The sequence below is a fragment of the Myxine glutinosa genome, chromosome 12, assembly GCF_964187855.1.
Source record: "Myxine glutinosa chromosome 12, kmMyxGlut1.1, whole genome shotgun sequence".
In the NCBI taxonomy this organism is placed as follows: domain Eukaryota; kingdom Metazoa; phylum Chordata; class Myxini; order Myxiniformes; family Myxinidae; genus Myxine; species Myxine glutinosa.
Genome location: NC_136272.1, coordinates 21,647,728 through 21,708,675, shown reverse-complemented (window position 1 = coordinate 21,708,675; position 60,948 = coordinate 21,647,728). Strand labels below are relative to the sequence as shown.

Sequence of the window (60,948 nt, the reverse complement as noted above, 5' to 3'; positions counted from 1 at the left end):
GCTCTCTGTGCTCTGTCCCCCAAATATTCCTACAGGTTGCACAAGATCTGCCAGCAACCCTCTGATGGTTAAACTGCTGAAATCTCGGCTCTCTGCTCACCTTCACTCTTTCAATCCTCTTTTCTCCCGCCTCTGGAACAAACCCCCACACTCCCTTCAATCCCACTCCTCCCTCCAGGTCTTTAAAACAGCTGTTCACCACCATCTCTTATATTCCCCCATCCAAACCTTGATCTTTTCTACCCCCGCTAATTCACCCCAGATCCACCTTGTTTGAAATTCCAACTTCTTTCCTGGAAGTCCTGGCAGTGTCCATATGTTTTATACCTCTCCCACTCCCCCCCCCCCCCCCCCTTCCCATGCCTTCCCCCCAAAGCCCTCTCCCTCCCACAGATCTCTCCATGTCTCCATGTCTCTCGGTCCCTGCTCTCAAATGTTGCGTTTGTGTCCTTGCCCCTCTCTCCCCATCTTGTCTACCGCTCCCGATGTTATATGTTTTATGTGTCGGTTTGTCTTTCTGTGTGATTAATGTTCGCTCTTTCACGAGCCTCGATCTTGTATACAAAAAAAACAAAAAACAAACAAACAAACAAAAAATTGATATCAGAAAATTTTAAATAATATTTCTGCATTAATATCTGCTAAACTATCCGCACCAAGTGACAAGCCCATCTCAGCCAACGTTTCACCAATCTCCCCGTCAAGCTCATCTGTACACCAATCTTCTCCCTCAGTTCATCCATTCTCCCTCTAGTTCTATCCACCCTCTTCACTCCTGCAATCCTTCTGACCCAGTTGTTCTCGCAAACCTGCAGCCAATTTCCTCCATCAGAACCTTTCCTTTCAATCTCCTTGAAATCTTGCTGTCTGCCATTACTTCCTCCACCTTACTCCATGCATTCACACCCACCTGGATATTCCTCCTCACGGTCACCTCTGACTTACCATCCCTGGTCACTGTTTCCCCCCACATACTCAAACAGTCAAACCTTTCCTTGTCTGATCTCCTTCCCCTCTAACCTGATATTCATTACTTTTCTCTGCTGTCCAACCCACGTCAACTCCACCTTCTCCATGCCATGCATATTATGTTAATACGAGCGACACGCTAAAAGCTTACAAAACAAAAGCGGAAATCCAAAGCGAAGATTGATTTGCGATGAGTAAATGATTATATGAAGGTATTAACAGTGTGTGACGTGATGTCGGCCACACGTGGTGATGTTTAAGCTACGTGACGTTATGCTTTGAGGCTGGCGAGAGGCGAGGTGACGTTTCAAAACGGGCGCGGTCACGTCATATGGCAGGCGTGGTGACGTCATACGTATTACGGCTGCGTTTTTGATTGCTGAAGGGTGTTTATTTTATTTTTTATTTCCCGGCCTGTGACAGCCAAACCTGAGACAGAGTCAAAAGACCCGTTAGTTCCACGGAATCGTCGTTCTTCTCCAACACACCCGACCATGGACAACAGCGGGAAGGAGAAAGAGGCCATGCAGTTGGTGGCGGACGCCGAGAAGAGGCTTTCTTCATCCAAATCCTTCATGGGCGCTCTATTCGGGTGGGGAAAAATCGTACACGTCTCGTTTTGTAGAATTATTATTGATTCGGCCTGTACCACTACCACGGTACCAGCTGCATATTGTTTGGCTCATTCACTGTCTGTACTGTTCTGTCCCTGTCGTCTCATTGGCGTCGTGTGAATCGGGAACCGAGCGACACTTTTGACGATGATTAATCCATCCAATCGCCATTAACATTATGATTGTATTATTGGTTTTATTTAATCACTCCTCACCCCTCACCCACCTCCCTCCCCCCCCCCCCCCACATTCACCTCACTCCTCACTCCTCTCTCCTCACATCCACCTCACGCCTCTCCCCCTCATCTCCTCTCCCCCTCATCTCCTCTACCCTCATCTCCTCTCCCCCTCATCTCCTCTCCCCCTCATCTCCTCTCCCCCTCATCTCCTCTCCCCCTCATCTCCTCTCCCCTCATCTCCTCTCCCCTCATCTCCTCTCCCCTCATCGCCTCTCCCCCTCATCGCCTCTCCCCCTCATCGCCTCTCCCCCTCATCTCCTCTCCCCCTCATCTCCTCTCCCCCTCATCTCCTCTCCGCCTCATCTCATCTCCTCTCCGCCTCATCTCCTCTCCTCATCTCCTCTCCTCATCTCCTCTCCCCCTCATCTCCTCTCCCCCTCATCTCCTCTCCCCCTCATCTCCTCTCCCCCTCATCTCCTCTCCCCCTCATCTCCTCTCCCCCTCATCTCCTCTCCTCCTCATCTCATCTCCTCTCCTCCTCATCTCTCCCCCTCATGGTCTCTCCCCCTCATCGCCTCTCCCCCTCATCTCCTCTCCCCCTCATCTCCTCTCCTCCTCATCTCCTCTCCCCTCATCTCCTCTTCCCTCCTCACATCCTCTTCCTCCTCACATCCTCTTCCTCCTCACACCCTCTTCCTCCTCACATCCTCTTCCTCCTCATCTCCTCTTCCTCTTCATCTCCTCTTCCTCTTCATCTCCTCTTCCTCTTCATCTCCTCTTCCTCTTCATCTCCTCTTCCTCCTCATCTCCTCTTCCTCATCTCCTCTTCCTCCTCATCTCCTCTTCCCCCTCATCTCATCTTCCCCCTCATCTCCTCTTCCTCCTCTTTTTCTCTTCCCCTCATCTCCTTTCCCCCTCATATCCTTTCCTCCTCTCCTCATCCCCTCGCCTCCTCCTCCCATCTCTACCCTCCTCTCATCTCTACCCCCTCATCTCTACCCATCGCTACCCCCTCATCTCTACCCCCTCATCTTTACCTCATCTCTACCCCCTCATCTCTACCTCCTCATCTCGACCCCCTCATCTGGACGCCCTCATCTGGACCCTCTCATCTGGACCCTCTCATCTGGACCCTCTCATCTGGACCCTCTCATCTGGACCCTCTCATCTGGACCCTCTCATCTGGACCCTCTCATCTGGACCCTCTCATCTGGACCCCCTCATCTGGACCCCCTCATCTGGACCCCCTCATCTGGACCTCCTCATCTCGACCCCCTCATCTCGCCCTCCTCATCTCGACCCACCTCATCTCGACTCCCCTAATCTCGACTCCCCTAATCCTACACTCATCTCTACACTCATCGCTACCACCCCTCATCTCTACCATCCTCATCTCTACCATCCTCATCTCTACCCTCCTCATCTCTACCCTCCTCATCTCTACCCTCCTCATCTCTACCCCTCCTCATCTCTACCCCTCCTCATCTCTACCCCGCCTCATCTCTACCCGCCTCATCTCTACCCCGCCTCATCTCTACCCCGCCTCATCGCTACCCCTCCTCATCTCTACCCCGCCTCATCGCTACCCCTCCTCATCTCTACCCCTCCTCATATCTACCCCTCCTCATCCCTACCCCTCCTCATCTCTACCCCTCCTCATCTCTACCCCTCCTAATCTCTACCCCTTCTAATCTCTACCCCTCCTCATCTCTACCCCGCCTCATCTCTACCCCTCCTCATCTCTACCCCGCCTCATCTCTACCCCGCCTCATCTCTACCCCGCCTCATCTCTACCCCGCCTCATCGCTACCCCTCCTCATCTCTACCCCGCCTCATCTCTACCCCTCCTCATCTCTACCCCTCATCTCTACCCCTCATCTCTACCCCTCATCTCTACCCCTCATCTCTACCCCTCATCTCTACCCTTCATCTCTACCCTTCATCTCTACCCCTCATCTCTACCCCTCATCTCTACCCCTCATCTCTACCCCTCATCTCTACCCCTCATCTCTACCCCTCATCTCTACCCCTCATCTCTACCCCTCCTCATCTCTACTCCTCCTCATCTCATACCCCTCCTCACCTCCTCACCTCCTCATCTCCACTCCTCTCATCCTCCACTCACCTCCTCCCCTCACCGCCTCGCCTCACCTCACCCCTCCCCTGACCTCGCTTCTCCCCTCACCGCCTCTCTCCTCCCCTCCTCGCCCCTCCCCTCCTCGCTTCTCTTCTCACCCCCTCCCCCCCTCCTCCTCATCTCCCCTCACCTCCTCACCTCCTCCTCACTCCCTCACCTCCTCCTCCTCACTTCCTCCTCCTCACCCCCTCCTCATCACCCCTCCTCCTCACTCCCTCACCTCCTCCCCTCACTCCCTCACCTCCTCCGCCTCACTCCCTCACCTCCTCCCTCCTCACTCCCTCACCTCCTCCCTCCTCACTCCCTCACCGCCTCCCTCCTCACTCCCTCACCTCCTCCCTCCTCACTCCCTCACCTCCTCCCTCCTCACTCCCTCACCACCTCCTCTCCTCACTCCCTCCCTCACTTCCTCCTCTCCTCACCTACGCTACTCCCCCCACACCTCCCCCACCTCATATTGTAATACGTCCGATAGAGGAACTTGTACATGTAGCAAATGGAGGACAAAGACGTTGGTAGACATCTGTGTGCTTTCACACGAGTTACAAGGACATCAGTAGACCATGGACAAACACACAGGTTATAATCCAGGAAGTTGGTTTCTCTCTAGCATCATATGATTAGGGGGTTCTCAGATGGGAATACCAACAGGTGGATCCCAAATTAACGTCTTCTTCAATTATGTGTTAATGGCATCGTACTGCTCTCCCATTATAATTGCAAGTTTTTACTGTATGCCTGTTACTGTATATTGTATGCACATTGTTATAGACTTTGTAATACAGTGCATTTGTCTGCACTGTACAGGCAGTATACTGTACACGAGGTTTCGCAACAGTGTACTGATCAAGGATGTACAATATCGTCACTTGTATATTTTGAAATAGTGTATTTTTATTTGAAATACAGTGCATTTTTATTTGCACTGTAAAATCCACATACTGTACAGTACCGTCCCATATATATTTTCGAATACAGTGCATTTCTATTTGCATTGTACAAGCAGCATACTGCACACATAGTTTTGCCACACTGTACCGATCAAGGATGTACAGTCACGTGTTTGACTTGTGGCTGATATCACGTGCTTTACTCATCAACATGTTTTCTTTGGTCGTTTCAAGTGGTGGATCATCCAAGGTGGAAGATGCATGTGACATGTTCTCCAGGGCTGCGAATATGTTCAAAATGGCAAAGAATTGGACCGGTACGTGATTCTTCATTGTTGTTTAATTATTTTTTTGGTGACATGAACGAAAATGGCGCATGTATTATATGAATGAAATTGTCTGACGAGGATGGTGTGGAGCTGGTGAGCACACATGCTTTTGACTTGTCTAGTCTGTGTTCGATTCCCGACCCGTTCACATTTTGCATCACAAAGTGCGCCGTCCCCTTGCATGGACGTAAAGCCGGGTGTCCTGTGTGCTAGCATTAGGTGGTGGATGTTGGCGTTGTTTTTTTTTGTTTGTTTTTTTGAAGAGTAGGTGAGATGTCACTAGCACCCTGAACAATTTACGAATGACTGTCCAAATCGCTTCCAGTCGGACGACGTGGGCCAAAAACGTTCCCTGGCCCATCCCACGTGGAGGTGCCAATAATTGAGGTTGTGGTGGTGGTAGTCGTGGTGTGCACCTTCTCATTTGGAAGGGAAATGGGAGTACTGCTACTGTATCGGATTGGCTGATAAATTAACACGAATGAATGTGCAAACTGTTGTTCCACATTGGCCTGCTGCTTTCACTGTTTATTTACTTTGCTGTATTAAATACGCTGTGCACCGTGACGTCGATCAGGTAAGCTTGTTGGCAGTTCCGTGATCGTTATTCTTTTCCTGTCCGTTAGCGGCAGGAAATGCTTTCTGCCAAGCAGCGAAGTTGCATCTGCAGCTCCAGAATAAACACGATGCAGCCACCAGCTACGTGGACGCTGGCAATGCTTTCAAAAAGGCGGATCCACAAGGTAATCGACGTGAAGTAACGCTTGTCGATGTAACCACGTGAACCCTTCATTTATGTGATTGTACTCTTTGTCTCCCCAGAGGCAATCAACTGCATCAACAAATCTATCGAAATATACACCGACATGGTATGTTAACCAGCATGGTGTTGTTGCCCCGCGCACGCGAAGCGAAAAGCAAAGTCGACCAATTGCTTCGCTTTGTCTGTCTGTCTACATTTATGATCGAGGAAAAACGTAATTTCAATTGCATGTTATATTTTGAACACGAGTCGGTACATGAATCGGAAAACAAACCTAAATTTGGTAAATTGTAGTGAATCCCGTCTCGATCTCGATCGCGCATGCGCACAGAGGAAGATACTTTTTATCCACATGCTTTTTTTCAAACAACGAGGGGGATATTGGAATCCGCTGTCTGTCTGTCTCCGTCACGCTATCTACTATCGAGAAATTCACCGGTTGGGCAGAAATGTGCCAAACTTGGTAGTTGTATGGTAATTATAGGTGTATAAAATATGGCCTTGGTAGTTGTATATATAATTTATGGCCATAATGTCATTTTGCAAGATGCAACTGGCATTTTTTTGGCCCTCCAGCTGGGGCGGGGGTCAAAAACCCCAAAATTCAATCCGGGTACATTTTAAAACATTTTTCAATGAAACTTTGTGTATACAATCGACACTCAGGGAGGCATGGAATATGTAACGATTTTTGCGGTTTTACCTCCTCGTTCATTCCCCGAGGTAGGGCTTAAGATCACAGGGGTCAAAATGGGGAAACGTTTTCTTAACTCACAATTTGATATTTGGTCGATATTTGATATTTTTCCTCGACCTTTAAAATCATTTTTTTTTTTTCCCCTTTTTTTTTGTATACAGGATCGAGGCTCGTGAAAGAACTAACATTTATCGCACAAAAAAAATCAAACAGACACATGAAACATATAATAAGGGTGGCGGTAGACAAGATCCGGAGAGAAGGGGAAGCACACAGTCACAGCATTTGAGAGCAGGGACATCAGGAGATCTGTGGGAAGGGGAGGGCTTGGGGGGAGGAGGCGTGGGAAGGGAGGGGCAGGGAATGGGAGAAGTATTAAACATATGAACACTACAACGACTTCCAGGAAAGAAGTCGGTATTTCAAAAAAGTAGATCTGGGGTGAATTAACGGGGGTAGAAAAAATCAAGGTTTTGGATGGGGGAATATGAGAGATGGTGGTGAACAGCTGTTTCAAAGACCTGGAGGGAGGATTGGGATTGAAGAGAGTGATGGAGTTTGTTCCAGAGGCGGGAGAAAAGAGGGATTTTAATTAAATTATATACTTGAACACTGCAGAACACAAATTGCCATTTCGACACTTTCATAAACCTTCCGTTCAGCAGTACTTTGACAAATTATTAAGGCATTTTACGTTTTCACGACCAATCAAATTTTGTCTCTGCCATGTCTTTTTTTTTTTCTTTTTTCTTTTTTTTCCTCAAGAATGTGTGGGGTTATGTGATCTATGAAATCTCTAGTTGAATGATTTATTGTATACTTTTACTTTTGTTATCTTTGATGTACTCCCTCCTCATTATTTTCTCTCCTACCCCTTCCTCGCTTATCCCAGGGGCGGTTCACGATTGCGGCGAAGCACCATATCACCATCGCCGAAATCTACGAATCGGAGCTTGTCGACATTGACAAGGTGAATTAATTTAATGTGAACATGCATCCAATAAACCCCAATAGTGTAAAGTGTAGTTTTGGGATTTTATAGTCTGTTCATGGTGGAATGCATTGCAGCTCCATTGTTTGGTATATGGTCATCAGTCGTGATTTGTCTGCTTGCGTGTGCATGTATCTATATGTCTGTCTGTCCATCCGTTTGTTTATGATTGGGAGGAAACAGAGTAACCTGCAAGCAACAGGATTGGGTTAAGTAGGATTCATGGGGTAGAAAATATTATGTGTAGGTATGGTGTTTGACGAACCACAAACTGGAGAAGAGAGGAATCGAAGTAATTCAAGTGCACAGGCAACCTGTATGTACCTCCTTCCGGTTCCGGTTCCTTGAGCTCGGTCATGCCGACATTAGACCGCCGTTTTCCTCAAAGATAAGCACTCCCGGTAGTTTTGTCGAGTTTCTACAGTTTATTTTGATGTCTGAGTTTGCTGTGTGCTTCTAGTTTGGTTTTATTAGTTGCAAAATCGAAGATTTTTCAAGTACATTGGTCGGTTGCGTTTGTTATTCTGTTTGTCACACACACACAGACCACAATTCTAAACCGATTGTCATAAAACTTCACCAATCGTAGAGGTCATCACAATTGAGAAGCCTATTGATTTTGAGGTCGACCGTCAAAGGTCATCTGGAGGTCGAATTTCTAAAATCGCCATTTTTCATCCGATTGACTTGACGATTGAATAGCATTTGCATAGTGCCTCACTGAATTGGGAAACCAACTATTTTTGAGGTCAAAAGGTCAAAGATTAACTCATGATCAAACTTCTAAAATCATATTTTCATCTGAAAAATCGTCACTTTTCATCCTGTTGACCTGAGCTTTGATCAAGATCGTCAATTTTAATCTTGATGGAATGGTCAATGTGCTGGATCAATTGCAACCTTTTTTTCTGGGGAGGGAGGGGGTTGCAAGTCACATCCCCTCAAGTCCCCACTCATCCAGGTGGGGTTTTGCAAGTATCGTGCTCCACATGACGTCTTCTTGTTTGTTTGTCTGTCTGTCACTCGCTTACAGGTCACAATTCAAAAGTGATCGTCATGAAACTTCACCACGTTGTAGAGGTTGTCACAACGGAGAAGCCTTTTTGTATATGTCACATTTCTATATATCTATATTTCTATATATCCATATATCTATATATCATGACGAAGCAAAATCAACAGTGTGAAAACTACCCGAAAAAGTTCTACAGAGAACTAGGGTAACAGAAACAAAATGTGGCAACTCCCCCTAAAAAAGAGATCTTGAAAAATTCTGGAAAGGGATATACGAAGACTGAAGAGAACACAAGGAAGCAGATTGGATCCGAAACCTGGAAGATAAGAAACAACATCTCAAGGAAACTCCCCCAGTAATAATTGATGCAAAAAAGACAAGACGACAACTTGCAAAGATGGCAAACGCCAAAGGCCTTGGCCCAAATGAGCTAACAAGCTTTTGGGTAAAGCAACTGTATGCTCTCCACCCTCACGATGCTCAAGCAATAATCAATGGGGAACAGCCAATGGATCAATGGTTCACAGAAGGCCACACTCTTCTCATCCCAAAATCGAATGCAACCCATCGACCCCACAAGGATAGACCAATAACCAACAGCATACAAACTTTTAACAGGATAACTTACCGATAAAATTTACAAACACCTCGCTCAACAAGGAGCTTTAGAGACGGAACAGAAGGTAATTTCTCTGTACTTCAGTCCCTTTATTTCACCACTATCCCCCTCTTACTTCCTCAATTTCCTCCCAATTATAAACCCCATGTTTAATGTCTTAAATATAAATAAATAAAAAATAAATAAAATCACTGTTCACCACACACCGCCCTGCGACCACATGTTGTCTCTTCCTTCCCCTCTTCCTCCATCTTGCCTCTTTGACCTTTCCATCCCCACTCTGATCGTGAAGTATTCACCATACACCTTCACGATATCTTTGTACTCTAACCTGCTTGCACCAAGCCTCCAAATAAAAATAAAAAGGTATCCCTCCTACCGTACTAACCAAGTGCTTATATTCACCTCTGTTTCTTCAAGCTGCGCTCCACTTGGCTTGCCAATCTGGTTTCATTGCTTCTTCTCTTTCCTCCTTTTTGAACCTCTGTGTAATTTACGTCCTCCCAGCCCTCATTTTGGTGAATACCCAGACGGTCTTCACAGTTAGTTTTAAAATGTTTCAACACCCTGTGTTGCATTCTCTCTTCTATTACAGTTCACTCTTCTTCCTTTTCAAAAGGCTGATTGCAAATCACTCTTTCAATCATTCCTATCCTAAAAATTCAAACTCTTTTACAGCTCTTCCTCACTCCAATCTATTAACTCACCTTTATATCACCACTCCTCTAACGTTTTCAAACATATATTTGACTTGAAAATCTCAAAAACCCCAGCTTGCAATGGATGTTTGTGTTTTATTAATCATTCCTTTTGTCCTTCTTCAGTGTCAACCCCTTCCCTGTCTGTTCTTCCTCTACTTCTATTTACCCATATCCTACCAACCCTCTCCCTTACCAGTGCCCCACTCAATGTCCCCTTCCTCTACTCCCTTGTACCCCATTCCATCACCACCTTCCCCCTCCTCCTCATTTTCAAATCTCCCCGTTAGCCCCTCCCCTTCAAATCTCCCCCCTCACCCCTCCCCTTCAAATATTCCCCTCACACTTCCCCCTTCCAATTCAAATCTCCCCTCTCATCCATCCCTTTAAAACATCCCCCCTCACACCTCCCCCTTCATATTCAAATCTCCCCTCTCATCCCTCTCCCTTCAAATCTCCTCCTTCACTCCTCCATCTCAAAGTTGCTCCCTCACACATCCATGAAGCTGCCTCCTCCCCGCTCCCTCTCTTCCAAATTATTCTTCCTCCTCAAATCTTCTACTTCCCTCTGCCTCTCCACCTCCTCCTTCCACCCTTCCTCACATTACACCTCAATGTGTCTCATCCCACCACCTAACCTTTTGTCTTCCTTTTCATCCTGCCCTCTCTCCTAGCTCTTCTGCAATCTCTGACACACTGTCAACAGCTCTCCCTACCTCCCCCTCTCCTCTCTCTCCTCTCTCACCTTACCCTTCCCTTCCCTTCATTTGTACCTGATGCCCCTCTCCCTTTTCCTTAATGGTATGGACCTCAAACATCAAACAAGTGGCTGTTAAACCTTAACTGATTCTGCAACCAGACCAGACGGCATCAGCCGACGTGTCCTAAAATCCTGCTCTGCTGCTCCATCACACCCTCTCTCTGTTCTCTTCACCCTCTTATTTGCTCAAGGTCATCTGACATCTGCTTGGAAATCGGCAAACTTTACTGCTTTACACAAAAGGTGCCAAAACAGATCCCTGCAACGACAGAACAATCAGCCTGCTCCCAATCATCAGCAAGGTCATGGAATCCAGCATAGCTTCTGATATCACATCCTTCCTCTTCCCCAATGGCTTGATCTCGGATCATTACTTTCGATCATCAAGTTGGATCATCTTGTTCCTTTGATACGGTCTGGCACCCCACCCTGCTCACCAAACTCTCCTCCCATGGTATCCATGGAAATCTCCACGCATGACTCTTGGACTTCCTCTGCTGTCGTAGTCAACGTGTGGCTCTAACTCGAATTCTCTCATCTCCCCTTACTGTTGAAGCTGGAGTTCTCCAAGGCAGTGTTCTGGGCCATGTGCTTTTTCTGGTCTTCATGAATGATCTCTCCGACTCTCTGGAAAAGCCTCTATCTTTTTGCTGACGATTCCAACCTCTACACTCTCTGCAGACGTGGGAAAAAAAATCACAAGCTGGTCAAGTGGAACATGTCTTTCAATCCTGACAAATCCTACACTCTCACTTTGTCTCTCTGAAAATAACGTCTGGAAACCCTCACATTTACTTCCTCAACAATCCTTTCGAAGAAGTTCTGTCGCTGAAGATTTTGGATGTCACTATCTGCCATGATCTTTCCTGGGAAAGCCGCATTTCCAAGCTGCCCTCCAAAGCGAGTCACCGACTGGGCATCCTCCGTCATGCGAAGTCCTTTCTGGGCACTTCTGAGCTCCTCACCACTTACAAAGATTTCATCCGCAGCTCAATGGAGTACTGCTGTCCTCTCTGGGCTGGTGCGCCTGCCTCACATATAGCTCGGCTTCACGCTGTAGAAACCAAAGCTTTCAGAATCGATTGGTATCTCCTGTGATGAAGCTGTTTCTGAGGGCCTTTTACTACTCGCACACCACAGGAAGGTTGGTGGTCTTTGTCTTCTACCGACTCTTCTCCGGCCTAGCTCCCCCTGCTCTGTCTGTGCTCTGCCCCTAAAATATTCCTCAGACACACAAGATCTTCCAGCAACCCTCTTATGGTTAAACTGCCAAAATCAAGACTCTCTGCTCACCTTCACTCTTTCATTCCTCTTATACTCCCTCCTCTGGAACAATAAACCACACACTCTTCAATCCCTCTCCTCCTTCTCAGTCTTTAAAACAGCTGTTCACCACCATCTCTTATCTTCCCCCATCCAAAATCATGATCCTTTCTACCCCCGTTGATACACCCCAAACTCGGCTCCTTCAAATTTCTTGTTTTCTTTCCTGAAAGCCCCTGTAGTGTCCATCTTGTTTATCCTGTGTACCCCACCTCAGCTTGCTCCCTTCCACAGATCTCTTGATGTCTCTGTTCCCTACTGTTGTGCTAACATCTCTCTCCTCCTCTTGTCTCCTGCTCTCTTTATTATATGTTGTATGTGTTAGCTCTTACACGAGCTTCGACTTGGTATACAAAAAACCCCCCCACAAAAAATCTGGGTTTTGGAATTTTAATCAGGACTGGGTTATTGGAAGAACTTGTGCATCCTGGAATTATGGAGGGAGAGGGTGAGGCGTTGTACTCTGAGGGCTGAGGAAACAGAGGGAGTTCTACCTGAGATTATTATAACATTTCCAAAATAACCCAAAACACTTTTACAATCCTTTTGTATCGGATGATTGTAATTGTTGCAGAATTACTTCTCATATTGTTGCTAATGGAATGATCAATTTTGAGTTGATGTAATATTTTTGGAGGAATCATTACAAGGTTCCTGTGCTTTTTATTTATTTTCTTTGTGTGTTAGGCAATCGCACACTACGAACAAGCTGCAGATTATTACAAGGGAGAAGAATCCAACAGGTATGTCTTGTACTTGTGCACCTGGCAGGTCATTTGTATTTTCAGGTGTCTGGGCCATGGTCTCTGCCTTCTGTTTAAACTTTGCACTTATTGGTGAAACAAGAGGTTGATTCAATATGTTTGTCTGTTCTTTGTGAAGTAAAAAGGATACAGTATAGGGTAGTTGTTTTAAAAATATGATTTTTTTTTTAACTTTGTAAAAGTAGGCTTTGTGGGGCTGAGCTCCGCCCCTGCTCGGATGTCCTGGAGGTACGCACACTCGCCTCGAAGCTGTCTTGCCCCAGTTCCAATTCCAAGCCAGCTTTAAACTGTCATCCCGGTGTTTCACAGGCTGGGCCATTCAATCCCTTGAATGGACGTTAAACTGGGTGGGGCGTCCCATCTGCAGGTGTTAGATGGTCGATGTTAAAGATCCCATGGTGTCATCGGTGAAGAGTAGGTGAGCTATAGCAGATGCCGTGGACAAATTCCAAATTCCTGTCCTAACTACTGCTGGGAAAGGGATGGCAAACCGCTTAGCATTATTCAGGCCAAGAAACTGCTTTGGCAGCACCGACGCTATGGTACATTGGATCGGGAAATAGCATTCGATAGTGCACGACTACTTGTTTGATACGAGATATTCGGCCTAAAGAGCAAGTTTCTTTTTATTCAAGTTCAGACTTATGGTTTGCTTAAATCCCAAGAATAGATTGACCGGATTGAGTTTTTTTTTTTTTTCTTTTTGTTTTTTTTTCTTTTTGTTATGCAAAATTGAGGTTCATGGAAGAGCGAGGTGGCAAAGTTTTAAAATGTAACAGTGATAGTGGGGCTGCAGTCGGATACAATCAGCAAGATATAAATGAGCTAACAACAAAAGAGGAAGAGGAGGGAGGGGGCACACAGTAACCTGCAAGTAAGATGGGCATCTTATTCGAGTGATAATGCATCTGATTGGTTCTTCTTTAGAGTTAATCATTGTGGAGGTTCTTTTTCTTCACATGTTTGGACCTGCTTGCTAACATGATGGAAAAGGAAGATGACTAAAGGAAGATGGAAAAGATATATGGAAATGCTGTTGAATACAGAGAATGAATGGGATGGCAACATAGAGAGTAACCCAGTTTTAGGACCGGCAGAGAAGATAACTGAGAAGGAAGTTGAGGAAGCGATAAAAGCAATGAAGATTAGAAAAGCGGGAGGGCCGACGGGAGTTGTGGGAGATATGTTGAAGGCAGCAGGAAGTTGGGGTGTGAAGAGAATGACGGAGATCTGTAATCTGGTGGTGAAAGAAGGCCGCATTCCAGTGGATTGGGAACTGAGTACCCTCGTCCCTCTATACAAGGGGAAAGGTGACCCTCTGGAGTGTGGCTCGTACCGAGCGATAAAGTTATTGGAGCATGGAATGAAGGTATTGGAAAGGGTGTTGGAGAGGAGGATAAGGAAGAAAGTGAAGATCGACGAAATGCAGTTTGGATTCATGCCAGGAAGAGGAACGACAGATGTGCTTTTCATTGTGAGGCAGTTGCAGGAGAAGTACATGGAGAAGAGGAAGAAGTTGTTTCTTGGGTTTGTTGATCTGGAGAAAGCATTCGATCGGGTTCCACGCAAAGTATTGACATGGGCATTGAGGAAGTTAGGAGTGGAGGAATGGTTGATCAGAGTAGTGATGGCAATGTACAAAAGAGCGCGCACAGCTGTAAGGACGAAGGACGGGAACAGTGGTGAGTTTGAGGTGAAGGTGGGAGTGCATCAGGGGTCGGTACTAAGTCCACTACTATTTGTAGCTGTGATGGAGGTGCTGGCTCGGAACCTAAAGGAGGGTTTACCGGGGGAGTTGTTGTATGCAGATGATCTGGTGTTGATTGCGGAAAGCATGGATGGACTGAAGGAAAAGATGAACACGTGGAAGGAATGTATGGAGACAAAAGGTCTGAAGGTGAATATCGGAAAGACGAAGGTGATGGCAAGTGGTAAAGCATGTGGTGAGGTGGAAAGAACTGGGAAGTGGCCCTGTGCTGTGTGTAGGAAGGGTGTCGGAGTGAACTCCATTCAGTGTACAATGTGCGCTGAGTGGGTTCATCAAAAATGTAGTGGTCTGAGAGGGTCATTAACCAGTGTGGCAGCTACATTCAAATGTAAGGTGTGCACAGAGGGAGCTGCAGATGGAGGAAATGTTGAGTTGGATCTTGGAGACGGCGTGAAGCTGGAAGGTGTGAAAACATTTTGCTACCTCGGAGACATGCTGATTGGAGAAGGTGGATCAGACTCGGCAACGGTTGCTCGAGTGAGATGTGCATGGAAGAAGTTTCGGGAATTGAGTGGCGTGCTGATGATGAGGGGAGTGTCGTTGAAGCTGAAGGGAAAGGTGTATGCTGCATGTGTGAGAAGTGTTATGATTTATGGGAGCGAGACATGGGTAATGAACGTAGAGCAGCAACGAAGGTTGGAAAGGGTGGAAATGCGAATGGTTCGACGGATGTGCAGAGTATCGTTGAGAGAGAGGAAGACAAATGATGAATTGCGAAAGATGATGGGAATAGAGCCTGTGATTGATGCTGTGAAGAGGAACAGGTTGAGATGGTTTGGTCATGTGTTGAGGAAGGATGAAAGTGACTGGTTGAGAAGAGTGATGGAAATGAATGTAGAAGGAAGTAGAAGACAGGGAAGACCGAGAAAGACTTGGCTAAAGATGGTGGAAGAAGAAATGCGGGCAAGGGGGTTAACAAGGAGAGATGCAGAAAATAGGGCAAAATGGAGAAGATTGTCATGGGGACCGCAAGGCTAACCCCTGCTCTAGCAGGGAAAATGGCCTTTAAAATGCATGTTGTGTTGTTGTTGTTTGGACCTGCTTGCTCTCTGTGTTATTTGGCAATGTCAAAAGGTAATTTCACAACCGATAATTTCCACTATCTGCTTCTGCACTCTTATTCTGCAAATGCTTCTGCTTCTGCAATGTTAATTTCTGCAAATGGTGACCACAACGGTGGTTTGCAACAATTTCCGACTAATTCTGGGCACCCTGTTTCCAACCCTACTGGCTCCCTGTTGATTAGGTTTGGTTGGTAACCGCTTGGGTTGGCCAAGAGTTGGACATGCCCGCGATGTGTTCAATTCTGACCGAGTCAATAAGAGGTTCGCCATTGTCGGATAGTCCATCCATCGCATGATGGCGACGTCATAGTAGTAGTGCACTACCAGCTGCACTTGTTACAAGTGTGCATCTGCCCTGACCTATTGAAGCATGAAGCAAATCTGCTTGCACATAATTATCATATCTATATTACTTTGAGGGCTGGCATGATGGCCTACCCTTGAGGAACCAACACTCGCCTATAAGCTGTCTAGCCTGGGTTTGAATACCAACCCAGCTATAAACTGCCATCAGGGTGTTTCACAGGCAAGGTGATTCGTGAATGTGTGTGCCGTCCCTCGGATGGACGTTAAACTTGGAATCCCGTCTGCCAACATTAGTTGGTGGATGTTAAAGATCCCACGGTGTCCTTCGCGAAGTGTCGGCAAACTATCGCCGGCGCCATGCACAAATTCCAAATTTCCTGCCCCTACTGGGAAGGCAACGGCAAACCACCTCATATAATCCTTGCCAATAAACTGACTTGGCAGCACGGACATTCTGTAAAGAGCTTGTGTGGACCAACATTGAGAACTGCACTTTAAGCCGGTGGTCAAACGCTGCAGCTCGGTCATTGTTCCATCTTCACCACTGGTAAGACTATATAACCTTTCATTAGTACTTTTGATCCCGTCTATTCTGCACGCATGTTGATGGTTTTTCCTACCCAGGAAGCTTAACATTGCACCGAGAACGCAGACCATTTTGTACCTGTTCCACCAGCTCTGCGAACAAGTGTCTGTTGAAAGTGGCCGCATATGCAGCACAACTGGAGCAGTACCAGAAGGCGATCGAGATATATGAGCAGGTAGGCTTGCTTGAACAGCGCTGCACCTTCCACCGGAGAATATAAAACGCGACTGGACAGATTTTGGACATTGTGTATTTATTCCAAGATAGGCAAAGTATAATTGTGTTAAAAAGAAAATGTTCAGGGTTGTTTTTGGTACAAAGAACGAGAGGGGAGGTAGGTTTAGGTCAACCCAAAACCAGTGAGAATATTGCATCTGAACTATGGTTTATGGAGAATGTACAACAAATAGACTGTATATAATATATAGGCTAATGCTGTTTGTCTGTCCCACACTGAAACACAGAGAAAATAATTATTATGTAAAAGTTGCTTCAAATTAATGCAAACCTCTGGGAAAATTATCATTTTTGTTTCAATTAGACAAAAAATTGAACCCAAGTGGTGTATAGGCTACAGACAACTGCCTTCATCACTCCCAAACAAAAAAATTTATTTCCTGTGAAGAAATATATAACCTCCCATTTCGAGCTCTTTCAACTAACGCAAGAATAAAAGCTTCCTTTTATATCATAATACTGTATTTTACCATGGGCTTCTGCTATTTTATAATTAAATAACCAAGGAACAAAATGGCTTCCTTCCCTCATTGCCTTGAGATACTGTTTTCAAAACATTTATCCTGTCTTGTATGTCGCCAATTTATATGCAAGTCGTTTTGTCCCTGTTGAACAATACCGCTTATGTAAGAAACCCAAAAGCTGGAGTACAATTTCTGTGGTGATGACAGAATGCTGGGATGCTCACAACAAATTGTGAACGTTTATACAGCTTCAATTGATTCTGGATAGGTAATTGCTCCTCCGTAGGGTGTGGGAATTTCCCCGCCAGAGCAGACGTAAGAGACAAACGCCGGCGAGATCAATGCAACAACACTTTACACAACTACACCACCAATACGCTCGTCATTTCCATCCTCTCATTAATATTGCATTGTTTTGTCAAATTCTTTTTTTCCCCCGTTCTCGAGGTGTGCATGGTTTCAGGGTTGGCCTCCAAAGCCAGCTGCTGACTAGGCATCACCCGGCATGCAAACTCAGTCCTTCCTTGGCACATCTAAACAATTATGCACCTACAAGGTCTTCATCCACAGCTTGATGAAGTGCTACTGTTACATATTTATGTGAATGTATGTGAATTCCCAGTCAGGTCTTTGCTTATCCGTGTGTAGTATATTAAGGGTTGTTGTGGTTGGAGGGTCAGGAGCCCTTCTGAAATAGTGGCCGGAAACGGAAGTGACCGGAAACGAAAGAGGAAAAGACACGAGGAAAAAGGACGGGTATTCTTCTTCTTCCTCGCCCCGCTCCGACGAAAGGGGGGATTGATTGAGCCGTGTGGAAAAGCGGCGTTCCCGAGCCTGTCTGGCGAGAGGAGTTACCGGGACGGATACCTGCCCGGTGGACGTCAAACTGTCGTGTGGCCGTGCACCGACCCAGCGTTTGGCGCCGTTCGCGACACCGTCAAAACAGACGCGTACGGGTCGCCCGTTGGGGCCTAACACGCCTTGCAAGCGGCGTGGGGTTTGGCTTGCTTTCCCGTACCCGCTTCGCGTGGCCACGAGGGGCTGCAGCCGGGGTGCCTGGTAGCGGTACGATACCTGCCCGGTGGAAACACGTCCACCCGGGGTTCGTTCAACCGCCCGAGTGCGGCTACGCCGACCATCATCTTGGTCAGGAGGGGCCCAGAGACATTGTGCGGGACCGAGACCAAAAGGGGGTTGTGAGTACTCACCGGGACACACATATATAAGATGGCCATCTTAATCATAGGGGATTGATTGCGGATTGAGAATTGTTGATGGTTGTGTATTGTTGATTGCTCGGGGAAAATCTCCGTGGTTGTGTCATTGAAATTGTATGGTATCATTACCATTGGAAATATATCCTTGAACATCAGTTGTCTCTTGGGTGAAATTCATGTGGATTGCGTGGCGAAAGCGCATATATAATACAGCTTTCTGGCGAAGTTCCTCTCACGGTCCGGGGGTCACCGAGACCAGGTATTCACCGAGGGGACCACGTAACAGAATTGGGGGCTCGTCCAAATTACGATTTGCGGTTTCGCAATTGGGTCTACGTCCGGGATTTAAAATTGTATAACATAATAAAATAATAATTTTTTATTAATTAAAATTTATTAATTAATTATTAATTGGTAAAAAAAAATTGAGAAATTGGGGTAAAGTCTTGGGTGAAGGTTAACAGGTGTTAACGATAGGCACCATGGCGTTTGTGGCACAGAACTTTGTGGTAACCCCGAGTGAGGCACAGTTCCGAGCGTTGCTAAAGTCGGACCTCTTGAAATTGGCCAAACATTTTAACTTGGAGGTCCGAACTAATTTGAGGAAGGCAGAGTTGCAGGCCACGGTGATACAATCTATGGTGGGATTAGGAACATGGGACGAGTTAGCCTGGGAGTGGCTACCCGAAGAACCAGAAGATGTTGAGCTCCGGAAACTGGAGTTGCAATTACGGAGCCAGGAACGGATTAAAGAAGAAGAAAGGAAAGCAGAAAAGGAAAGAGCAGAAGAAGAAAGGAAAGCAGAAAAGGAAAGATCAGAAGAGGAAAGGAAAGCAGAAGAGAGGAGAGAAGAGAAGCAAGCAGAGGAAAGGAGAGTGGAACGAGAACTCCAGGAAAGGTTAAAAGAAGAAGAAAGGAAAGCAGAAGCGAGGAGAGAAGAGAAACAAGCAGAGGAAAGGAGAGTGGAACGAGAACTCCAGGAAAGGTTAAAAGAAGAAGAAAGGAAAGCAGAAGAGAGGAGAGAAGAGAAACAAGCAGAGGAAAGGAGAGTGGAACGAGAACTCCAGGAAAGGTTAGCAGAAGAAGAAAGGAAAGCAGAAAAGGAAAGATCAGAAGAAGAAAGGAAAGCAGAAGCGAGGAGAGAAGAGAAACAAGCAGAGGAAAGGAGAGTGGAACGAGAACTCCAGGAAAGGTTAGAAGGGAGAAAAGCAGAGGAGAGGAGAGCTGCAAGGGACCTCGAAGCAGAGGAGAGAAAAGCGGAAAGGGAATTAAAGGAACGTGACATGGAGCTTCAGCAAGAAATCAAATTCAAGGAGCTGGAGTTAATGAGAGAACGGGGAGAGGCACCACCCTTGCTGACGGGGTCGACACCTAACCAGAAAACCTGGGATGTGGGCAGACATGTGAGGCTGGTTCCACCGTTCAGTGAAAAAGAAGTCGCGAAATTTTTTCCACACTTTGAGAAAGTGGCTCGACAATTAAACTGGCCGGAGGAGGCCTGGACCATACTCGTGCAAAGTGTGCTGGTGGGGAAAGCTCAGGAAATTTATTCGGCGCTACCAATGGACCAATGTGCAGATTATGAGGTACTGAAGACGCACATCCTCAAAGCGTATGAGTTGGTTCCGGAAGCTTACAGGCAAAAATTCAGGAATGCCAGGAAGAGGGAGAGTGAGACCCATGTGGAGTTTGCCAGAGTGAAAGAAAACATGTTTGATCGGTGGTGTGAGTCAAAAGGAGTCGGGAAAGACTTCGAAACATTGCGGGACTTGATCCTGGTGGAGGAATTCCAGCAGTGTGTCCACGAGGACATCAAAGTGTACCTGCAGGAAAAGAAAGTACCAAAGTTGTGGGACGCAGCCACCATGGCAGATGATTATGCCTTAACCCACCGAATAGGGGTCCACGAACCTAACTCCTCGCCTAGATCTCCGCAGGGGAGGTGGGGAACAGCAGGTGCGGAGAACGACCATACATGGCGGCGGCCTCGAGAGGATTATGGGGACAACGCGGATACCCCACCTGTTCGAAATCAGAGGGATGCGGGCCCAAGACAAACTTATAGTTCGGGGGGCCCGAGGCAGACCACGAGTTTTTCCTCCGGGCCTACTTGCGCTTTTTGCAAGAAACCTGGACACTTGATGTCCAGTTGTTACCGCATAAAAAGGGAAGGCCCAGAGCGGAGTCCGACTATTACGACTCCAAATGCAATGGCCATTGTGAGAAATCGCCATCAAAAGGGTTACCAACCATTTATTTCAGAGGGGTTTGTGTCACGGGATGGAGCCTCGACTAACCGGAGACCGGTTAGGATATTGAGGGACACAGGGGCACATCAATCTTTAATGCTTGAAGGCATTTTGCCATGGTCCGAGGAGACGGCAACGGGGGATAGTGTTCGTTTACAGGGGATCGGGGGCGGTGTTAGTGCTCCACTTCATGTCATCCATTTGGAGTCCGATTTGGTGTCAGGACCGGTCACCGTCGGTTTACAAGCCACGCTTCCTGTAGAGGGTGTATCTGTGGTTATCGGGAATGATTTGGCCGGGGGTCAAGTTTATGGTAACCTGAGGGTTGGTAAAGAGCCCAGCAGGGAAAATAACACCACACCAGCTCGGGATGGCGACAAAAGTGCCAAGTTATTTGTAGGGGGACTGAACTTCAAAACAGAGGAAGAAGTTCTGACCTCTGTCTTCAACAGATATGGGCCGCTGGTGGAAGTGCGGTTGGTAAGAGACAGGGAAACGCAACAGTCAAGAGGGTTCGGCTTTGTCACGTTTGCAAGCACAAAAGACGCCAGAGAGGCAGAGAAGAATTGGAATGGCAAGGATTTGGAGGGTCGGACCATTACAGTAGGGAAGGCATTTCGTAGGCGTCGAGAGGTCTACAGGAGAGGACAACTGGGCGGTCGTTTTGGTGGTGGCCGCAATCAATATTATTATGGAGGCTCCCTGAGTTACGGCAGCTCCCGAAGGAAGGATTGTCAAAGTAGTGGCCGAGAAGGAGACCGCTATTCATGGGACTACAGGGACAAGCGGTCCCACCATAATTATTAGGGAAGTTCTGAGAAGTTGAAGCACTGAATGCGGCGGAGCCGCCGAGCCAAGATTCCTACACGGATTAACCGTGAACGCCGTTCCTAAAGGCGTCCATGTAGTGAACTTTCATGCACGGACTAACCGTGAACTCCACGTTCCTCAAGGCGCCCATGTAGAGAACTTTCCTGCACGGACTAACCGTGAACTCCACGTTCCTAAAGGCATCCATGTAGTGAATACTCGGCTTGGCCTCCCGGAAAAAGTGCTATCGAGTGGCTTAACTTTGGATCTTTGATCAACCCCTGAACCTTCATTCACAAGAAACTGACGGTCAAAGTCAGAGGGTCATGAGATGGAGTTTGATTTGGCAGGGACAATGTCGTTGCTGGTGCTTAGTCCAGAGGGAGTAATCTGGAGGGGTTGTGGTGAAATTTTGGTTGCTTTATTTTTAAGTGATAACTGTGCCCGGGGGGAACTGATAATGTGGGGGGGTTGAGTTATCTGGTTTGTTTCTCCAAATTGGCCGGCAAAGAAAGTTTTCGCTGGGTTCAAACTTTCTTTCTTGAAGGGGGGGAGTGTTACATATTTATGTGAATGTATGTGAATTCCCAGTCAGGTCTTTGCTTATCCGTGTGTAGTATATTAAGGGTTGTTGTGGTTGGAGGGTCAGGAGCCCTTCTGAAATAGTGGCCGGAAACGGAAGTGACCGGAAACGAAAGAGGAAAAGACACGAGGAAAAAGGACGGGTATTCTTCTTCTTCCTCGCCCCGCTCCGACGAAAGGGGGGATTGATTGAGCCGTGTGGAAAAGCGGCGTTCCCGAGCCTGTCTGGCGAGAGGAGTTACCGGGACGGATAACTGCCCGGTGGACGTCAAACTGTCGTGTGGCCGTGCACCGACCCAGCGTTTGGCGCCGTTCGCGACACCGTCAAAACAGACGCGTACGGGTCGCCCGTTGGGGCCTAACGCCTTGCAAGCGGCGTGGGGTTTGGCTTGCTTTCCCGTACCCGCTTCGCGTGGCCACGAGGGGCTGCAGCCGGGGTGCCTGGTAGCGGTACGATACCTGCCCGGTGGAAACACGTCCACCCGGGGTTCGTTCAACCGCCCGAGTGCGGCTACGCCGACCATCATCTTGGTCAGGAGGGGCCCAGAGACATTGTGCGGGACCGAGACCAAAAGGGGGTTGTGAGTACTCACCGGGACACACATAAGATGGCCATCTTAATCATAGGGGATTGATTGCGGATTGAGAATTGTTGATGGTTGTGTATTGTTGATTGCTCGGGGAAAATCTCCGTGGTTGTGTCATTGAAATTGTATGGTATCATTACCATTGGAAATATATCCTTGAACATCAGTTGTCTCTTGGGTGAAATTCATGTGGATTGCGTGGCGAAAGCGCATATATAATACAGCTTTCTGGCGAAGTTCCTCTCACGGTCCGGGGGTCACCGAGACCAGGTATTCACCGAGGGGACCACGTAACACTACTTTCCCCTCTGGGTTGGAGCTCCTGCCTTGCATCTTTCTCAGCTTGATGTATTACTGCTCTCCCCTCTGGGCTGGAACTCCTGTCTCACATCTTTCTCAGCTTGATGTTTGACTGCTCTCCCCTCTGGGCTGGAACCCCTGCCTCACATCTTTCTCAGCTTGATGTTGGACTGCTCTCCCCTCTGGGCTGGAACCCCTGCCTCACATCTTTCTCAGCTTGATGTAGTACTGCTCTCCCCTCTGGGCTGGAACTCCTGCCTCACATCTTTCTCAGCTTGATGGAGTACTGCTCTCCCCTCTGGGCTGGGGCTCCTGACTCATATATTGCTCAGCTTGACGCTGTGGAAACCAAGGTCTTCAAGATCATTGGGATCTTCAGTGATGAAACTGTGTCTATCCCTTCGCCATCGCACATTAGTGGTCTCTGTCTTCTGCCGTGTCCTTTCTCGTCTTGCACCCTCTTCCCTCTCCATGCTTTGGCCCCTCTAGTTGTCTGCAGGACTCACATGGTCTACCATCAACCCTCTTCTGGTAAACATACTTAAATCTAGGATCACCGTTCACCTCCACTCATTTGTTCCTCTTTTTCTCCCCATGTGAAATCAACTTCCACATCCTCGTCATTTCATTATCTCCTCCAAGTCTTTCAAGACAGCTGCCCACCACCATTCTCAGATCATCCCCCATCCAAAAAGCTGATCTTTTCTACCCCCATCATCCTCCCTACCACCTTCCAAATTTCCAACTTTTCCTTCCTTAGAGTATTTCTGTATCCATCTTGTTCACCCCTTGCGTTCTCCCATACCCTTCACCCTTGCTCTCATCCCTTGTTTGTCAGTCTGTCTATTTTGTTCCCTGGCCCTACTCTTGGTGTTCCTTCCCCCCATCCCTCGTACCTCCCTCCAAATCTTTCTGCTGTTCCTTTTGTTCTGTTACTTCCTGATCTGTTCTGTGGTCTAGCTTTTAGCTTCAAGACCGAACTGTCATCGTTTTGAATATATTTAACCCCTTGCTGGTGTAACATTTAATAGTTGTGTTGCCTTCACCAACAGCTGTTAACAAGATTAACTTTCACAACAACCACCCTTGTAATAAGCATAAAAAAATTTACATTGTAAGAAACATTGTGGTTTTCTTGCATAATGAGTTTCTTTCTTACTTCTACCTTAGTATAATGTCAAATTCTCCCCCAACCCGAAGACGGATTTCCTCGTACCTCGTTATATGATCAGAATCGAACGGTATAGTCTTCCAACGATAACGGTTTGTTTTTGTACCCTCGTACTGCAGGTTGCTTCAAACGCCATGGATAACACCTTGCTGAAGTACAGCACCAAGGAATACCTGTTCAAGGCAGCTCTGTGTCACTTCTGCGTCGATATGCTGAACGCCAAGGTGAGCATTTCCTTCTGCTGTTTGTACCTATGGACCGTACGACTGAATAGTTTTTGAACAGGACACGATGCTCTTGATTTGGCATTTGGCCGATGAACCCGTGAAGATCGTTTCTCGAACATGGAAGGAGACGTCGGTTTTGCAGCATTTTTGAGGAACGCTCACATCTTGGAGAAAGAAGATAAATTTTGACCAAGATATTGGTTTATGAACCATTCTGTTATTGGTTCGTGAAGTTTGATACTTTTAAAAGATTTCCAAGTAGTTGTGCTAGCTCTTTCTTGTATCTGTGGCTTGTATGCTTTTCCTTTTAACATGGCATGCATGCTATTCCATGTTTGTTTGTTTTGTAAATGGCTTAGTTGGCGATGGAGAAGTACGAGGAAATGTTTCCAGCTTTTTCTGATTCAAGGGAATGCAAGCTTCTGAAGGTAAGGTGTACACACTCCATTGATCTGATCATAATGGTTGTTGTTGTTGCATGGGGGATGTGCTGCGGCCATTGCTCTTGTATGGTATCGTATGCAAATTGGGACATGAGTATCACCAGTTGGACCTACAGGTCGTATAATTATTGTCCGATGGTGCAGTAGTAATACACTTACCTTTGAGCTGTCTAGTCTGGGTTTCATTACTGACCCAACTATAAACTCTCATCCTGGTGTTTCACAGGCAGGCGAGGCATCGATACATTCGCGGTCTCTTGGATAGATGTTGAATTGTTTGTCCCGTTTGCTCGTGTTACATTTGGTGGCCGTAAAGATCCCATGGTGTCTTTTGACAAATAGTATCGGCAAGTAAGCACCAGCACCCGAAATAAATTACAAATTCCTGCCCCAACCTGCAAAGGGGCACTGCATCAACAGTACCCCTAATGCACCCTTGCAAGAACTGACGCTATCCCACAGCCACCTGCTGCATAAGACCGACAAGTGTTTGACCCAATGTTTCCTAATTATTCAGAACACTTTTTGCTGTATTGTTTTATTTTTCTTTTGTTTTTTGTTTTTTTTCTATATTTTATTTATTTTTGCTTTTTTTTTTTTCATTTTTTAAATTTTGGCTCTGGCAAGTAAGGTAGACAGGGGTTATGTTTTCACCCCTGTCTGTCTGTCTACTTGTTTGTCTGTGAGCAGGATATCCCAAAATTTATGGACGGATTTGGACGAAACTTGGTGTACAAGTTGTGTGTGTGACCAGCACAAATTGATTAGATTTTGGTGAAGATCCGGCCTATCGGTGGAATACAAAACGTAAACTGTTCAGCCTGGCAGAAGTATGCGGTCTACTGAATGCCGTTCTCGTTATTTCTGCAAAATAATTTCCCCTTAAGCCCACCCCCAGCGAGAGTGAGGAGATGACTTGTGATTTTTCTTTTTCACCTGTACACGGTAAATAGTGCAAGTGATCTAACCTTTCCGCAAGGAGTGGGCATTTTTTTTTTTTTTGTAAACAAGATCGAGGCTCGTGTAAGCGGACACAGTAGACAACAGGGACATCAGGAGATCTGTGGGAGGGAGAGGGCTTGAGGGATGGGGGAATGGGAAGGTGGGTGGGGTGGGAGAGGCATAAAACAAATGGACACTGCTAGGACTTCGAGGAAAGAAGTCGGTATTTCAAAAATGTGGATCTGGGGTTATTAACGGGGGTAGAAAAGATCAAGGTTTTGGATGGGGGAAGATAAGAGATGGTGGTGAACAGCTGTTTTAAAGACCTGGAGGGAGGAGTGGGATTGAAGAGAGTGAGGGAGTTTGTTCCAGAGGTGGGAAAAAGAGGAATAAAAGAGTGAAGGTGAGCAGAGAGTCTTGATTTTGGCAGTTCAGGGCCACACTTTGACTGCGATCGGCGAGGAAGTCCACAAGCCATGCGTGGATAATTCCATGGATACCATATGAGGAGACTTTGTGAGCAGAGCGGGGTGCCAGACCATATCGAAGGCACGTGATATGTCAAGAGAGACAGCTCTGATTTCCTGTTTGGCATTGAGGACCTCCATCCATTGTTGACAGCACAAGCAGCATGCACAGAGTAGAATGAAATGCATTGACACCTTTTACACTCCGAGGGAACGGGTATTACTAAATGAAGATGTCTGTCCATCCGTCACACAAAGAAGCAGGCCGTCGAGCAGGGAGGGGGTATTGACACAATGCTCCGTTCCCGGTGGGTGTGGTTATTACTCGTACAGTGCAGTATACGCAAATTCCAGAGAAATTCACTTGATTTGTTTTTTGGTTTCCAGTGTATTTTCTTTGAAATATAATAATGTACAGTTCAATAAAAGTTGCTTTCGATATGATCATTATTCTGTTTTTGAAGTTATACCTTTAATTAGAGAATGCTGCACGACTTTTGTGTTTGTCAATTCGAAGTGGATTTCGTGCTACCCATGCGTGCAAGCTGGGTATTCCATGCCAAGTTTGCATGGCCCAATGAGATGCAGTCAAATACAGCCGTGAGCTAAAATGCTGCCATTACGCCATGTTCGCAGAAACTGCTTGATGCCCACGAAGAGCAGAACGTGGAAAGCTACACTGATGCTGTGAGTCCTTTAGGCCATGATTCACTCGGACACTTCACCTGCCCAGTCCACATTTCCCATTGTGCGATCTGTTCCCAAAACATTTGCCAAGGGTGCCGTCCATTTTGCGTTGTAACAAGTGCTTGGTGAACGGCACATATTGCCATCACTCTCGTACCTTTACTCAATGTCATTTCCTCGTGGGGAATGTAAAAAATACCCAATTTATTACTTGCAAAATTGAAGATTTTTCAAGTATATTGGTCGGTTGCATTTGTGGTTCTCTGTCTGTTTGTTTGTCACCGGCCTACATGTCACAATTCTAAACCGATCGTCACGAAACTTCACTAAGTTGTATAGGTCGTCCCAATTGAGAAGCCAATTGTTTTTGGGGTCAAAAGGTCAACTTTGCCAAATTTCTAAAATCCTCAATTTTCATCCAATTGACTTGAAATTGTAAGAGGATTTACATATATGGTCACTGAATTCACCCCCCCAACTATTTTTGAGGTCAACATAGGCCAAAAGGTCAACATAGGCCAAGTTTTTAAAATCCTCAATTTTCATCCGATTGACTTGAAAATTGAACAGCATTTGCACATTATCACTAAATAGTGAAACTATTTTTGAGGTCAAAGGTCAACCCAAGGTCAACCTCACAATCATCATTTTTCAGCTGAAAAATCGTCACTTTTCTTCCTGTTGACTCGAGCTTTGATCAAGATTGTCAATTTTAATCTTGATGAAATGGACAATTTGCTGCATCAATGGAATTTTTTTTTCCTTGGGGGTGGGGGCGGATTTTGCAAGTATCGTGCTCCGCATGACGTCTTGTTCTTTTTTATCAATCGCGGTCAAGACGGAGTCGTAGGTGGAAATGAGTTAATTGTTCATGCAAATCTTGGAATTATTTAGTTCTTTGAGTTTAAGCAAGTTTGTTCCCTTCATCCATTTTGTCCGATGTGTTTCTGTTAAGCAATCTGTTTATTTTTGACTTGCACTGGAGTTAACGTGATCTTTGCATCAGGTGAAAGATTACGACTCCATCTCGCGGCTGGACCAGTGGCTCACAACTATGCTGTTGCGCATCAAGAAAACCATCCAGGGTGCCGAGGATCTCCGATAGACCGCCTCCGATTCCTCTTGGCCGGCCCATTGTGCTCGTTTCGAGAATGCCAACCCCGGCTTCAGTCACCTGTCGTTTCCCTTTGCCGTTTTTGATTTCATGTTCGTCGGTCATACCTACACCCGTGCTCCATTGTACTCGTACCTGGCGAAGGGGAGAGAGGGTACGAGGCTGGGGTGGAACATTTGAAATTGGGATGCGGATAGCTTTGGTTGTTGGACTATTTGTGTTTGCCATGGACATCGCAGAATATAAGTGTTGGAGGCAATTCGGTTCCAGGAGTTGTAACGGCCTAGCGCAATGCCTGGAGACTGATAATTCACCAGTATATTGACCGATGTATCAATCTGGATTTCCTGTTGGACATTGTCGCCAAAAGCAGCCTGTTTGTTCATGTGAGGGGGCGAGGGGGTGGTGATGGGAGAGGGGGGTCGGGTAGGGGGAAGTAGAATAACATTGCATGTTTATAGTTTTGCACAAAACACAAACCTAGCTGTTGTTGCCGAGCAAGTAATGCATCATCGTGGCATAAACAGCAATGTGTGTAACATGTCAATCGTGAAAGTGGAGCGTTGCCTTTGCAGACTCTTGGATAAGACCAATAACCTACTTGACCTCTCCCTGACTAAAGCTTGTTAGCATCGTGTTTCCGCTTTCCTGGTCGCATGTGCGAGTTGGACATCAAGCTCAGTGTAATCGCGCTCTCGCCGTCTCTCCTCTGTCTGTCTCGCTCTCTGTCTTGCTCTCTGTCTCTTCTGTGTCTCTCCTGTGTCTCTCTCTCATCATGCGCAACTTTAAATTTCCTTTCGCTGAATACGTGCTTGGAATATTTTGTGTTGTAATCAAAATTATGCATAAATCGAGATGTAATCCTAAGGCTTGTGTGTACTTTGTAAGAGCATTTGATTTGCTATTTTTATTATTGGCCCCATTTCAGTGTTTGCTTCGTCGCGAGTGATACACTACACAAACATGGCGGTACCGTTTGAAGGAGGGAAAGTGAAAAACTCAAGGACATTAAATGTCTGAGGTGATTTTTTTTTTTGGGGATCTACTTTCTAAATAGCAGCGGTTTATCATTCCTGTCGGGCCAGTGATGATTTTCATTTTTTAGTAATACCCCCCCAGACTCTGGTGTAATTGTTGCAGCGTCTGCTCAGATTCTGGGAGGTCGGTGGTCAAACCCCGGTCGAGTCGTGCCGATTAAAAAAAAAAAAAAAAAAAAAAATGGTATCCGCCGCTTCCTTGACGTTCAGCATTTAAAGGGATAGAGCACTGACTTGCCAGCAATGGCAAACCACTCGGTGTAACCCTTGCCATATTATTATTTATTTATTTATTTTTAATAACCCTATTGGAGATGGTGGTGCACAACCTGTTTTTGAAGGCCTAGGAGGAAGTGGGATTGAACACTCACAAAGGAAGTTCTATACTCTGAACAGAGGAGCAAAAGGGTGGAGGCACCTTTACTGATTTTTATTTATTTATTATTTTGATGGTTGATATTTTTTATTATTTATTTTTGGTGGTGTGTGGGAGGGTGCAGAGTCGAGCTAGCAGAATATGTGCATCCTCGAGTTGGAGGCTTGTGAGGCAGACGGAGTTAGATCAGAGGAATGATATGGGGGCGTGAGGGAGAAGGAAACTACTAGCTTGTCCATGATGTGTGACGACGGGCCTTGTTCTTCCAACGTTGTTGTGGAAGAGTCTTTTTATTCCACCGAATCCAGCAGCGAAATATGTGAAGTAGGGAGCAGTCCTCCAATGAGCTACAGACAAAGCCCTTGTAGATTGAGTAGTTAATTATTTTTTTTTCAAGGAATGGCTTGGAGTGATGTGAAGGATGCTCAAGTAGGAGAGGGATTCCATCAATACCAATCTGATGTCTCAGTGAGTGGAGGAAGTCAAATCTCGGCATGAAGAAGGCCTTGTGTATGTCACAGGCAGAGACGTTGATCAGCAGAGCAGGATGGCAGTGTACCACATATTGAATTACTGAGATATATCAATGGAGATGGTCCTCACCTCTTGCTTGACATTTCGGACCTTTGAGTCGTACAAGGAAAATAACGCTTGTGGAATCAAAGGCCTAACCAGCAAACCTTTCACAGGTATTTTGAATTGAGCATAAAGAGGCACAATCATTGAATAATTTTGGTGGTAGGTTATTGATAAAGTTGTAGTTGTAATGATTTTAGGGTTAGGCCGAGAAATATATATTTCCGGTCTCTGGTCAGCGCGCGCGTCGATTTTGACCCTGCGCGTCAACAATTTGTTTTTTTCAAATTTCCAACGGTACCAACAGCAGCGCGCACCTGTTGTTGCCGGGCCGGCGCGCTATCTCGGGGAATACGGGTCTGTGAGGGTCGCCATTGGTACCGACGTTCGCGCACGGTTCTCCCCGACTAAACTCCGTTTAGTTTGTCCAAATCGAACCCGCGGTTCCAAAGATATGGGTGGTTTTGTGTGCCGTGCCGTCATGAATCCAATCGGCTGGATATTGTCATTTATTGAAACGAAGACGTTCTTTGTCGGGTTCGTGTGAAGCAACCAGAAGGCCTAGAGAGCTGCGGGTGGTCTCGTTAGGCCTGGATCCTACATCGTTTGCCATGTAAGTGTCTGTGATAATCTTGTGGACTGGGAGAAGAGATCGTGGGAGACCATTTGCATGGATTCAAGCGCTTCCACGTTCGCCGTTTAGCCCAGCTGCGCATGCGCCGATTTGAATAACACCATACAGCCCATCTGCGTATGCACGGCTTTGATACACATGCAGTGCGTCATGCCGTACACCAAGATTGGTCCAGGGGTGTCGTCATTTGTGCATGCGCGGTTTTTTCAGTATTCAAATGCTTCAGCAATCGCCTTCAGCAAAAATGCTTCAGCAAAATCAGCTTCAGCAAAAAAAAAAAAAAAGCTTCAGCAATCGCCTGATAGATCACTTGCGCATGCGCAGTGTTGACGCGATCGACGCATTGGAATGTTTGACAACGGCGAGGCGATCTCGATAACGAAATGGCAGTCTATCATATGCTTGAAGAACTTAATGATTTTCAGAATAAATACATTTTAAAATAACAAGCTTGTGTTCGTTATTTACAAAAAGGCCTACCAGTCCCATTGGCTGTCTTTAATTTCTCTCTGGACGGCGCCATGGTAGATGAGGAGGACCGCAAGGCATGAGGACACAAAAAACACCTCTATATGTACAATCCATGCTTTTCAAAAAAAAAAAAACCGCATCGCGCATCAATTCTGGAACTTTGGTCTGACCAGAGACCAGCAATATATTTATTTCGGCCTTATACAAGTGTTTTGAACAACCTTGAGCTTACAAGAAAGGACACTTCTTCAATATACTTAATGGTATTGTTTTTGGCATTGTGGGAATTACTCCAGGAGAACAATTACATAATGTTTTCCTTCCTAAAATTACTCCAGGAAAAGTTTTTGTTTTTTTTTGTTTTTTTCATTTCCATCTTGCACATTCAAAAATTCTTGGGATAACATTTCTTTTCAGTTAAAGGTCATGAAAGCATTCTTCAGCACAATCAGGTTTATAATCTTTTTAAAACTCCGACTGATGGATGTGGTTTTGGGAAGTAACCAAACTCGGTGGGGTAATGGTTAGTCTGGGAGGTCGGTGGTCCAAACCCCAGTTGAGTCGCACTCCTTTTCCTTTTTATAAGGGGTGAGGTCCAATGACCCAAGCTCCTGCCCTGACCACAAAAACTCCACTCCTCAACTCTCTCAAATCTCCAACCACTCCCACCTTACTGATATCCCTCTTAACACGATCTTCCCATCTCAACCATTGTCTACCTCTTTTCCTCATACCTTGTTCCCTCAACCTATCCACTCTTTGCCGTTCTCTCTTCCCCCATCCACACCGTGTCCAACCCATCTCAGCCGGCATTTCACCAATCTCCTTTTTCCCATCCTCTTCACTCCCGCAATCCTCCTCACCCAGTTGTTCTTGCAGACCTCAAACCTCTGTTGTTACCTCTACCACCAAAGGTGGGCAGAGGTTATTTTTTTCACCCCTGTCTAGTTGTCTGTGAACAGGATATCTCAATGTTGTGGACACATTCAGACAAAACTTGGTGGACAGGTTGGGTGAATGACAAGGAAGAATTAGATTTCAGTGAAGATTTAGAAAGGAGAATTTTTTATTACGTTTTTTTTGTCCCACGTCGCACCGCGGAGCGAAAGGGGACTATTGTTTTCCCCCTCCGTCCGTGTGTCCGTCCGTCCGTGCGGGCGTGCGTGCGTAAGCGAAGGACCGCATTCGAATTTGGGGTGTGGGTGCAACCCACGTCAAAATCCAAGATGGCCACCACCATGTATGTCTGATGCCATGTATGTCTAAACCTTGTGAGCTGAATATCTTGAAAAATAAGCGAAGTACCAACTTCTAATCTGGTGTGTGGGTGTATGTAGGCATAAGGAAGAACCCTATTGAAAATTGGGTCGCCACGTCAAAATCCAGGATGGCCACCACCATATATATGTCTGAACCTTGTGAGCGAAATATCTTGAAAAATAAACGAACTACTAACTTCTAATCTGGTGTGTGGGTGCATCTACGCATAAGGAAGAACGCTATTGAAAATTGGGTCGCCACGTCAAAATCCAAGATGGCCGCCTTGCTTCTTCCACTTTGTCAACTCGCATCACTTCACCGACGGGGGACCTCGGCGTAACGCTTGTTTTTTAGTGATTCTTCACCATTGAGAGATGGGGCCAAAAACGATATATAACGTGACATCTCAAAAAGGGGACAATTTATGACAAAACTTGGTGGATGAGTTGGTTAGATGACGAGAAGAAGCGATAAGATTTTGGAGGTCCAGATGCAGATCCGGCCTATCAGTACAAAGCATAAACTGTTCAGCCTGGCGGCGGTGTGCTCTCTACCGAGTGCCGTTCTAGTTTAATGGTGATGGAGTGTGGAAGGATATCGAGTATCATTCAGCTCGACCACACATAACCACCCAATTAAAAATAAACCATGTATCTGTTCTTTGGCAAGGATGAGCCCGTTATTCAAGATTTGATTGTTTTACAAAGTGGAATTTCACCATCGCTCCACATGCATCCACCTGCCTGTGCATGTATTTCTTTCTGCTCTTGGAAGAAAAAGTCCCAAAAAAAAATTGGCCTAATCATGAAGAAATCTGTCATTGACGTAAGAATAACATACATTGTTTATAATTACAGAATCAAGATTGTTGAAGGATAAATTGACGCACATACGTATATATGAAAACGTGAGGGATCCTATGACAAATCGGTAAAAACCCTATAAAAAGCTAGAACTCAGACATTTAGTACGAGTAACACACAGAAAAATAGCTGTTTAAAAGAACATTAGTGGAAGAAAAGTGATAATTTCAAAGCATTTTGACTGCATCAAACAAACAAAACCAAGTCGAGCAAAATGGTTTACCATGAATGTAGCTCAGGTATACCGCTCACAGCGAGTCGTTCAGCACAGCTGCCATGCTTGCTTGAAGGGCACTGAGGTCGATTGTTAGCATCATTGGCAGCTGGGATGTTTTGACGTGCTCTTCTTCCCCCTCCGTCCTCGAACCAGTTTCCTTCGCTGTGCACTTTTCCGTGCTCTCCGTCCGTGCAGCGATACTGTCCTCTGTTTCTGCCTCTCCTGGGCCCCTCGCCACAGCATCGGATCTCTCGTTCGAGAATCCTCGCAAGTTGCTACGCATGGGCGCATCGCCGGAAATGTGTGCCGGAAGTGCGAGTTGGGCCTCTGGAGGTCCTTTGGGGGTGCCGTTGAGAGCGCTACGACCCTTCTCAACATCGCTCGCACCAGGAAAGGCACTCGTAGCAGGGCCGGAGGATCCAACTCTTGTAGTACTGGATGGAGCATGGGCCTTGCCAGACTTTGATTGGTTGAGCACCGTCAAAAAGGACTGCCATGGTGCGTTCTTGTCGTGCACCTGAGCATTTTGCGGAGAAAGAGACACAGGTCGTTCAATGTGTTCATTAAAAAGGCAGAATTTCGCACTGTACTCAAGTGTCCTAATAATATCCAATGCCATAATAACACTGACATTGTGGAAATTCTGATTTTGCTCGTTTCAACTGCGTGAAATCGAGATATTCAGGAAAATATCCAGAAATTCACATTCATGAGCGAAGAGCAGGTGATGTGGAAAGCCTTTAAAAGTGAGGGTGGTGAGGAATGAGTCAAGAATGATCAATTCGGTACAATGTTCCATCGGTCCTCAAGGCGTTTGTAACTGAAGATATTGTTTGAGGCAAATTATTGTGTCAATTCATGTATAGCAAAATGGATGACTGCATTTCCCGGTTTGGTGAGTTTGGAGCTGAAGAATAATGTTGGAAATGGAACCGATATATAGGCATCCGTCAGTCTCAAGAGACTATGGATTTGCGCTCCTATTGGGAAGGACAAATGGTGGAGCAGCGCCTGCTGTGACTGCAGGCCTGCTCAGGAATGGCAGTCCCCGTTACATTGGCTGCACTTGCAGATGGGAAAATTTCAATTTCATACGACATGGCTTGTGTGAAAGGGGTCACCTGGATCACCTGGACATGTACCTCAATGAGACTCTGCATTGCTAAATGCTCTCTCCTGTCAGTTATTGAAGCCAAGTCAGAAGAGACCCAAAATGGTGAGTGAGAGCAAACGGTGGTGGTGTCATAATGTGACGGCTATAGTAAGGTAGACGATAAAACAAAATGGAGCATTCAAGAGCCGAACGGAGGTAGACACGAACCATGGTGTGGCGCCGAAGGGTGGACTTGTCGGTGAACGTGCGACCACAAGCGTTGCACATGTAGGGTTTCTCTCCGGTGTGAATACGATGATGACGAGTGAGCGCATTGAGCTGCGTGAATTGTTTTCCACACATGTCACAGCAATATGGCCTTTCACCTGTAACAGCATGCATGTGAGGAGCACTCTGCTGAAGGTACATGTCGTCTGTACTACAACAACTACTACTACTACTATAGATTAAATCAGCAGGATGGTGGTTGAGGTTTGCTAACTTCTTTGAGAAGCAAGGGGAAGTTGAGGTTTCGACCGATAACCATTCTTCAGAACGTTGATCGAAGCATGCTAAATCATGTGGTAAACAAGGAGAAGCTGACATATCATTCATTTTAGCAAAACATCTCCTGCAAAGCATTAACATCAACTACGATATGTTCAAAATCAAGTGTGGGTGTGAAACTAAAATCGTGTAGTCAACCATGGATGACCGCCTTACCTGTGTGCACCTTGGAATGCTGGTACAGGGAGTTACGTTGGGCGAACGTTCGCCCACACACCTTGCACACGAATGGCCTGGAGCCCGAGTGCACCCGGTCGTGGTGCTTCAGATACTCCTTGCAGGCGAAGCTCTTCCCACACGTCTCGCACATGAATGGACGTTCACCTGGCGAGGGTATATTTAACATCACTGCTGCTGTAAAACTGAGAACTCAGCAACATTAGGGTTACGAAGACCCAGACCGATAAGTTGAGTTAAGATTTAAAGACGCCAGATGTGCAAGTGGTGTTTAAAAACTTAAAGCCACAGAAACTAGTAATTTATATTGAACAAGGTTCAGACATACATGGCATCAGACATACATGGCGGCGGCCATCTTGGATTTTGACGTGGGTTGCACCCACACATCAAATTCGAATGCGGTCCTTCGCTTACGCACGCCCGCACGCAAACACGCACGCACACACGCACGCCCGGACGGACGGACGGACACACGGACGGAGGGGAAAACCATAGTCCCCCTTTCGCTCCGCTGTGCGACGGGGGACAATAAAACAACTGCAGCGTTCATAGACCACCTTATCAGGTGCAGTCTTGAGAAAAAGGACATCGGAAGGGTCTTTTCAACTCTTGCTTTGTGTTTCCGAGCACGATCTATATTTCCTACGGGACGCGATGTTGTCTAAATCTTGATATTCCTGAACTCTGAGAGTGAGCGACAAATTTCATTGGTCGAGATAGTGTAAAATGGCGTATTTTGTCCAACTACTGCTAAACAGGTTCTTGAAAGTGCCAAGAAGGCAATTTGTGTTATAGTCTTCAAGCATATTTATAATTAAATTGAAATAAAATAAAGATGTTAAAGGTAGTAGGGGGGGGGGGTGGGGGGGGGGGCAAATATTTATTTTACACATTTTTTTTAGTAAATAATTCTTAATTATAAAGAAATAAAATTTCCTTTTTTGGGGAATTTTTTCTTACACCGCCTTATTAGTCCCCTACCAGTGTACACCGGAGGGGACGATAGGTTTGCACTCCATCCCTCAGTCTGTCCGTCAGTCCATCACGCAAAGAACAGCTTTCCGGACTTTTTTTCTAAACTCTTAATGCTTCAAACGTGGTACCTGGTTTCCTCATGATAAATTACAGATCAAGTTCGAACTTCACGACGTTTCGATCATTTTTGACAAAGTTATGGCACTTTGAACTTTGGTAATTTCCCCAACAGTTTTCTGGACGACAGACTGCCGGTAGGGAACATGTATTGCAGCGCAATACTCAGAATGCTTGTTTAACACGTTACATTAGTTCTTGATGTCTGTTGTTTGCGTCCTTTATGACATCACTAAAACCAGTAAGTTTCCCGTTTGGAGTGATTTTCAATTATGTTTGACTGCCAGACAGACAGAGCAAAAAAGTTGCCTTACTCCTTTGTGTATGCATGCACGATCGGGACGAATTCCATACAATTTGGCAAATTCAGTCAAAGAACTGCTAAACTCCAGGTTCACGTTCCGATTCATCAATGTTTAGCATCCGTGCTCTACGGTGTTCAAAATAGAACATTCAACTGAAATAAGGTTGTTCCTTGATCGTAGACTGACATCTGTAGACAGACAAAGTGAACCAATTGCTTACTTTGACAATATGAAAGATGCGTTTCAATTTGAAAATATGAAATAAAAGGAGGAAACTACTCCAAAAGAGGACATTTTGCTGTAATCACATAAGTAAGAAATGCAAAATGATATCAGAGGTTAACAGGTGACACTAGTTTTGCAAGTATCGTGCTCTGCATGACGTCATCTTGTTTGTTTGTTAGTGAGCAGGATATGTCAAAAGGTTAAGGACGGATTCGGACTAAATTTGGTGGGCTGGTTGGATGTGTGCCTAGCACGAACAGGTTAGATTTTAGTAAAGATCCAGATCCTTCACCATTGAGTGATTGGGCCAAAACGATACATAGCACGATATCTCAAAAAGATGTGCACAGATTATGATAAAAATTGGTGGACGAGTTGGTTAGGTGATATGACAAGAATAAGCAGATTCGATTTTGGTTCCAGTCCGAATCCAGATCCAGATCCAGCCTATCAGTGTGATACAAAACACAAACTGTTCAATCTGGTGGAGGTATGTGCTCTACCAAGGGAATGAATGAATGATCGTTTTAAGGCCATTTTCCCTGCTGGAGCGGGGGTTAGCCTTGCGGGCCCCATGACAATCATGGTTCCCTGTTTTGAGGCAATGTTTCTATGGCCGGATGCCCTTCCTGACGCCAACCCTTGGTCGCCTCTTACAATGCGCAGGGATACGGTGTACCTATGCTAAATCACGGTACACACGGGGATCATTCATCCCAGCAAGCTGGTTCTCAATTTGCCGACCTCGGAAGGATGACAGGCTGAGTCAACCCCCCTGGCGTTAATTCAGCGATCACCCGGGATTCGAACCCAGGATCCGAGGATCCCAAGCCGGCACCCTAACCGCTAAGCCAACACCAGGCTATGCGCACTACCAAGTGCCGTTCTAGTTTCCTCCGCCACCAAAGGTGGATGGAGGTTATGTTTTCATCCCTGTCTGTTTGTTTGTTTGTTTGTGAACAAAATATCTCAAAGTTGTGGATGTATTTGGACGCAATTTGGCAGAGATGTAGCGTATGTGACAAGGACGAAATGATTAGATTTTGGTGAAGATCCGGATTCGGATACTAGAATTTTTTAAAAGTGATTCTTCACCATTGGGAGATCGGGGCAAAAAGGATACATAGCAGGATATCTCAAAAGGTTGTGGACGGATTTGGACGAAACTTGGTGGACCAGTTGTGTGTGTGACAAGGAAGAATAGATTCGATTTTGGTGAAGATCTGAATGTGGATTCGGATATGAGAATTATTTAATTTTTTTAAGTGATTCTTCACCATTGGGAGATACGGCCAAAAACTATACATTGCGGGATATCTTAAAAAGTTATGGATGCATTTGGACGAAACTTGGTGGACTGGTTGTGTGTGACAAGGAAGAATCGATTCGATTTTGGTGAAGATATGAATATGGGTTCGGATATGATAATTATTTAATTATTTAAGTGATTCTTCAACTTTGAGTAATATGGCCAACCAGGTGGAGGTATGCTCTCTATTGAGTGCCGTTCTAGTTTGGTTTTTATTTTCATCTTCTATTCTTATGTTTCGGTGTTTTGAAGTGATTGTCAATACATGGTTTTCTCTGCATGTCAGTCCGTCTTTCTCTTGAGATAGCCAACTATATATTTTTTATATACAGTAGGTATACATTTTACAGGGTTTGAAATGGGTTGAATAATCTGCTAGCAATTTGACTAATTTGTCCAAAAAATGTTTAGACTTACCCAAGTATTATTTTAGCTGAGCAACAACAAAATAATTGAGAAATACACATCTATAATAATAAAATTAAGGAATGGAAAATTAAAATACAGCAGTATTTAACAAATCAGGAAATTCCCAAACAACAGTAAAAATGTTAAAATATCCATCCCCAAATATTAACAGGGTTTACATTTCCTCAACACATTGCTCCATTTGATCTCGGTACACCATCTACTGCAACTAGAAGGAGCCATTAGAGATTGCAGACCCTCGCCAGGACTCGTTTTGGATGGTGTTACGGTGGTGCAATTTTGTGCAGTGATTGTGTGGTGGTGTGTTTTTGTTTGTGTGGTGTGTAGACTATGCATTGCCATTGTAGGTTTATATTCATACAGCGGACAAACAGACCTTTTCGGTTTCAATGTATAGATTCACGTTCCAATCGTATGTATTTTATTGACAGACATATTTTATAGTACAGTACGTATTTATTGATGCACTCACGCTCTTAATAAACACACTTTATAGACGTGTTCGCATTCTTAATAGTACATCCTTTACAGACATACTCGCATTGTAATATTATATACGTTATAGACATGTTCGCATTGTAATAGTACATATTTTATAGACGCACTCACCTAATTGTTCATACTTTATAGATGTGCTCACATTCTAATTGTACATACTTTATAGACGCACTCACCTTCTAATTGTACATACTTTATAGATGTGCTCACATTCTAATTGTACATACTTTATAGATGTGCTCACATTCCAGGAGTACATACTTTAGAGATGTGCTCACATTCTAATAGTACATACTGAAGATGTATTGGTTGAAGAGAAGATGTGTAATACTGGCTACCACTAGGTGGCATTTATGGCCTACCTTAGCACATTATGTGTGGATAGGCAGACAGGCAGGCAAACAAACAAACAAGAAATATGTTGGGCATATTACGATACTTGCGTAATCCCCAAAATAACTTGTTGACCTTTTGGCCTATGTTGACCTCAAAAATAATTGGCGGTTGAATTTGATGACCTGATTTGTAAAACCTTTTCAAATTTCAAGTCAATCGGATGAAAATTGCGGATTTCAGCAATTTGACAAAGTTGTTGACCTTATGACCTCAACAACAGGCTTCTTCCTTATTGTCAACTCTACGATTTGTTGAAGTTTCGTGAAAATTGGTTTAAAATTATGACTTGTAGGTGATTGACATACAAACAGACAAACGCACAAGACCAACCAATATACTTGAAAAATCTTAGATTTTCGCAAATAACAAACGGACCCAAATGGCGAGGGTAATAAGTGCGTTGTCAATGTTCACCATATCCATAATCCATGGAAATACCTCACCAGCCATCTTCCTATTAGCTCCCTACTGATGCTCATTTTATTCGACTATACAGAATTTTCCCTCACTTCTCAATATCTTGGTCTTCTGTTAATATCGGTGCTTCGTGGAACTTCCGATTAACCATTTCCGTAAACCAAGTCGAGGTTTCGGATGAAATTTCTCAGTGAGTGGCAAGAATACAACTGCGAACACGTGGACGAGTTGGTTAGGTGACAAAAAAGCCTTTTGCATACAAAAAAGTGCTACATATCGTTTTTGGCCATGTCTCTCAATGATGAAGAATCAATTAAAATATTCCCGGATCCGGATCTTCAACAAAATCTAATCATTTCGTCCTCGTCACATACACATGTCTACCTAATTTCGTCCAAATCCGTCCACAACCTTTAGTCAGGTTCACTATGTCAATAAATTATATTTCGTTCAAAATCATGGTAGATTAGCAAACCTATACATTTTTGGAAAGGTTATAGCATAAGGAAACTAAAAATCAATGTTTACATTTGGAGAGATACCTGTATGGCGGCCATTTTGGATTTTCAAAATGGCCACTGTAAAATACATATTTTGTTCTATTTCTGCCTCTAATTACCCTAAAAACTTTTTAAAATATAGTAAACCTATATTTTCAGGGACGAGGAATCCAATGAAAGTATCAAATTAGTGCTGTGGGGAATGGTACGACACGAATCAAAGGTTTTGAATTGCAAAATACTGTCTTTATATTCGCGATAAGTTGCATAATCAAATACATGTTATCATTTTGTACAGGCAGTTAATAACATCAAAATGTGTCACAATAATTCATATCACCAAACATACACAGGCAGTCGGCAAAATCATATATACACATGCAGTCAGTATAACTTCACATCTACACAGGCAGTCAATGACAAAATATACACAGGCAGTCAATGGCATCAAACATACACGATTACAGAATATGCCATTTAGAGTTCGTCATCACTGTCCCGTGTGTCGTATCCGACAATATAGTCCGCGTCGTTTTCACAGTCCGTTCCACACAAGCAAAGGTCGGTCAAATTGATTGGCAAATCGAATTGGTCGAATGGTCGATCGAATCGAATCGATCGAATTGGTCGATCGAAGCGATTGGTCGAATGGTCGAATTGGTCGAATGGAATTGGTCGATTGGTCGAATTGGTCGAATCGAATTGGTCGGAATTGGCAAATGTAAACATTGATTTTCAGATTTTCCATGTAATAACGTTTCCAAAAATGTATAGGTTTGCTAATCTACCATGATTTTGAATGAAAAAAACATAGTGAACCTGACTACTTTTGAGATATCCTGATCACAGACAGACAAACAGACATAACCTCCTAACCTTCGGAGGGTGAAAACATAACCTCCGACCAAGACATTCAAGAAACGATGAAACCTGCACAAATTTCTTACGCTTGATTTAATTGTACTTTACAGATTTGCACATGGCACAAAATATTAGGTTTTTTTTTACATTAAACAAATAATAGTCCTGTTATAACAAGCAATTGTTGTTATGAATTTCAATGCAAGGAGGTGCATTCCAATATGTAGGTAATCACGTTTTAAGTAATTTAAACTTTTTCTGAAAATGATCACACCATTGAGCCATGAGCGAGAAATTAAGGAAAACTTTTAATCAGTTAGCGTAGCACTATTACAGCCAAATGGAATCTGCAGTTAAAGCCATATAAGGTGAAGCGTTTGTATGTTTTTTTTTATTTAAACATTATTCTTCGGGCCTTGACAGGTCGTATATCACGCACGTGCATTGTGAAAGCTCGGGGTGTATTTTTTTTGGCCTCAAGAAAGAAGGGATGTTTGAGGCGGTATCTCTAGTTTACGATACAAAGACAGGGCCATGGAATGTATCCATTCATCATAACAAGAATGTATCCATTCATCATAACTGTATTTTTAAAATGGCCAATCACAGCACCCCTATTATTAATCTCTATTATCCCCCAATTACCAGGCAACAGGTGGAAATCCGCAAACTAGCAAAAACACACAACCTCTGCACCTGATGTAAACCTCACCGGTGTGGATCCGCGTGTGATAAATCAGCATGTGCCTCTGAGTAAACCGTGCACCACAATCGGCACACACGTACGGTTTCTCACCGGTATGGATCCTGTCAGTGAATCATCATTTCAGGTTAGGAAATGCAGTTTCACTACTTAAAATAAAACAGTAACAAATAGGGTTTTCCAGAGCAATGGAAGCATAACAAGGTCACAAGTTTACAGTCTCCATGTGGATAAGAATTTCCATTTTGGGGCCTTTTCTTGATATATTTATTTAAATCCAAATGAAACCAGACTGCTCCAGTAACAAATACGTGGCATGACTTACTTTTGTTTGAAACTTGTTCCTCCAACTCCTACACATATCACAGAGTGTTCAAAATATTTCTGTATTCCAAGTCCAGCTGGAACGTCAATCGTGTATCTGATTTTATCACATTTGTACTGTTATGGATATGAGGATTGTGTTTTTTTATTGTGTTTTTTTATTATTAGTGCTTTATTCTGGACCCTCCTTACTCCAGTTATGTATAAAGGTCAAAGGGCGTCCCATAATTAGGTCATAAACAATCACGTCAGCCAATCATAGATTTCCCCCTTGTTGATAGTTATATCTTTATTATGTGTATTAGGGTAAGGCCTTGTCTTCCATTAAGATGACACTCCATTGCACCAAGTGAAACAAGATAGATCCCCTTTCATTCCCATTCCCAAAATCTCCATTTCCAGCTACATCCCCTCCAAGTCTCCATTGCCAACCGCACTGGGCAGTTTGCCAGGTTTGTTACAGCGGTGGGTTGCTGATTTCGCCCCAAAGCCGCCATTAAGCATGTGCTCAGCTCGGGGAAGAAGGGCGTGCCCGCCCATGGTCATCAAGGGCGGAGCCAGAGGGCCGTGCCGACTAATCAGGGCCGAGGCGAGCTGACCGATGGGCGTGTCCTAAAGGCCGGCGGCTTGATCGCCTGAGGCGCTATAAAAGCGCGCGCGCAAGAAGCAAGGACGTTGTTGTTGAGTTGAGTGGTTGGACCAGATGAGCTTTTACAGAAGTGGTTGGACCAGATGAGCTTTTACAGAAGTGGTTGGACCAGATGAGCTTTTACAGCAGTGGTTGGACCAGATGAGCTTTTACAGAAGTGGTTGGACCAGATGAGCTTTTACAGCAGTGGTTGGACCAGATGAGCTTTTACAGAAGTGGTTGGACCAGATGAGCTTTTACAGAAGCAGATGAGCTTTGACAAGACGAGAGAGACGAGTCCTGAAAAGAGCACGCGACGTCCACACAGCCGCAGCAGCAGCAGCCACAGCAGCAACAACAGCAGCTTGGGGCCTGGACGGCAGTTTTGAGCAGGGCCGCGAAGGAACGGCGGCTGCTAAACGCGCCGATCGTGCTGCAGTATCCGTTGGACCTTCCTCTCCCTCCAGCCATCCACCTCCTGCCTTTCCATCCTTTTGTGTACGTGAGTTTGTTCTGTGTGTCTTGTCCCTGGGTTAATTAAGACTGTAGGTAAGCTAGCGTTGCACTGTGTCTCTGAATTCTTCTGTAAATTATTTTCTTATCTTTCCTTCTTCCTTGGTTACTTTTGGTTGTAAATAGTAAATAAATTAGATTCGTATTCCTTACCCTTTGTCTTTCTTCTTCTTCACATCCTTCGCTTTAGTCTTTTCCCCATTGAATATCTGTGGCGCGATCCGGCCAACGTTCGGGAATCGGGTTAGTCGGGGCAACTGTTCGGCCGCGGTGCCATCCGCTCGGCAAACACAACATCTTATCCGCGGTCCGTAACAGTACATTTCATAGTTTACAGAACGCCTTTATTCATCTGTCCCTAGATCCATGCCATTAAAAGACTCCACGTGTGTCATAAAAGTGTGGCCAGAACCATGAGGAATTTTATACAGGTCAGAGATGGGGTGTAAATATGGAAAGGCGCTGCATGTTCAATGTTGTGCTTTCCTCAAAAGGTTAATCGTGAAGTTCGGTTTTGCCAGGATGCATTAGCCCTCGTGCAGTGCAAGGCTACGTGCATTCACATAACCAATCACCCATCACCCAGGCCCTCTGTCAAACGTGTGGAGACTGGAATAGAATGAAGATGCAGAGGACCGTGAATGCGGCCTTGGCACCCAGACCATGGAACATCTATTGAGCTGTGGCATGATGCATGGGACGCGTATGCCAAATGATCTGACGGAGGCTAATGATGCAGCGTTGGAGTGTGCTCACCAATGGCAGATAGTGGAGTAGCGATACGAAATGATAACAATGTGTGACCTTCTGTAAAGCCAGTTTGAGTTGATTCCATATTAAACACATTAGGGGTTGTGGTGAACGGGAGTATAAAGTCGGAGGAAAAAAATATATTAAAGGGTTTTTTTTCCTTATTCCTCTTACGAGAAGGGTTAGCACGGGGATTTTTGCTTCCGGTTCGGGGATTTTCAACGTGGTGGTCGGATCTGCAGCTGCCGCTTCCACCGCACAAACGCTGAGTTTTCCAAACCAGATTCGTCGTGTTTTATGTTGTCATTCATCTAAGTGTCGCTGTTTTATCGCGTGGAATATTTAATGTTAATTCATTCATTATTTTGTGCTTTCGTATCATATTGTTAAGGCCTTCCCTCGGATAGAAAGTGTATCTTGCTTTTGTCCTGGGTATATTCCCAGGTATCTTTCTTCTATTTCCCCAACACTATCCTAACTCCCCTCCTCGCTTCAAAAAAGTTAAACAAACAAACAACCCCAAAAAACTTGATATTTCACTCCATAACGATTCTCATTTCTATTGAATTTCCTTCTGCTTCAACAACCTCCCCCCTATTTTCTCCAAACTGAATCAACATTAAATATAAATGCTTCTTCTTCATCAAAAAAATATTTTAAGAATGCATTTCAACCCTTATATCTCATTTATAAATGCTCCACGCGTTCTTCTTCTCCACCACGATATACGTCTTCTTCTTCAAAATAAATATTTTTCTGAGGTGTTTGTCTGCTCTGCGCCTTGTCCACCAATCTCCCTCCTTCCCACCCCCACCGTCCCCTGCACCTCCACTCGTATACAGCCCAGCGATTCTCCATGCGTTTAACAAGCATTCTCATCTCCCATCCCATGATCATTATCTCCGTTTGTCAAAGTTGAGAATATGGAATGAGAATAAGCATCCACCCCCTCAAAGCTTCATCTCCCCATTTCTGTATCCCTCCTCACCCTACCCTCTAAAACCTTCACCCACATATTATTAATCTTGTCCACAAATGCAGAAGGACACTAGTCTTCACAGAGACTATTCTACAGCTGGATTAGTGTAATCCTTATTGTGTACCTGTCTGTCACCAAAAGCCTTTGGAGGTACCTGCACTACTTCTGATAACACCTCATCACCTTCCCAAAATAAATTTGAATTTCTAAGCATTTTACATATGCAAGAAAATGAAGAAGAATCACCGACACCCCAAACTTTCCTCTACTCATTTTTGCTCTTCCCTGAGCTTTAAACTCCTGTTTTTAATGTACGGGACATATACAGACCAGATCCAAATTCCCTAAGTTTGTACACATAATTCATAACGTGGCAGTGCAGCTTTTCATTGAAAATTTTGTTTTGAAGAATATGTTTGAAGATGCAATTGACATTCCAGTGATTATAGCAAAAAAAGCAACTTAATGTTATCTACGCTTTCTCGCATAACTCATTTTAATTGTGGCATGAGGATATGCAGGTTCAGATATCAGAACCATTCTGATTCATTTGTAGATTATCTAACATCATCCCATCCGATGTACCCTACCCACTACCACGACCTTCCACCCTACCCACTACAATCCCGTGTGAGTGTGTATGTTCGTCTGGGGTCGTTAAGTTAAGACTGTATAGTTAAGCCTGCCCTGTGTCCTGCTCCTTCTTCTTCTTCCTTGTATATTCCTTTCGTTTCCTATTCTTCTTGATTGTAAATAAATTCACCTTGTTATTTCTTGGTTTTTCCCTAATCCGATCGCCTCCGTCCTTTCCATTGAGTATCTGTGGCACGATCGCAACCGCTCAGAATCGGGTTAGTCATTTGTTAACGGCTCGGATCGCGGAATGCTAACCGCTCGGCATTTACCATCACGTCCGTGGTTCGAGCGGGAGTTATTTCCCTGCTCGCGGTCGGTGTTGGTAATTAGGTATTTGGGACCCAAATTGACCAATCACCCTACCCAAGACTGACCGGGAGGAGCGTTGTAGCTTCCAGGACGTGGGACGGCCAGCTTAAAAGGACAAGGGGATTGACCCCCCCTTGATAAGGGGAGAGCCGAACCCCGAGATTAACTGCAATTTACATTATGTTCCCGTTTTTGCGAACCTAAACTTTTTTCTTTTTTTTTTACCTCGAGCAGTTTACTGCTTACCTTTGTACCATTTCAGATTATTCACTGGACATTAAACTGCGTAAATTTCAATTAAAAACTGGGAAAATTGAGGTGTTCTAAAACTTTTGACCGGTAGTGTGTATATATTGTTACGGCCCGCGGTTAAGGATGTTGGTTTGCCGAGCGGATGGCACCGCGGCCTAACAGTTACCCCGATTAACCCGATCCCCGAACGTTGGCCGGATCGCGCCACAGATATTCAATATGGAAAAGACAAAAGCGACACGGATGTGAAGAAGAAGAAGAAGAAGACGAAAAGGTTGGCAAATACTACTAAATTTATTTACTATTTACAGGCTCAAAATAACCAAGGAGAAGGAAAGATAAGAAAATAATATACAGAAGGTTTTAGAGACACAGTGAAAATCGCTAGCTTATCTAAACAGACTTAATTAATACCCAGGACAGAACAAACGAAGACGACTCACACGGGGAATGATGATAGGAATGGCGGAGGTGGATGGCTTGGAGTTGTATTGTGCAGCACGATCGGCGCGTTTAGCAGCCGCCGTTCCTTCGCGGCCCTGCTCAAAACCGCCGTCCAGGCCCCAAGCAGCTGTTGTGTTGTTGCTGCTGTGGCCGCCGCTGCTGCTGCTGCTGCTGTGGACGTCACGTGCTTTGCCAGGACTACAACAGGCTTTGTGCTTTCTGGGATGTCCTCTCCTTGGATGTTCTCTATGTTCTCTTGGTCCAACAACTCTTTCTCTTTCTTGGTCTGACCACTCCTCACCATCGACAACCCAACGCAACCAACGCCACCACTGACCTCCACAACTTCTTGCGCGCGCGCCTTTATAGCGCCTCCGGCGATTAAGCCGCCGGCCTTTAGGACACGCCCCTCGGTGTGCTCACCTCGGCCATGGTTGGTCGCGCGACCCTCTGGCTCCGCCCTTCCCCGACCCGAGCACATGTTCAATGGTGGTTTTGGAGGGGATGTAATTGGCAAATTGAGGCTTGGCCATGACGAAAGGGGAAATGGAGGTTTTTGGGAATGGGAATGAAGAATGAAGGGAATCTATCTTATTTCACTTGGTGCAATGGAGTGTCATTTTAATGGAAGACAAAGCCTTACCCTAACACACATAATAAGGATATAAGCTACTGAACAAGGGTATTATAGTGTCCTTCAATGTATGCTTTATGGAATTAACTACCGGAACGCCCTTTGACCTTTATACAACAGACTGGAGCAAGGAGGGCTCAGACTAAACCAATAATTCACAACCATTTACTATACAATACAACACAATCAAAAAAACTCAATCCTCATATCCGCAACAATATATATATTCCCGGTGTGTACCCCGGTTTAGAATAGGTACACCGTATCCCTGCACATCGTAAGAGGTGACGAAGGGTTGGCGTCAGGAAGGGCATCCGGCCATAAAAACATTGCCTCAAACAGGGAACCATGATAGTCATGGGACCCGTAAGGCTAACTCCCGCTCTAGCGGGGAAAATGGCCTTAAAACGATCATTCATTCATTTTTTTTTTCATCCCATCCGATGTACCCATAGTCTGTGTGACAGATCACGTTGGTTCTGCCACGGCCGTTTCTATGCCAGTCATGCTGGGTGGTTCGCTATCCATCTCCAGGCAGTAGTTACGCAAGGAATATCGTAATTTGTTCAGGGTCCCGGCGATAGCTCGCCGACTCTTCATCAAGGACACCATAGGATCTTTAACGTCCACCAACTAATGTCGGCAGATGGGACGCCCAGTTTAACGTCAGCACACAAATTGATGAGTCACCCAGCCTGTAAAACACCAAGATGACAGTCTATAGCTGGGTCGGGATTTAAAAAAAAAAATTCCTGGTTATTTCAACACGAAATTGAAGATGATGCAAATGGAGTATTTCATTATCCGGATACAGTAAAACATTTTGTTACTGTATCTGATAGTCATCTGGCCCTCTCTCAAAATAAGCTTTATACCCAACATAACATAAGCCTGGTGTCGGCATAGCGGTTAGGGTGCCGGCTTGGGATCCTAGGATCCTGGGTTCGAATCCCGGTCGATCGCTGAATTAACGCCAGGGGGGTTGACTCAGCCTGTCATCCTTCCGAGGTCGGCAAATTGAGTACCAGCTTGCTGGGATGAATGATCCCCGTGTGTACCCCGGTTTAGAATAGGTACACCGTATCCCTGCGCATCGTAAGAGCGTGACCAAGGGTTGGCGTCAGGAAGGGCATCCGGCCATAAAAACATTGCCTCAAACAGGGAACCATGATTGCCATGGGGACCGCAAGGCTAACCCTGCTCTAGCGGGGAAAATGGCCTTAAAACGATCTTTTTTTTTTCATTCACCCGACAAACCTAACCTGGTGTGTACTTTGATTGCAGAGGGCTGAGAGAAGCGAGCTGGACAATATGTACAATGGTAGGGTCGGTCACCAGTGTGCGTACGCTCGTGCAAACGCAGTGCTGAGCGAGAGCTCAGGCCTTTGCTGCAGGAAGGACAGTAATGACGTTCGCGTCCACCTTCGTGTATTTGGATGTGGTGACGCCGCAAGTCTTTTTGCCGCTGCGGGGTTGAGATAAGGGCTAAAGTTAGAGGTCAGAAGTGAAAGTCAACACTTTTATAAGGAGCAACAGGACAGTTCCATTTTCCAAATTGAGGAGCAATTACCAAAACATGGGAAAAGTAGAGTAGGGATATTTCAAATCAAACTAGTGCAAGGATATGTTGCAGCATCAGAAAGCAGAACCTTGAAGGTCTTGGCGCAAACATCGCAGCCAAAGTGCCGGTCGTTGCTGTGTACGTGCCGCTGGTGCGAGCGCAGGTTGCAGCGACTTGTGAAGTGCTGCTCACATGCTTCGCAGCAGTATGTGATATCGGGTTGGACTCCGTGTGTTTGCTTCATGTGTTTCGTGTAACTCTTCTCGTACTGGAATTCCCTGCTGCACTGTCCGCATATGAAGAGGGGCCTTCGTATGGGCACAGCTACATCTACTGGCATAACTGTACAGAGGTCTTCAGGCTGTACTGGCCCGCTCAACTGTTTGCTCCGCTCGCAATCACTGTGTTCTTCATCATCATCATCGTCGTCGTCGTCGTCGTGATCGTCATCATCTGTGTTTGATGAGGATTCACTCTCGCTGTCACTATCGACGCCTGACAGCGATTCCATCTTTACGTTTCTTCCGTCATTGTGTCGATTAGCCAATCCTGGATTGGTGCCAATCTCAATGTTCACCACTGTACCCTCTGCAGGTGGTCTCACCTGCCGTTGCCCAATCTCCTCGTCTGGTGCTTGTGTTACTCCTGTGTTCGACAATGCCACGTTCTGCAAAACTGGAGCCACATGGGTTGCAGAATCCATAGGTCCAGCAGAGCAATCAGGTTTGCTGCCACCAGGGCCTTCAGCCAAGCAGCAGGCCTCACAAAGCGTGCTGCACTGGAGGAGGTTAGCCGTGGCTTTTAGAGCTGGAAGCTGCTGCACCACCACAGTTGTGCTTCCGGTATACACAAATTCCAGAAACGCATGGATATCTTTCGCAGTCGCTTCATTGATGTTCACCACGCTGCAACCATCGCTGGACGAATGTGAGCCAGGAGTCAATAGGCCTTGGAAATAAGGGCTGGCAGCAGCTAAAACAACACGATGCGCTGGGAATACATCAGGTCCTGTTTGGATTGTAATGTCGCAAAGAAAGCCGCAGGAACGCATTCTGTTGAGGGCACGGAGCAATGATACTGCCAAACTCGGTGATTCGATCAGTAGAAGCGCTTCATCAGATGCCATTTTTTTATCGTCAAATCCACGTAGCTGTGACAGCTACAAAGTCTCAAGGTAGAGTACAAAGAATCATTTTCATTCTCTCATCGCTTCTAACACCTGAACATCTGCCCATAATTACAGCAGATATCAACACGTCCATGGCGATGTTGTAGATACGAAGTGAAGCAGATTGGGAAATATTGCCAATTAAGCCTCGCCCCTTCATATTGTCAACATTATGAATAACTGCCACACCTGCCATTGTCAAGACTGAGGAAAACTCTGATATCTTGGTATTCTGAAGCTATGGTATAGTAGACATCTGCGGATGTCTTGGTGCTCCAACTCAAACCAGTTTCTGGAAAAACAAAACAAAGAAAAAAAACAGTTTCATCACAGTGAAGTCAGAGAACATCATACAAAGGTGGTTCTTGGTGAACATGCACTTGATGTTATGTTTTCAGAAATCTAACCTTGTGGAACAGCTAAATGACAGAGGGCAGCAGGTTCACAGACAGAGGATCAAATTAGTAAGGGAAACATATGAAAATCTGTTAACTAAATTGTTACCAAAAAATTTCTTCACCAATATGTTTGTAAAGGTGTGTAATAACATGTGTTAAAATGTTGAAGGTCAACTCCCGTGGGAAACCCAGAAAAAAAGCTGTTGAATTCGGGTACCGAAAAATTATTTTCGAGAATTTTTATTTTTTTTAATCGGCCCTTAAGTAACTTATGAGGGGTCAAATAAGGGTTTTTCATGATTCTGAGTTGATTGTCAACATTTGTATTTCACCACAGACACTCCTTTGTGGAAAAATAATTTCTAAATATATCTCATTTTCTACTTTGCAGGACATGGAGTCTAGCAATATGGATGAAGACGTTACTCCACCTGTGCTCAATTGCTTCATCTGTGCACGCTCGGATACACCAGCTGAAAGGCTCATACAGGCAACTCCAAAGGGATACTCAACTTTATTGAAACAAGCAGAAACTGTCGAAAATGTTACTGTTGTGGAACGTATGAAGGAGGCTCAAAAGGAAGGAAAACTGAGGTACCACCAGAAGTGTAAAAATGATCTGTACAACAACTTTGTTGCAACCACCAAGAAGTCAGCTCAAGCATCAAAGGCAGAGAAAGAGTCATCAAAGTTGAAGAGAAGACGCACTACTTGTGAGTTCAGTTCATCAACTGGCTGCAGTTCTAGAAGATCACAGTCAGTTGACCTCCTGTATAAGGATGTATGCATTCTTTGCAACCAACCAGCCCAGCTCTACAAAAATAATCCAGCACAAGCTAGAAAGAAATACAGAGTGCCAGATAATTTGACTGCAGATACACTGAAGGCAAGCTTGCTGAAGACAGCACGGAGTCGCGGGGATGACTGGGGCACTGAAGTCACTGGACGCCTGGAAGGGATCAACGACTTGGTAGCAGAAGAAACACTGTACCATTTGCGATGCAAACTTATGTTTGCGAGAGGTGACAGTTTGTCCAAGACTGATGAGGAAGGAAAAAGGAAGAGAGGACAGAGGAGTATTGATGAGGAGCGAGAGGCAGTTTTTATTGAATTCTGCGAATGGTTAGACTCAGAATTAGAGCATGGGGTAATGAACATGGACCAAGTCCATGAAAAGCTGCAGGAGTTTGATCAGTCACCAGAGAAGAGCCTTTCTTATTCAAAGCATTGGCTAAAGATAAAACTTCTAGAGAAATACGAAGACACCTTGTATTTCACAACACAGGAAAGAAGGGCAGATGTACTCTGTCTCAAAGATGGCACCGACAATATTCTGCGAGGGCATCATGCTAATCTTGACCATGGAGATGAGAAGACTCAGATCATAAAGACGGCACTCAAGTTCATATCCAATGATATTGCCTTGATTGATTTAGGTCCAAAGTCATACCCCACCACACACAGTATGACTGACATCGATAGTCAGCTGACACTTGTTCCTGCAAGCCTTCAGATGTTCTTGAGACCGATTGTCAAGACAGACGAAAGAGTTGCCGTTTGGGGGCAGAATTTTATTAAGGCCTGTCGACCTCGGTCTGGAGTATTGCCACACCAAATGGGGCTTGCCATACAACTTGATCATAGATTTGGGTCAAAATGGATGCTCAACAAGTTCCACCGGCTGGGATACACTGAGTCTTACACGGAGACACAAAACTACAAATACTGCTTCCTTAATAGTAGGAGTGGAGATGATGTTCCAGATACTTCTGGCACTCTTGACACCATTGTGGAGGAAACCGATGAACAGATCAATGATGAGGTTGCGGTTGATGCTGCGCTTGAGGATCAATCAGTGATGACAGCCAAAGTGCCAGCCAGTGAAAGTGAATTGTCAAGTAATGAGCAGGTGGTCTTTATGGAGGTTGGGGAAACAAACAATGCAGTCACTCAGTTTGTTGGAGACAATATAGATTTAAACATCGTCTCTATTCACGGAAACACTCCCTTTCACTCAATGGGTTGGATCGAAGTCACCTCTCCGGCACCACCTTTGCCAGATCCACAGACAACAGCAGCTTTCCCCCAGGTGAAGTTGAAGGCACTCGACAAAGCTAAGATCCTGAGAGGAACTGAAGTAAAGATTATTCCATTTACGAACAGGAAACAGATAGGAACGAACGCGATCATGTTTCTCCCCCTCGCTGAGCTTTCCTCCTCCCTGGCTCATGATCAGCCACTCCTCACTCCAGGTGACACACTCTGGGCAGCGGGGTGGGTGATCAAACCAGAGATTCTACCTCCAACAGAGGGTGCAGCTGCACAACATTCACTCCGTGCCTACCTGCAGACCCGGGACTGGATCCTTCTACAGAGCATGTCTCTGAACCCCAGTGACTATGGATGGACAATAGGTGTGCATGGGTATGAGCCAGTTCCAACACTGGACCCCACGGCTCCTGAGGAGCTATTGCAGTTCACGAGCTGTAATTGTCATGGAGATTGCAGCAACCGGCGATGCAGCTGCAAGAAGAATGGGGTCACGTGCATCTTGGCCTGTGGAGTCTGTAATGGCATTACATGCAGAAACTGCAGTCATGGTGTTGTTGAGTCTGAAGAAGACAGACAATGACTGTTGAAACTTGTGACATTGTGAATGAGAAATAACTCTTGAGTATTATATATGTATGTGAAATAAAAGCTACTTTGTGTGTAAATGTAAAAGTGAAAATATAAATGTTAACAATCAACTCAGAATCATGAAAAACCCTTATTTGACCCCTCATAAGTTACTTAAGGGCCGATAAAAAAAATAAAAAATTCTCGAAAATAATTTTTCAGTACCCGAATTCAACAGCTTTTTTTCTGGGTTTCCCACGGGAGTTGAACTTCAACATTTTAACACATGTTATTACACACCTTTACAAACATATTGGTGAAGAAATTTTTTGGTAACAATTTAGTTAACAGATTTGTGAAATATCTCATAAAATGCCCTTACTAAATGGGAAGAAGGAGATAAAGACATTACACTTAGGTGGGAGAAAGGAAAGGCGTAGTGATGTGGAAGGGGGCGGCAAGAGTAGAAGACAAGGGTTGGTATGGGGGAAAGCATGAGGTTACTATATGTCAGGGGTGGGCAATCATTTTCGGGCCACATAAAAATTTCGATGTGTCGTCGCAGGCCGCTTATTTGTTTTTCAAATCTCGCTGTCTCACCCTGTCACCCTGGAACAATCGTTAAACAAACCCACTTATCTCTTTCCAATATTTAAAATACCTTTAGAGGCCCTGCTGGACCAAATACCTTTAAAATTTCAAATTTGGACTCAGTCCAAAGTCAGCCATTGGAAGAAGTTCAGTCTCTTGAACTTCTAGGCCTCATCATCAGCTACGACTTCTGGGCTCACCATATAGCAAAGCTGGCCTCCAGAGCCAACCACAAACCGGGTATGCTCAGTCATTCCTTCGGAAAATCAAAACCCTGCACAACCTACAAGCCTTTGTCCATGCATTAATGGAGTATTGCCATCCCCTATGGGCTGGCACCCCAGCATAATGTGTCTCTCCTAGACTCCGTGCTCTCAATATTATTGGCAACTCACTTGATGAAGCCAAAGCACAAGGTCTGTTGCTGTTATATCATCGGCCTCTGCTTTTTACCTCTCCTCTGGTCTAGCTCCTTCTGCTCTCTCAGCCCTCCCAAGCTCCTCCAGGAGACACACATACTTCCAGGAACCACCTCCCCGTTATACTCCCAAAATCAGGTTTTTCACACATCACTCTCCCACTTGTGGAACTGCCCCTCTGGAGACCGTTGAATCGCACTCTACTCGGACACTTCAAGCAAGCATTGCACTACCATCTCAGGGCATCCCTACCAGTAATTATTTATTTATTTATTTGGGATTAAAATTATTTATTTTATTGTTTCGTTCCTAAATGCAAATCTGACACATAGATAGAGAAAATGCAATAAATATCCGTGGATGAGAGGTGTCGGGTTCCTCTCGTTTCCTGGTAATACAAGCGAGTGGCAGCCGTGGATATATTACACACACAGATGGATGCTTCTCCTTTTACTAATAGATGCAAAAATCTAGTATAGTTTCTGTTGTGGCCCCGGAAGCAAACAAAGTATATTTATAACAGCCCTCACAGCCCATGCTGCTCCCACATCCATCCCCTCCCAAACACATGATTAATAGTAAATATCATTTTAACTTACCCTGTGCATTGACAAGCCCCAGACACGACCTTCCATCGGTGTAAAGAACCATGGAGGTTTGGATAGAACGCACCCGTCTACGAACCTTCTGGCCTCGCACCGGTCCACAAACAAAGTTTTCCAAATAGCCTGGTGTTGGCTTAGCAGTTAGGCTGCCGGCTTGGGATCCTCGGATCCTGGTTTGGAATCCCGGTCGGTTGCTGAATTAACACCGGGGAGGGGAGGGGGGGGGGGGGGTTGACTCAGCCTGTTATCCTTCCGAGGTTGACAAATTGAGTACCAGTTAACTGGTTATTCCCTGCGTGTCACAAGAGGCGACTAACAGCGCTGGCGGCAGGAAGGGCATCTGGCCATGAAACATCGCTTCGAAAAGGGACCACGGTGCTGAAAAAAGGCCAACCCCCGCTCTGTGGGGGAAAATGGCCTCTAAAGGTGGTTATTCTTCTTATTCTGAAAGTTTTCCAACTCTTTAATTGTGCAGAAGCACACCCCTTTCTCGCCAGTATGTTTCCAAATATTTCAGCTTCTTTTCGAAGCTTTGTGAACCATTTTAGGTAACATTCCTTATCTCGCACACACTATATACCTTATGCTGCCCCGAACACCGCAGTTTGCGGGGGTTTCTGCACGTGCGCACCGAGCATTCTGGGGCGGATCGCGTCATATCGAAAATTGAGGGTTCAATAAAAGACACCAGGAGGGTTCCAAAAGAATCGTCATTCATCAGGGATCTAGTTTACATTGGAAGTGCTAAACCATCTCCCCTATAGTTCAGGTACGTCACATCTCAACTTGAGGGGCAACTGAGTGGCACCAAGTTCATCATGATGAGGATGGAAAAGCAGATGTTCTGAAATTCCAGAATACCTGTCGTAAAGACAGAGACTGTGCTGCAGGCATTAAGGTGTTAGTTACCCCACCGGTTGGACACATTGGTAATTGGGAACACCTTGAAATATAAAACGTAGTGGATGTAATTACCTTGACTCTGCATTGCATTGAAATGTTCGAAAGCAAAGTACAAGTGACATAGGAGGAAAGGTAACCAGAAGAACCTGCGTTTCAATAAGTTATTTAAATAAAATAAATCCACAGCATGAACCCCTGACATTACATACACACACAGGTAAGCAAATTGCACACCGATAACCACGACAGCAAAGCGGGCATTCTCGCGACAGAACACGTCTGTGTGAACACAATTTACCTGATTTACAAAGTAGATTTCACTGATGTGATGGTCGATTGGGAAGTGAACATCCGGTCTTTTATAAGTATAAAAATCTGTAACTTTTGCTTTACACGTAAATTCTCGAACACGCCACTAACTCAGGTAAACTCCGTCATCCCCGAATGCGCCGTTACAATGTACTATTAATTAAATATTTATATAAACACGACTCAACCGATCGTTCCGAAATGGCCGCACACGTAAGCTCGACTCAACTACTTTCAGACACTTTCGATGAATCATAATAAATATTATTATTATTAATATGTATTTGCTCCTGTTCGTCAACAATCGACAACGGCATCTGATACAAGAACGAATCTTCGCTTTTTAACACGTAATGACGTTTACAATTCGGGGAATGTCCCCCGAAGTGAGCAGTATAAACCTAAAACCTTCGAACAATATATATTTTGCCCGAACAATGGTGGATAATAACTTTATTTAAAAATTCAAACTAAATGTTGAGGTACAGTCGCGAACTATCACGTCATGGTTAACATTGATTGCATATAAGGAAACCAACGAAATGAAGCTTGTTTCGCCTCGCAGTTTTGCAGCATGCACTTGAGTTGGCTGGAGGAAACTATAGATTCTGTACTGTAAATGGTTTTGAATTATCCCGGAACAATGATTCGCTGCTACCCTGGTATGACCAACTGATCTCTACACTAACTGGATAGGAAGGGAAGCTCATTTTTTGAAGCCATTTGTCCGCCATCTTTGCTCCCCCACGATTCCCCAAAACGAATGTCATTTACCGATGTAATGTGATTCCTCTACTTTATTCAATTCGACCGCTGCGGTTTTTATAACCGTAAGCAGCGTACGATGGCATTTCATCAATCCTGTAACAATGCTTTTTCAACCCTGGAACGGATTAAAATCAATTCGGAATGGAATAAAATAAAGTGGGACGGTGGAATTTTCGTCGGAAATATGCTGATAATTAAATATTAAACTCTTTAAATTCCCTCTTGTGGCGGACACAAAAGCCCACTGGCGTGGTGACATCATTCCGCGCACCAAGTGGGCGGTGGCCACGCCCGAGGGGTAGGCGTGGCCTCATGATATACACCGGGCGCCCAGCCCGGAGCGGGACAGTGTTACAGTGAGCTCTTACAATAAAGACGTTTATATGTTACCGCTTGTCCGCTTCCTCCTTGCTCACAAGCAGCGCGTGTAACGCCGCGCTTTACTGGTGACCCTCGACGTTGGATCTGCCGGAGCGATCCTTCCACACGCGACGCCATTGCCATGGCCAACTTCGTCAAACTTCCGGAATTTTGGGAGGCTCAGGCCGAAGTCTGGTTCGTCCAGGCCGAAGCCCAATTTCAGCTTCGGCGCCTCACCGGCGATGACACGCGCTATTGCCACGTCGTCGCCTCCCTCGGGCCCGGCACGGCCGCTCGAGTTGTGTCCGTCCTTCGCCACCCACCGGACGGCCACAAGTACGAGGCACTCAAGCGGCTACTCCTAGCCACGTTCGGCCTCACGGACGACGCACGGGCCGACCGCCTCCTGGATCTCCCCGAGCTCGGTGAGACGCGCCCGTCGGTCCGAATGGACCATATGCTGTCACTGTTGGGCGACGAAGCCCCCGGTTCGCTATTCCGGGCGCTTTTCCGGCGCCAACTTCCAGCGCAGGTTCGCCTCGCGTTGACCGGGACCGGGCTAACGGAACCCCGAGCATTGGCAGCCGAGGCGGACAGGTACTTCGCCGCTTCGGACACGCGGGCGAGAGTCGGCGTGGCCGTCACGGCCCTCGAGGCTGATGTTCAGCAGCATGTTCCACAGCATCAGCTTCTACAGCATACGCAGCATGCTGATACGCACCTCGTGAACGCCGCCACGCCCCGCCCACCGCCGCGGCGAAAACCGTCACCGCGGGGAAACCCGCCAACTACACCGGCCTGGCGGAGCCAGCCGCGCTCCTCCAGCTCCACCACCTGGTGCTGGTTCCACGCCAAGTTCGGCCACGAAGCTCGGCGGTGTCATCCGCCGTGCTCCTTCAACGGGTCGGGAAACGCCCGGGCCGGCGCTCAATAGTGGCGATGAGCGCCGGCCGTTCGAGCAGCCTGCTGTTCATAACGGACACCTTCTCCGGGCGCCGTTACCTGTGCGACACGGGAGCGCAGGTGAGTGTCATTCCCGTCGGCACGTCAGACAAGCACGCCGCGGGTGGGGGCCCCGCGCTGCTTGCCGCGAACGGGACGCCCATCCATACGTATGGAAAACGCTGCCTCTCTCTGCGGTTTGGAGGGCAGGTTTTCCGATGGACGTTCGTCACCGCCGACGTGCCCATGGCACTGCTTGGCGCGGACTTCCTGTGCGCTAATGGGCTCCTGGTCGACGTCAAGCGCAAACGTCTTGTCCAGGCCGAGACGTTCAGCTCGCTCACTTGTGCGTTGCCCAGCTCAACGAGCGGCTTGCCAAGCGGCTTGCCGAACGGTTCGGTTCCGGCCACGTTGGTCTGTACGCTTCCGGCAGCGGACGCATTCACCCGCCTCCTCGCCGGCTTCCCGGCCCTCACGCGGCCCACCTTCTCGGCGGGGGCCGTCAAGCACGGGGTGGCCCATCACATCCCCACCGTCGGGCCACCGGTCTACGCCCGGGCACGCCGCCTCGAGCCGACGAAGCTGGCGGTGGCAAAAGCGGCGTTCGCTACCCTGGAGTGACTCGGCATCGTTCGGCGCTCAGAGAGCGCTTGGGCGTCGCCGCTGCACATCGTGCCGAAGCCCGGCGGGGGATGGCGACCGTGCGGGGACTATCGCCGTCTCAATGATGCCACGACTCCCGACCGCCACCCCATCCCCCACATTCAGGACTTTTCCGCCCATTTGGCGGGCAGGTCCTTCTTCTCGAAGGTGGACCTCATACGCGGCTACCATCAGGTCCCCGTCAGGCCGGAGGACGTCCCGAAGACGGCGGTCATCACGCCATTCGGACTCTTCGAGTTCCTGCGCATGCCCTTCGGTCTGAAGAATGCGGCTCAGGCGTTCCAGCGACTGATGGACAGCGTCCTGCGCGACTTGGATTTTGTCTATGTCTACCTGGACGATATCCTCGTCGCCAGCGCGTCCCGCGAAGAGCACCTACGCCACCTCCGCACGCTCTTCAAACGCCTGGGCCAGCATGGCCTGATTGTGAACCCCGCAAAGTGCCGGTTCGGCGCCGCCACAATCGATTTTCTGGGGCACCGTGTCACCAGGCACGGAGCCGTCCCCCTGCCGGCCAAGGTGGAGGCGGTGAAGGGGTTTCCGCGCCCCCGCACGATCAGAGGGCTGCAGGAGTTCCTGGGCATGGTGAACTTTTACCATCGGTTCCTGCCCCGTATCGCCCAGCTCCTGCACCCCCTGCACGAAGCTCTCCGAGGTAAGCCGGGCAAAGGCGACGTTACCTGGACCGAGCAGATGGACACGGTGTTCACGGGCGCGAAGCTCGCCTTGGCTAACGCCACCATGCTCGCGCACCCGGTGCCCGATGCACCGATCGCCCTCACCACCGATGCCTCGGACTACGCGGTGGGCGCGGTGCACGAGCAATGGGTGCGTGGAGCTTGGCAACCGCTGGCGTTCTTTAGCCGGCAGCTTCGCCCGCCCGAACGCCGTTACAGTACCTTCGACCGCGAGTTGCTCGGACTTCACTTGGCGGTCAGGCACTTCCGCCATCTGCTCGAGGGCCATGCGTTCACTGCCTTCGTCGACCACAAGCCGCTGATCTTCGCGATGGGCAAGGTCACCGAGCCGTGGTCGGCCCGGCAGCAGCGTCACCTCTCGGCCGTGTCCGAGTACACGACGGACATCCAGCACGTCGCGGGGAAGGACAACCCGGTGGCGGATTGCCTTTCCCGGGCCGTCGCCCACGCAGTCCACCTCGGCATCGACTATGCCCGGATGGCAGCGGACCAGGCCGCTGACCCCGACGTCCAGGCCTTGCGGATCGCCGTCACGGGCCTCCGCGTCACCGAGGTGCCGTTCGACGGCGCGGGCGCGGCCCTCTTGTGCGACGTCTCCCTCGGGCATCCTCACCCCATCGTGCCCGCGGGCTGGCAGCGCCAGGTGTTTCACGCCATCCACGGCCTGTCCCACCCGGGCGCGAGGGCCTCCCAAAGGCTGATCGCCGACAAGTTCGTCTGGCATGGCCTCCGGAAGGCCGTCCGCGGCTGGGCCAGGACGTGCCTCGCGTGCCAGCGCGCCAAAGTGCACCGGCACACCCAGGCCCCGTTGGCCCCGTTCACGGTGCCGGAACGCCGGTTTGACCACGTCCACGTGGACCTGGTGGGACCTCTGCCCCCCTTGCGGGGTTTCACCTACGTCCTCACCATGGTGGACCGCACCACCTGGTGGCCGGAGGCCGTGCCCTTGGCGTCGACAACGGCGGCCGATGTCGCGCAGGCTTTCCTCGCCACCTGGGTCGCCCGGTTCGGCACCCCCTCAGACATCTCATCCGACCGCGGCCCCCAGTTCACCTCGGAGCTCTGGGGGGCGGTTGCGCAGGGGCTCGGGGTCCGGCTGCACCGAACCACGGGCTACCACCCCCAGGCTAACGGCCTGTGTGAGCGATTTCACCGCTCATTGAAGGCCGCGCTCCGGGCCACCCTCCGCGACGGCGGCTGGGTCGACAGGCTCCCCTGGGTCCTGCTGGGCCTCCGGACGGCGCCCAAGGAGGACCTGCGCGCATCCGCGGCGGAGTTGGTCTTCGGGCAACCGCTGCGGGTGCCGGGCGAGTTCCTCCCCGACTCCACGGCACCATGGTCCGCGGCACAGCAGCGCTCCGCTCTGCAAGAGACCGCCCAGAGGTTCGCCCCGGTGCCAACGGCATGCCACGGGCACCCACCGACGCACGTCGCCCCGGAGCTTCGCACGGCGGAGTACGTCTTCGTCCGCCACGATGCCCATCGGACACCACTGCG

At 46.5% G+C, this 60,948-nt stretch overlaps 2 protein-coding genes across 2 annotated transcripts; one reads left to right on the top strand and one right to left on the bottom strand.

Annotated features, from left to right (window-relative positions):
* The first annotated feature begins 1,283 nt into the window (after positions 1–1,283).
* LOC137438130 (alpha-soluble NSF attachment protein) lies at positions 1,284–28,836 on the top strand. Its single transcript, XM_068133097.2, has 11 exons — positions 1,284–1,561; positions 5,024–5,106; positions 5,745–5,861; positions 5,941–5,987; positions 7,471–7,548; positions 12,672–12,727; positions 16,563–16,647; positions 24,209–24,313; positions 24,676–24,744; positions 26,805–26,855; positions 27,862–28,836. The coding sequence occupies exons 1-11, from the start codon at positions 1,464–1,466 to the stop codon at positions 27,958–27,960; spliced, it is 888 nt and encodes a 295-aa protein (XP_067989198.2). The 5' UTR covers positions 1,284–1,463; the 3' UTR covers positions 27,961–28,836.
* A 2,377-nt stretch (positions 28,837–31,213) lies between these two features.
* LOC137438129 (GDNF-inducible zinc finger protein 1) lies at positions 31,214–56,492 on the bottom strand. Its single transcript, XM_068133094.2, has 7 exons — positions 56,010–56,492; positions 49,097–50,468; positions 48,710–48,912; positions 41,988–42,082; positions 35,220–35,387; positions 34,725–34,882; positions 31,214–33,920 (listed from the first exon to the last, which is right to left on the bottom strand). Exons 2-7 carry the CDS (start codon positions 50,132–50,134, stop codon positions 33,435–33,437), a joined length of 2,148 nt encoding a protein of 715 aa, XP_067989195.2. The 5' UTR covers positions 50,135–50,468; positions 56,010–56,492; the 3' UTR covers positions 31,214–33,434.
* Between the last annotated feature and the right edge of the window lie 4,456 nt (positions 56,493–60,948).

Bases quoted from the DNA above. Each gene is read 5' to 3' on its own strand.
- LOC137438129 (XM_068133094.2), bottom strand. From the start codon at position 50,134: ATGGCATCTGATGAAGCGCTTCTACTGATCGAATCACCGAGTTTGGCA. The intron at 42,083-48,709 runs GTTAGGTTTGTC...ATTCACTGACAG, and splicing joins GCAATCAAAGTACACACCAG to GATCCATACCGGTGAGAAAC. The intron at 34,883-35,219 runs GTAAGGCGGTCA...ATGCTGTTACAG, and splicing joins GCATTCCAAGGTGCACACAG to GTGAAAGGCCATATTGCTGT.
- LOC137438130 (XM_068133097.2), top strand. From the start codon at position 1,464: ATGGACAACAGCGGGAAGGAGAAAGAGGCCATGCAGTTGGTGGCGGAC. The intron at 5,988-7,470 runs GTATGTTAACCA...CGCTTATCCCAG, and splicing joins TCGAAATATACACCGACATG to GGGCGGTTCACGATTGCGGC. The intron at 24,745-26,804 runs GTAAGGTGTACA...CCATGTTCGCAG, and splicing joins GGGAATGCAAGCTTCTGAAG to AAACTGCTTGATGCCCACGA.